Genomic DNA, 61,417 nt, shown 5'->3' with positions numbered 1-61,417 from the left:
GATGACCAGGACATCTAAGTGCCTTGTCGTGCTCTTAGCACTCTACCACGCCTGCTGGCCTGCCTTCTTGATAGTTGGGCTATTAATTGGTCTCTTCCGCTCAATCCGCCATGGCCAGACTTCAAACGATGGGACAGGCAGATCCCCTACCTCACCAAGGGTCAAAGACCCATTGGCTACCCTCACCTGGCTTGGCCCATCTGCCGAGACAGTTTACCGGGGTGTGGCCACTGCGCGTGCTACAGCTACTTGAAGCCACAGGTGAGAGCTGAGTGCCCGGTGGGGACCAAACACTAATGAACACCACCTCACTAATTTTTCCTCTTTTTGCACCACTTACAGCATTTAATTATATATATTAACACACACATCTTACTGCAATTTACAATTTTAAATATTATGTATGCAATGTATGGCTGCCGCATAACAACTAGTTTCAGTACATATGCCAGTGACATTAAACCTGATCCTGATTTCTGAAATGTCAAAGCTTGGAGCTTGGAGAGGAAATGGCAACATTACTTAGGAGTATCAAAGCACCTTCCCCCTACCCCTGTATTCACTATTGAAGACATCCCTTTTAAAAGAAATAGCCAGAGAGTGAAACAAGATCCATAAGTATGTTTGATCATTATTTTAAAGTATCTATAATTATAGGAGCAAGTGATTTCATCACTTAATTGTAGAATTTTTGAAGAACACTCCATCATATCATTTTAAGACAAGATTAGCTTTATTCATCATGCATACAATGCAGTGCTTTGTATCAACAACCAACACTGTCAGAGGACTGTGCTGGGCAGCCTGCAAGTGTCACCATACTTCCAGATCCTACATAGCACACCCACCCCTCACCAACCCTGACCCTACATCTTTGGAATGTGGGAGAAAATTGGAGCACCCAGAGGAAATCCACGCAGTCACAGGGTAGCGGCAGGATTGCTGGCACTGTAAAGTGATTGTGCTAACGGCTGTGATACCATGCCATCCATTCCTTAAGGGAATGTAAGCGATGTCAACATTAGTGCTAACGAGGCCACAAACAGACCCAGGAGATTGAGCTCCTTTGCCGAATTTGAAAGGTAAGTTACTCATTTAAACAAATCGTACAGAAAATTTGGTAGGAAAACATATGGGAATTAATGAAAACATGGGAAGTAGAATGATTTTGTTCCTGATTCCCATTTTAAGAAGATGAGATGCTTCCACTCTTCTGCTTTTGAACTAGCAATGACAAGATGTTAACAAGCTTTGAACTTCGTGTTAACAATTAACTCAGCACAAGTGCAAACATTGTTTTTGATGCATGTTGAATTGCTTTTACACTTTAAAAACCTTTTTATAAGTGCAGAGCCATTAAGTGGATGTTTGAAACACATGGTTTTAAGGTGCCACGGGTACCATACATTAACTGGGTGTTCTCAGAAACATGTTCTGTAATTGTGGCTCAATTTATTTCACTAATGGCAGATATTGTTGCTGTAACTAATCAACGGCAGAATGTAGGTCATAGGTACAGTTCCGCAGGAAGTAGCTGTTTGTTATCCTGACAGCTGTTGACCCATACTTTTATTCTTCTTGTCTGCTTCTTGATTTAGAATCTAATAGTGCAATGGCGAACAATATCAATCCAACATATGCCTTAAACAAGTTAGAGCAGGTATACAATAACCTGGAATTCAGCAGCTGAGCAGTCAGTTAAACGAACAAGCTCAATACACTGACTGTGATACTGAACAGAAACGAGATGTTGTTGATTGAGTTCCATCTGTCATGAAAAGTTGATTTCATGTACTTTATGAAGTCACGGCAATAAATGCTATTAACATAATGCAGGTTAATCTGCACCCTGGAGAGAAAATAAAGCGAAGGTCATTAATCTCAACTGTTATGTCCGATTTACAGTATTTACATTTTTCTTTTAATCTGTTCCGTAATCAATACTTTATGCTTTAGCTAGTTTGGAAGTTGAAAATTAACCAGATAATAGGTAAATAATCACCTGAGGACAACAGTAGATTTAGAAGCGGAAATTCTGCTTGCTCTCAGGATTCACTTGGTAAGAGGTAATCATCAATTTAACTGGATTTGCTTATTATTAAAAACCCTTTTCAGCAAAAAAAAAATGCTGCTCATGTTCAAGGATGTGTTTATGAGTTAGTACTTTCTGGAAATTTTCGTTCTTTGAATGTGCACTGCAAACTCAGTTAAGGCTGAGGATTTGCAACCACGTTCAGGCTAAGGTTTCAAATAGATAATCTCTCCCAGCTTCCTCCTGAGGTCCCTGTCACAGACATAACACAGTAGTTATCAGTACCTGTTGTGATACATATGATGTGGGCATCCTTACAGTCTCTCACTTGGACACTGAGCACTTATTCTGCTAACGGATGGAGAGCCACTTTGCAATGACAGGTATGCAACAGCAGAGGGTGGCAACTGCCCGCTTTTAATCCAAGTGCTGAGTCCCAGCATGATTGTAGAATTTCATATCCTCATTTATCCTTACAGGGGAGGGACTAGTATCCAAAGGGGACCAATTGTAACAATCAAGATGATTGTCGACCAATCATCAATTCAAATTCTTCGTAGTTTCTAACTTGTTGAAGTAATGAAATCATTTATCTTCACTCCTGGCCATTCCTTGTATTTCCAAATCTGAATGCTTGAAACCACAGTGAGCAAAATAGTTCTCAATTGTCTTACTACTTATTTCTCACCTACTATCAGTGACAAAAATCACTGCTGACATACGCAACTGATGCTATTTAAAAACTGTTCGCTCTAGGCACAGTGTAATGGCCACATAATGTGCACATGACTGACACTAGTTAGAAAATGCTCGACAACAATTCCCCGCCCCGGTTAAGAGGCATATTGTCCCAAATAAATGAACAGAATCCCAGCTATTTCCTTGATTTGTTTTTGTTCTTTAAGAGTTATCCCAAATAAGCATCTGCCCTGATTAATGGATGGCCCAATTAACCAGAATCCCCTATTGATCTTCCATTGACAGAAGTATTTATGAGAAAGATTGCAGCTCAGTGAGTAGTTGAAGCTGGACACAGTCCCCTGACTAGAGCCTATGGAATGAAGGAGAGGCCGTAGAAGCTACCACTATGTATTTCTACTCATGGAACTGTACAAAGTTCAGTGTACAAGGGAACTGTGTTTCTGAATTCTGCACAGCTTGTTAGAACAGCCTGACTATACAGAGATGGTTTATTCAGGGAGAATTAAATCTTTTTCTGCATCTTCTACTTGATGTTACATGGAAACTGATGACAAGGCATCTTTCGTAACCCAACAGGTCAAATTCCAAACGTGAGGAAGACTAATGCCGAACATTTATCTTCTCTCGAGTGCCGCTTCTAATGGAAATGAAAAGTCAACGGACAGATGCTCTTGTGCTCCACAGTGTCTGTAGATTCTCTGCATTGCTGTTCGGTTAAACAAATAAAAAGGATAAAACTTACATTTGAACACTTATTGATGGTTCACAACGGCCAACTAACAGTATCTGATGCAGTGTTTTCAAAATCAGACCACAGGGCACACATAGAGTAGTTCTTAATGGTACTTACACATAACATATACTGCACTGCTTTCCCCTAAAAAAACTAATAATGCCATCATAACAACTCTGAAGACCTATCCTGGGCTTAACATATTGATGCAATTGCAACAAAGGCGCTGAAGTGGCTATATTTCATTAGGTGTTTAAGGAGGCTTGGTACATCTCCAAAGACTCACAAATTTCTACAGAGGTACCGTGGAGAGCACTCCAACTGGCTGCAGCACCATCTGGTATGGAGGGGCCACTGCACAGAACCGGAAAAAGCTGCAGAAAGCTCCATCACGGGCACCAGCCTCCCCAGCATTGAGAACATCTTCAAAAGGCGATGTCTTAAAAAGGCAGCATCCAACATTAAGGACTCCCATCACACAGGACATGCCCTCTTCTCATCAAGGAGGAGGTACAGAAGCCTAAAGGCACAAGCTCTGTACCTTTGGAACAGCTTCTTCCCCACCACCATCAGATTTCTGAATGGACAATGAACCCATGTACACAATCTCACTATTTTTTTTTTCAATTTTGCTCTCTTTTTACACTACACTACTTACTTAATTTAATTTTGTATATATATTTCTTATGGTAATTTCTAGTTCTTCTGATTATGTATTGCAATGTACTGCTGCCACAAAACAATACATTTCACAGCATATGCCAGTGATATTAAACCTGAGTCTGAGTATCTACATCTTAGGCCATAAAACCATAAGGTATAGGAGCAGGGTTAGACCATTTGGCCCAGCGAGTCTGCTCTGCCATTTCATCATAGAAACATAGAAAACATACAGCGCAATACAGGCCCTTCGGCCCATAAAGCCATGCCAAACATGTCCCTACCTTAGAACTACCTAGGCTTTACCCATAGCCCTCTATTTTCCTAAGCTCCTCGTAGCCATCCAGGAGTCTCTTAAAAGACCCTGTTGTTTCCACCTCCACCACCGCCGCCGGCAGCCCATTCCACACACTCACCACTCCCTGCGTAAAAACTTACCCCTGACTTCTCCTCTGTATCTACTTCCAAGCACCTTAAGATTATGTCCTCTCGTGCTCGCCAATTCAGCCCTGGGGGAAAGCCTCTGACTACCCACACGATCAATGCCTTTCTATATCTTGTACACCTCTATCAAGTCACCTCTCATCCTTTGTCGCTCCAAGGAGAAAAGGCCGAGTTCACTCAATTTATTCTCATAAGGCATGCTCCCCAATCCAGGCAACTTCCTTGTAAATCTTCTCTGCACCCTTTCTATGGTTTCCATGTCCTCTCTATAGTGAGGCGACCAGAATTGAGCACAGTACTCCACGTGGGGTCTGACCAGGGTCCTATATGGCTGCATCATTACCTCTCGGCTCTTAAACTCAATCCCATGATTGATGAAGGTCAATGCACCATATGCCTTCCTAACCACAGAGTCAACCTGCGTATCAGCTTTGAGTGTCCTATGGACTTGGACCCCAAGATCCCTCTGACCCTCCACACTGCCAAGAGTCTAACCATTAATGCTATATTCTGCCATCGTATTTGAACTATCTGCCATCATGCTGATCCAATTTTCCTCTCAACCCCAATCTCCTGCCTTCTCCCCATATCCCTTCATGCCCTAACCAATCCAGAATTTATCAACCTCTGCCTTAAAAAGACATAAAGAATCTTATTAAATTATTTCTATCAATTAACTATTTACATGCATTACAAAATATTACACCGATTATTTAAAGAAATCACATCCATAATTTGTCAACAACTCGAAATTCAGGTACTGTAAATCCAGCTTAAAATGTTGACGTGCTTTGGGAGACTCTGCCAAGAGGGTCTCCAAGACAATATCTCTTTGTCATGATGAATAAAGACTTCCACATGCAGTTTCTCCAGTGACCTAGTCACAGTCACATTTGTGGACTTATATGGGATTTGTGACCCATTGCATAGCCAATGATCTCTGCAGTCTAAGGGGAGAATATTTTTAAATGTAGCACCCTGTGCTGCGATCTGTTTAGGCCAATAATCATGGGATTACAAAGTATCATGGAACACAGCAACGAGCTGAACTGGTAGGTGTAAAAGTGTTGCATGTGTGATGTGTTTGTGTAAGGGACCAGCTACCAGACAATGCTGAATGCTTTGAAGTAAGAGGGCCACCATTTGTGAAAGGTGGATTCTGACTGTTCGAGACACTAGAGGGGGTGTGTGCATACTTGTTTGAGAAGCCAAATAACAGTGCAATGTTTGTAAGTACACATCTGTGTCAACCTGTGGAAAATCATTGGAGTCAAAGCCCAAGAGAGAGGATAAAGCAGGAATATTTAATGTTCTACATAAAAAAGATATATCAATATCATGGACTCTGTTGTGGAAAGGGGAGAGGGGAGAGAGTTCTCAAAAACTTGAGAAGGTTGAACAGGGAATGGACGAAAACAGATTAAAACCTGAAGCCATGAGGAACATTGGCAGTGGTGGAATTAAAGAGAAAGGCAGATAAAGCAGCAGCATTTTATGTCATGATTACTTGAGGAGAGAATAAAGTGTCAAGAATCGCATAAAGTACAAGTAATAGAACTACAGAGGGAAAGGGGTGAATACAGAGAGTAGTGAGACAGTGTACAAACGGAGTTGGACAGATTAAAGGAGACAGAGACAGAGAAACAAGCAGAACAAGATAAGTGGGGTGAATATTCATATTCCAGGAGCCAAAGGGCTTATTGTCATCCTCAGGTTTCCAGCACAGGAGTATGACTTTTCCAAAGAGGAACAGAAATCATAAAGTGGTTCCAGAGGATGCAGCTGTTATGAGGACACCAAAGATCTGTTTTGTGTGCCAGTGACAGGGGCACTTAGCCAGGGACTGTCAGTATAGACATAGACGAGTAGAGGAGATCTATTATACCCGTGGACTGAGGGCACGGTTGGACGTAGTGCCCTTATAAGGCAGGAAGGTGTGAGAGTCACCCGGTAAATCAGGCAGAAATCACAGCAGAATCTTCTCAACCCACATGCACCACCGCCAGGATTATCCAACCAGTGGGGACAGCATCCTGGTCAGACAAGCAGTTCCCATGGCAGTTCTGGTTACACACACACGTACACTAGAGTCTCACAAGGGGGCCAGCAACATGACGTGGGGTGCTTGTGAATTGTCCCATGATTAGGTTAGGGATAATCAGGGTTGCTGGGGGTTGCTGGGGCAACATGGCTCGGAGGGCCTGCTCCGCGCTGTGTCACTAAATAAATAAATATGTTAGTGGACACGGGGTCATCAGTATCATTAATTGAGCTGCCTTTCCTACTAACTGGAGAGGCTACAAAGGTGTGTGTGGGGGATGTGGGGGAGGTAACAGTGAGGGCAGAGAGAAGTGAGTTTCAGGTACCTAAGATAGAGGGAATGCACCTTGCAGAGGATTTCTGGATTTCTGCAGGTGTCGGGAGATTGGGACCTCGCAGGTGCTTGTGTGCTGCTGATGCTTCGGCCTCCAGCCAGTGTCGGTAACAATGGGGTGCACGGGGATTCGGATGAGAGCTTGCCATCACCCCAGCCCTCTGTCCCTTTTCACCTTCACCCATGTGGTGTTGGCATGCCCACACAGCTCTACCCATTTTCCCCCCAGCCATGGCGTCCTGCACTGTTGTCAGACCTGCCCGCTGAACTTGAGGATTGAAGCTGGAGGCTCCTGAAGCCAGTCAACCTGAGTAGTGACAAAAGGGCAGGGGAAGAGGAAATGCTGCAGATAGTAGGGACGGGGGTTCAAGAGGCTGAAGCGATAATGAGAGGGAGAGGGAAAAAGGTACATGCTCTTATGCTCATCATTCACAATTCCCATCACAAAGCCCGACCACAATGTCCCATTCCATTCTCCCACTCGCTCTTCTTTCTCTCTTCTATCAGTTTCTATGTTTGTCTTCTCATCTTCTTCCTCTCTCCACGTCCAGACTTCACTGAATAAGCTAGCTGAGGTTCTCTATGTTTCACACCAGGACTTCGCATTACTGCCGTATTTCAGAATCTGCTTTACAGTTCACAACTGAATATCTTAAGTATCTGAAAACTCTTGCACGCAATTTATATTCAGACATGTAACTTGATAAATGTGTTTATCATTGTCACAGGTGAGAAACTTTGTTTTGCATGCCACCTATATGGATAATTTCATTGCAACAGTACATTGACAGTAAAGGGAAACAATAACAGAATGCAGAATAAAGTCTTATGGTTACAGAGAAAGTGCAGTACAGGCAGGCAATAGGGTGCAAGACCATAACAAGGTAGATAGTGAGGTCCTTGGTCCATCTTATCATACTAAGACACTGTCTTATATCAGCGTGATAGAAGCTGTCCTTGAGCCTGATGATACGTGCTTTTAGGCTTTTGTATCCTCTGTCCAATAGGAGAGAGGAGAATAGAGAATGGTCAGGGTGCGTGGGGTTTTTGATGATGTTTGCTGCTTTACTGAGGCAGCAAGAATTGTAGACTTACCCCACAGAAGCGAGGACAAGAAGAGACAAACATCGAAGAACAACAGGTAGTTCCATCTCTGCCTCAGGGTTGCTCCAAGTCACAGTTACCACCAGCAACCTCAGCTGGCTACGGAAAAAGCTGGATCCCTACCTAGATCAGAGTGGCTAACAGCCACTCAGCTGGCCTGGGAAATGGCCAAATCCATACCGCAAAGACAGCTCCGATTACTGACCGCAAGGGTCCATGAGGGGATAGTTCCCCAACGCAGCCTAAAGATGGCAAGTGGCCACTCTAGCCTTCCACCAGCAGCTTACTCCCAGGGGAACTGACAAGACAAACCAGCAGCCCACACTCAACCCCAAGGCTACTTATATTCCAAGCCCCAAGATGGGAATCATGTGCCTATGATTAACTCAACCAAAACAAGGGACAGCTGGAAGACCCGGAGTCCTGAGTCCACGGACTGGACCGTGAACCAGAATGCGGACTTCACGGACCGAATCATGACAGGGAAGGCCGTTTTCATTGATGTGCTAAGGTGTGTCCACCACTCTCTGCAGTTTCTTGCAGTCACAGGCAGAACAGTTGCCACAGCAAGCTGTGATGCATCCATACAGGATGTTTTCTATAGTGCATTAATAAAAACTCTTGTGGGTTAAAGGGGACATGCCTAATTTCTTTAGCCTCCTGAGAAAGCAGAGTGAGCTTTCTTGGCCATGGGGTCAACATGTTTGGATTGGGACAAGCTACTGATGATGTTCGCTCCTAGGGACAGGAAGCTCTCAACCTCAGCATCATTGACATAGAGAGGAGGATGTGGACATCCCACATCTGACCATCAGCCCCACACCCCTGGCCCCTCCTGAAGAAAATAGCCAGCTCTTTTACTTTACTGACATTATTGTCATCAAACACAAGGGGATGTTGTCATGGCAACATGCCACAATCCTCTCCATCTCCTTCCTGTACTGTGACTCATTGGGATTTGAGGTTAGGCATACTATGGTGGTGTCGTCGACGTACTGCTAGAAGGAGCTAGAGTAGAATCTGGCCATGCAGTTATGAGTATTTAGGGAGTAGGGTGGGGGCTGAGGATGTAGCTTCATGTGGCACCAGTGTTCTGGATAATCATGGAGGAGGTGTTACTGCCTGTCCTTACTGTTGGTCAGGAACTCAAGGATCCAGTTGCAAAAGGAAGTATTTTGAGTCCTAAATCTAGAAGTTCAGAGCCAAATTTACTTGGAGTTACAGTACTGAAGGCAGACACACTGTCAATGAACGATAGTCTAACATAGGTGCAGATGCTCCAGAAGTGAATGCAGGGCCAGGGAGATGATGCTGGCATGGATCTGTTTTGGTGGTAGGTCAGTGTTGTTTGGGATGCTGGAGCTAATGTGTGCCATGACCAGCTTCATAATGGTGGCTGTCAGAGTCACCACACAGTAGTCATTAAGACACGTTACCTTATTTTTCTTAGATACCGGGATGATAGTGGTCTCTGTAAAGCAGGTTGAAGTAATATTGCAAGAGTAATATTGATGTGATAGTCAATGCCAAGACCTTATCTCATTATTGTCCATTATTATCATCCAAACCTCTTGCTTATTTTTCCATTTTGTCAGTCTTTTAGCAACATTAAGAAAGCTGTCATATTGACATCCCAATATTGACATGTACATCCATATATCTATAATAGCTCTCGGAGCATTCTTTATGCCACCAAATAAACCATCCATTACAGATGCCTTTTAGCTTTCAGAGAAAACATCTTTAATTTTTTCCCTAATTTAGCCAGCTAACCTTGGTTTCAGCTGAGCTCACAGATACTTCCTTTCGGACTCTGCATATTATTACCGAAGTTCCTATATCATTCGGTAGCCTTCTCTTTATGCCCATCACTTTCTCCTCTCCTAGAGTCTAATCCTGCCCTCCTCTGACCAGGTGCTCCAGTTTACTCCCACATTCCAAAGATTTTTTAGATTAATGACCCTTTCTGCTGCCTGAGATATTCAGTATTTCAATTATTTCAATCCTGTTTTAAAGGTGCCAATTCTACTTAAATATACACCTGCTTTCCCACACCTTTGCCAGTCCACAGGATACAGAACACTGTGCTTCCACTCCCAGTTTTGTGGCTGATGAGGACAACATGGGACTTGCTCCCTCTTTCAGATGGGACAGAAGGTGACTGAGGAGCCAGGTGGATGGGGAGTTTGTGAGGTGCTGTGCTCCTTCTGCCACTTGCACAGCAGGGCTTCTGCACAATCTCGGAGCATGCACTTAACGCTCTCGATATCAGCCCAAGTGCTCCTTCCCCATGTCACGTGCCAGTGACTCTCTATAAGGGATGTTGCATTTTGTCGTGAGCTCATCCTCAGAATCGGAATCAGGTTTATTATCACTGAGATATTCAAGCTTCAAAGTTCAAAGTAAATTCATTATCAAAAGTATGTACATGCCACCATATACTACCATGAGATTCATTTTCTTGCAGGCATTCACAGTAGAACATTGAAATACACCAGAATCTTTGAAAAACTACACACAAAGACTGACAAACAACCAATGTGCAAAAGGAAACAAACAGTGTAAACACAAAAATAAACAAATAAAAAATAACACTGAAAACATGAGTTGAACATGAGTCCATAGGTTGTGGAATCAGTTCAGCATTGAGCCAAGTATCCACATAGTTCAGAAGCCTGATGGTAATAACTGTTCCTGAACAATGTGGTGTGGGACCTAAAGCTCCCGTCCCTCCTCCCCAATGGCAGCAGTGAGAAGAGAGCAAGGCCAAGGCCAGTGAAAGTCCTTGATGTTAGCTGCTCCTTTCTAGTGGATTCTCCACAGTTGTCAAAATTGAATGAAATTTAAAAGCTGAATGTTGATCCTTCCCTCCTCCCCACACCCTGTCAAAAGCATTGAAGCAATGCCTGATGATGTCACAGCCAGTGCAATCATGTTTTGAACTGTAGTAAAAAGTAGATTAATAGGAAGGTTTTTCTCTTTCACCAGAAGCGTCCAAAGAAATGATTTCTTGGTCATCATGAAGAGCCTCTGTAATAGTATCTTTGTTATCTTAGCAAACTTCTCTTGGACATATCTATCTAACGGGTTAAAAGCATAGTTGGCCTCTTACACAAACTCGGTGGACAAATTTTCAGTGTCTCTTGTGGCTCAGCTAGACCAACAATCCTTTGGTCAGGCCCGCCCAAATACTTAAAGACTCAAAATTAAATTTGAAAAAAAACTCACGAATTTTCAACGGAGAAAATTAAAATTAAGTGCCCTTTGTACCATGGATGGGTTTCAAATGGGGGTTTAGAAAAATTAAGAGTGTGGTTTAAAGCAGCGAGGAGAGAGCATGACCTGGATGGTGGGGGTCTTTGATGATCAATCCTGCTTTTTTATGGCAGTGCTCCTTGTACAATGCGGGCATATGTCATGATATTAGTTGCTTTGTGGCAGCAGTAGTGCAATACATAAAAAATGCTATAAGTTACAATAAATAATATAAAAATAAATAAATAGCACAAAAAGAGAGCAAAATAAGAGAGACAGTGTTGGTGGGTTTATGGACCTTTTAGAAATCTGGTGGCAGAGGGGAAGAAGAATCAGAATTAGGTTTATTATCTCTGACATACAGTATGTTGTAAAATTTATTGTTTTGCATAGCAGTACGGTGCTGTACATAAAATATGGTATAGATTACAATAAGGTATCTGCTGCTCCTCAACTGGCACATTGAAGGCAATGCTCAATTTCACCATTGAAATCTCCCAAAAAATAAGAAGCATTCCTCATGAACAAAAAACGAGCAACACTTCCGAAGTCCCAAAGGTTCAGGTCTTGCCATGAACCTTTATTCTCAGAGGCAGTATGGTACAATAGGATCAGGTTGGTTGAGGAACTTTATTTTGCCATTGCTCATTGTAAGGCCCATCCTCTTAAATGCTTTGGTGAATGAATGGATGGCGGCCCGTAGCTCGGCCTCCAAGCACGCACAAATGCAAGTGGTACCTGCAAACTGCAGTTCAGCCACAGAGCTTCTGGTGACCTGTTGTCACTCTGGGAGGAACATTCGTCTATTAGCTCTACTCTGTGGGATTTTTGTGGGTTCTGAGGTGCAACATTTCAGTGAGGAAGACAGAGCTTCAGACAGCAAATCTAAGACGGAAACAAATTTATGTGGGCAGTGGAATGTGAGGAGGATGTTTCACATTCACGCCCAATTTTAATTGAATCAAAGGCTTACAGACTAAGGTATGGACCTTATAGAGTGGCTGGTCTGTTCCCTGAAATTCTCTTGCAGATGTCTCTCAGTAATGACCTGTGCATCTATATGGATGGAATCCATGTTGCAGTCTGGGGGAAAGTAGCTCTTCGGCCACTGTGATGAGTAGTTGAGAAGGACCCTGCCAATAGTTACCCCTTGGCATTTAGTGGGAAGACCCCGCTGTGATAACTGCATAGAACATGTCTTCCTTCTCCAAGATGATCACAGTTATGACATCATTTCCTAGCACTCAGTTCACACTGTCACTCTTTGGTGCTCTACTCAGTCCCTTGTGTGAAATTACAAATGCAGCTCTTGTACAATGACATTGTCATAGAAGTGTTATTTATGAAAATAAACAGAAGAATTAAGTTGTTGCTTTAGTATGAAGGTAAAATGGGACATAATGTAGAACATAAAATATGCAACAGTACAGTACAGGAATAGGCCTCTTCTGCCCACAATATCTGTGCTGAACAAGTTAAACCAAACCATTCTCCCAGCACATGGTCTATATTCCTCTATTTGCCTATCTAAAAGCCTCTTAAACACCACCATCAAATCTTCGTGCTCTACATAGAACATGGTAGGTGCATGTTCCAGGTACAGTACCTACCCATTCCCTGTGTAAAAAACTTGCCCTGTATATTTCTGTATCTCTATTTGTATGTCTCTTTTCCCCATCTCACCTTAAAACTCCTGTATTTGATGTTTCTACCTTGGGGAAGAATCTGTCCATATCTATTCCTCTCCTGATTTTGTAAACCTCTTCAGCCTTGAAGACTTCAGAGAAAGTAATCCAAGTTTATTCAACCTTTCTTTATAGCTAATACCCGCTAATCCAGGCAGCATCCTGCTCAACCTCTTCTGCATCCTCTACAAAGCCTTTGCATCCTACCTGTAACGGGGTAACCAGAATTGCAGACGATACTCCAAGTGCAGCCTATCCAAAGTTTTATGCAAATGCAACATGACTTCCTGACTATTGTATTCAGTGCCACAGCAAGTGAGGACAATTATGCCATATGCTTTCTTTACCATTCTCTCTACATGTGTGCCATTTTCAGAAAGCTCTAGAATTAGACCCCACGTTCCTTCTTGTACATCATTGTGGTTAAGGATACTGCCATTAACTGTACACTTTCCCCTGACATTTGAGCTCCTAAAGTACAACAATTTACGCTTTCCTGGATTAAACTCCATCTGCCATTTCTCTGCCCATATCTGTATCTCATCTACCTGCTGCTGTGTTCTTTGACAACCTTCATCATTGCTCACAACTCCAACAATATTTATATTGTCTGCAAACTTACCATCTATAATTTCATCCATTCATTTATATATTTATTACAAACAACCAAGGTCCCAGCACTGATCCCTGTGGAATGCCCCATTTTGTCACTGGATGAAGAACTAATCATAGTCATAAGGTTCCAGAGAGATGAGAATCATTCCCAACATGTTGTGAAAAGAGCCACTAGGTTCTCAGAATAGTAAGTACAGCTACCCCCCCAATCACCAATGTCCACAGAACCTGCAAGTTTAATCCATGTTAGATCAGCTGAAGTGATTTGCTCGATTATTTTATTTAAACCCCTATACTTTAGCTCTGTGATCATCTTTTTATTCATCACTTGTATTCAGCTATAATTTTTTAAATATAATAATCTTGTACAAATTTAAATAATCACATAATGCAATGTGCCTCTAGTTTGGTTGCAACAATAACAATTTTGAATTGATTTATGAAGTATGAAGTGCAGCTCAAGCAAACATTACAAAGAAATTGTTTTAAGGTCAGCCTGTGATCTCTCTTCAGACATTGGCTGATCGATTGAAGTTCACTGTTTGTGTTTATTGATTCTGAACAGTTCGCTGGAGTTTTTTGTTCACTTTTACAATCTGGCAGGAATACATTTTTTGTAGGAATAGTCATTTGGCCAATTGAATGGGACAATTCCGTGGTATATTTCAAGAGGATAAATCCAAGTGACGGACTCAAAAGGAGAACCCAAAGGGAAAAAATAACTTGCATTTATTTTGTTTTTTTCACGTCCTTAGAATATCCCAACAAGGGTCATGGGCTGTGAGCGACCTTTGAAGTGTGGACACTTATTATGTAGGCTAAAGTTGCATCAAATTTGATCACAGCCAGTTAACACAAAGAGGACATTTATTGCATATTCATAGCGCTGACTGAGAGGTGATCGTTGGTCAGGACAGTAGGAGAATTCCTCTATTCTTTTTAATAAAAGCAAAATTTTAAGTTTCATTCAAAACACAGAAGCAAGAGTTACTGAGTCAGAAGAAGAGATTTTTAAAAAAGTTATTCATATCTTTGTTGCCAGGGTGAAGTCACTGAAATTCTTGAGCTGTTCCCGTTATTTGGAATTGATGCCACCTCTCTCCAGATTCGCTGGAGGATTTAGGATTCAAACCACCACATGGTTCAGCAGTGTAACATCGAGGCTCAGAGACTGAGCTGGAAATAACGTGATATCACATTCCGCACATCAGATCCTGAAACACGAAAAGAAATTTAACTTCCAGTAACATTCCCCAACTGACTGAATATCCTGTCCCTTGCTGAGCAATCTGCCCATCACATGCACACCCAATAATCTCCAATTAATCTGTCCCATATTTCCCACCTGCCAACAGATCCAAATGATGCTCAGCTATCAAAGGTTCCTCTTATCGTGTTCATGGCTCTGTCCACCATCTATCCGAAGTCTGCCTAAAAACAGCTAAGATGAATTATTGAGCTTCACTGAGATGTAGATCCTAGATAGCACAGCACAATCAATCATCTGAATAATAAATGGCTGATACCTGTTGTGAATGCATTAAAATGCTCTGCTATCTTCCAATAGATCTTAAAGGATCCAAAGCAGAACTCCATTAGAAGACGGAACCTGATGCAACTTTACAGGGAGTTCCATGTAAATTCCCCATTTGTATTTGCCATTAATTCTGTTTAGTAAGCTAATCAGAGGAGCATAGTGACCAAGTGCTAAGGGATAATCAGACATTGCATAAGTATCTACAATACTTTGGTGCTTAGAAACTGATAGTAAGCAATGAGGAAGGTTCTCAAAATGTCCAAACTGTGGACCCAACTGTCCAAGATGCTGGAAAGAAGAAAAATTCAACTGTTTATTCAGGGTATTTGAGGAACATACACACAGTGGCCACTTTATTATGTACACCAGCTAGTTAATGCAAATATCTAATCAGCCAATCATGTGATAGCAACTCAATGTATAAAAGCATGCAGGCATGGTCAAAAGGTTCAGTTGTTGTTCAGATCAAACATCAGAATGGGGAAGAAATATGATCTAAGTGACTTTGACCGTGGAATGATTGCTGATGCCAGACAGGGTGACAAATACACAGTGGCCACTTTAATACTTACAGGAAATGCCTGATAAAACGGCCACTGAATACAAAAATAACCAAGTTCTCCAAACATTTTTGAGAAAGATATGCGAATAATTGCATGGCCACTGCTGAAGAATATTGCTTGATAAAAGCAGTCAAATTCCTGGTAGAGGTAAAAATGCTTAATTTACTTGGTTTTATTTCTTCCATTCTGGAGAACTGTGGAAAGTGTCATGCAATAACATATTTGTATTTATATATATAGTGCCTCAACATTTCTTCCTGCAGCAACTCAAAATGTTTCACATACGATGTACAACTCTGAACAGTTGATATTAACAGTTAAAGTTGCAACTATTGTTCACGCAACGAGTCACAAGTCACATGAACTTCAGTGCCATAAATTATAGTTTAATTTTAAAAATGCAAATGATTTGTCCATGATAAATTATTCAATTCTACTTCTGAGAGCAGATTCTCAGTGATATACCAGCTGACACCATTCACTCCAATATTGGTGTTGCCTCATTGCTGAGCTCCAAGATCAGGAGACCTGTGAACATCTCTTAGCCTACCAGTTATGACCAAGGGAGTAGGTATGGATCCCACAGTGCTTCCAGATAATGAAATATCGTGCTTGACTCCTCCTTTGCATATTAAATGTGAAGGCCTCCAGTGCATGATGCATGTTCTATTGCAAGCAGAGAGAAATGTGAGTTTCATAGACAAGGAAAAGCATAAGTAGGGAGGAAGGAAGTCATGTATGATGTGAGTCCCGTGCCATAAGCGGCCAGGTTTGTGCCTATCTCACAAAAATGTTGCTCAATGTACACATACCAGTAAGAGCACTGCAATCTATCATTACCTAACTCTGCAGTGACATTCAAATAACCCGTACCATTGGACCACAGGCACACTTCATATCTCTTCAGTCACACACACAGATCTGTAATACCCCTGGACAGACTTACTACAAGAAAGGTGGCACACTCAAGACATGTCTGGATTCAATATTCAGCCCCTTTGAGCAAAGTCCTTGTCATGGTTAAGAGATGAGTACAAGTGTGGTAGCCAAGGGCAGTGCTTGGGCATTCGGCTGAGTTTAATAGCCACTACAGTCTCCTTACTTTGCAAAACCCTTGCTGCTCTCCAATCCTTCGAACATATGCTCACTCACAAAATCCACACATGCATCTTCCTCCAATAGCACCAAACACTGCATCCTACATCTTCCAGTTAATTCGTTCTCGGCACAGGTTTCTCACAGTGTAACAATGGTGCAGTATTGACCGGCAGTTGTGTCAATATCAGACATCCTACCTCTCTCGGAAGTTCTGGGAATCTCCCGCATATTGATAGCCGCTCCCTGATGCCTGGAAATTATATACAATATCCCGGAAATGGATTTTTTTGAGCGGGAGAGCGAGAGCAAGCATCCTGATTGGTCTCTCTTCGTGCTAAGTAGACCTATCAGTTTTCTCTGCGGGCGGGCTTTACGGCCAACCTCAAAAATAATGACAGTGTTGCTCGCTGCACTGTTTGCAGTAGTGACTTTTCTATCGTCCATGGTGGGTTAGGACAGTAAAAGACATGTTGAGGTGAGTTTAACAGATGTCATTCGTTCATTAGCATAGCTAATGTTATTTAAACTAGCTGGCTAGCTGCTGAGGAGCTACTCTATTGACGTCCTACGTGATGAGGCCAAACTCCCTGTAGACTTGCTTAAAGTTGTAATAGAATAAACATGATAATATAAGTTCATGATGCGGAACTTTTCTTCTGCCGTCTCCGTCTCCGAGCCTGCTTCTTCGGCAAGGACTCTTCCACCCCCACCGATGACCCCTTCTCCCGTCTTCAACCCTCCTCTTCTTCATGGACACCCCGCTCTGGTCTTCTGCCTGCTCTGGATCTCTTTATCGCTAACTGCTGACGGGACATCAACCGTCTCGACTTCACTGCACCTTGTCCCCATTCCAACCTCACTCCTTCAGAACGCTCTGCTCTCCACTCCCTCCGCACAAATCCTAACCTTATTATTAAATCCGCCAATAAGGGGGGTGCTGTTGTAGTCTGGCGTACTGACCTGTACCTTGCCGAGGCATAGCGACAACTCGCGGATATCTCCTCTTATTTACCCCTCGATCGTGACCCCACTAAGGAGCACCAGGCCATTGTCTCCCACACCATCACCGACTTTGTCCGCTCAAGGGATTTCCCATCCACTGCTACCAACCTTATAGTTCCCACACCTCGCACTTCCCGTTTCTACCTCCTACCCAAGATCCACAAACCTGCCTGTCCTGGCCGACCTATTGTCTCAGCTTCCTCCTGCCCCGCCGAACTCGTTTCTGCGTACCTCGACACTGTTTTATCCCCCCCTTGTTCAATCCCTTCCTACCTATGTTCGTGACACTTCTCACGCTCTTAAACTTTTCGATAATTTTAAGTTCCCTGGCCCCCACCGCTTTATTTTCACCGTGGATGTCCAGTCCCTATATACTTCCATCCCCCATCAGGAAGGTCTCAAAGCTCTATGCTTCTTTTTGGATTCCAGACCTAATCAGTTCCCCTCTACCACCACTCTGCTCCGTCTAGCGGAATTAGTCCTTACCCTTAATAATTTCTCCTTTGGCTCCTCCCATTTCCTCCAAACTAAAGGTGTAGCTATGGGCACCCGTACGGGTCCTAGCTATGCCTGCCTTTTTGTTGGCTTTGTGGAACAATCTATGTTCCGTGTCTATTCTGGTATCTGTCCCCCATTTTTCCTTCGCTACATCGATGACTGCATTGGCGCTGCTTCCTGCACGCATGCAGAGCTCGTTGACTTTATTAACTTTGCCTCCAACTTTCACCCTGCCCTCAAGTTTACCTGGTCCATTTCCGACACCTCCCTCCCCTTTCTAGATCTTTCTGTCTCTGTCTCTGGAGACAGCTTATCCACTGATGTCTACTATAAGCCTACTGACTCTCACAGCTATCTGGATGTGGTAAACCATGTATATATGTTGTAACTCGGTTACCTGTCTGGACACACACCTCTGCTGACTGCCCCTGTGGCTCCTCCCACAGAGTCCTGTATAAAGGTGCTCGCCTTGCCCCTCCCCCTCAGTCCAGGGGCAGACACTCACTGTGGAGGTCGTATTGTACAGCGAATAAAAGCCTTTCAGTATTTTACCAAACCTCAGTCTTTTGGAGTAATTTAAGGTGCTTCAATTTTATTCGCTGTACATTTTAAAACATGGAACAGGCCCTGAGACCAAAAAATTGGACCTTGATCCGCAAATGCCTGACGCTGGAAACGCTTTCGAACTCTGGCTGGCCTGCTTCGAAGCGTATCTAGAGGAGATTAAAGCGACCGACCCCGTAGTGAAGCGCAGAGTTCTACTCTCCAGGGTCAGTCCACGGGTTTATTCGCTGATCAGAGATCAGCCGAACTATGACGGCGCAATGAACGCACTCAAAAGACAATACCTGCGGCCGATAAACAGCGTCTATGCTCGGCATCGCTTAGCGACACGGCAACAACGGTCCAGGGAATCGAGTGCTGAGGTTGTCCGGGCCCTACAGACGCTCGTGCGAGCCTGCAATTGCCAGGAGCTGACGGCGGTGCAGCATGCAGAACTCCTAGTGAGAGACGCCTTCGTTACGGGGACCAGGTCAGTGTACGTGCGCCAGCGGCTGCTGGAAAAAGCCGATCTTACCCTAAGTTCGGCGATCGAGCTGGCTGATACGTTGGAGGCCGCTCTGCATAACTCCGAGGCTCTCCAGGCACGCGATCCCCCGATGGCCTCGTGGGCGCGGCAGACCCCGCAACCCGCCGGCGAATCGACCTCGGCTGCAGCCAGTCGTGAGTCCGCGAAGTGCTACTTCTGCGGACTGGAGAAGCACCCCCGGAAACGCTGCATGGCCCGACAAGCTACCTGTTCCAGCTGCGGAAAGAAGGGCCACTTCGCCAAGGTCTGTAAGTCAAAATCGCAAGCAGGATCGAGCAGCGCCACGTGCGAGTCGTGGGGGTCGCCATCTTCCCTGCACACTGCCACCACGTGCGAGACATGGAGGCCGCCATCTTCTCTGCACGCCGCCACCACGTGCGAGACATGGAGGCGGCCATCTTGGTCGGCGCCACCTCCCACTGCCTACGACCAACGGGTGCTCACAGGCCACCCCACCGCGCCGGACCAAGACAGCGACCCCACCCTGGCTTCCGTGACCCTCGACCAAAGCACTCCCCACCAGCTCACAAGGTCAATGATGGACATCCTGGTGGAGGAGCACAGGACAAGCTGCCTGTTTGACACAGGCAGCATGGAGAGTTTTATCCACCCGGCCACAGTGCAGCATTGTGGACTCATGATACGGCCGGTAAGTCGGAGGGTCACCATGGCCTCCAGGTCGCATACAACAGACATCCAGGGGGGTTGTGTAGCGACGCTAGTGGTGCAGGGCACAGAATATCGGGACTTTAAGTTACTGGTCTTGCCTCAACTGTGTGCCCCTGTGCTGTTGGGGTGGGACTTCCAGAGCCACCTGAAAAGCGTGACAATGAAGTATGATGGGCCCCTCCCGCCAATTACTGTCATAAATCCCCTGTTTTGTAGAGATATGTCACGTACCCCGCTACTGACCACACACACACCGACCCGCGCATCCCACCCAACATCATGCCGACTGCCACACTACCGACACCACTTGCGGCCTCTCCACCCTCAGGATCCCTCCCACACCGCTGTTCGCCAACCTGACCCCCGACTGTAAACCTGTGGCAACTAAAAGCAGGAGGTACAGCGTGGGGGACAGAGCTTTCATTAAGTCGGAGGTGCAGCGGCTGCTCAGGGAGGGGGTCATTGAAGCAAGCACAAGTCCTTGGAGGGCCCAAGTGGTCGTTGTTCGGAACGGGGAAAAGAATAGGATGGTCGTGGACTATAGCCAGACCATCAATAGGTTCACGCGGCTCGACGCGTACCCTCTACCCCGCATCGCAGATATGGTCAATCAGATAGCCCAGTACAAGGTGTACTCGACCATAGACCTAAAATCCGCTTACCATCAGCTCCCCATCCGCCGGGAGGACCGCCCTTACACTGCCTTCGAGGCGGACGGGAGGCTTTATCAATTCCTGCGCGTCCCCTTTGGCGTCACGAATGGTGTATCTGTCTTCCAGAGGGCAATGGACCAGATGGTGGACCAGTGCCAACTGAAGGCCACGTTCTCATATCTGGATAACATCACCATCTGCGGTCACGACCAGAAGGATCACGACAACAACCTCCAAAAATTTCTCCAAGCGGCCAAATCTTTCAACCTCACCTATAACAAGGACAAGTGTGTATTCAGGACCACCCGACTTGCTATCCTTGGGTGTGTCATGGAGAATGGAGTCATTGGCCCTGACCCCGACCGTATGTGCCCCCTGTTGGAACTCCCTCTTCCCAATACCCTCAGAGCCCTCAAAAGGTGCCTGGGCTTCTTTTCATATTATGCCCAATGGGTCTCTAACTATGCAGACAAGGCCTGCCCCCTGGTCAAGTCCACCACATTCCCCCTCTCTGCCGAGGCCCACACGGGCTTCAACCGCATAAAAGGGGACATTGCCAAAGCAGTAATGCATGCGGTGGATGAGGCCATTCCCTTCCAAGTAGAGAGTGACGCCTCTGACTTTGCGCTGGCTGCTACCCTCAACCAGGCAGGAAGACCAGTGGCATTCTTCTCCCGTACCCTTCAAGGCCCTGAAATTTTTGGCACTCTGCGGTAGAGAAAGAGGCCCAGGCCATAGTGGAAACTATAAGGTACTGGAGGCACTATCTTGCCGGCAAAAGGTTCACCCTGCTAACTGACCAGCGCTCAGTCACGTTCATGTTTAATAATCAGCAGCGGAGCAAAATCAAAAATGATAAAATTCTGAGGTGGAGAATCGAACTCTCCACCTACATCATGTACAGGCCTGGGAAGCTCAACGAGCCCTCCGATGCCCTATCCCGGGGAACATGTGCCAGCGCGCAGATCGACCGGCTATACACCCTACATGTAGACCTTTGCCACCCGGGAGTCACCCGGCTTTTCCACTTCGTGAAAGCCCGGAACCTGCCTTACTCCCTTGAGGAGATCAGGATGATGACCAGGGACTGCCAAGTCTGCGCAGAGTGCAAACCGCACTTCTACCGACCCGAAAAGGCACCACTCATCAAGGTCACCCGCCCCTTTGAGGGACTGAATGTTGACTTTAAGGGCCCCCTTCCCTCCACCGACCGCAATGTGTACTTTCTTAACGTAATTGATGAGTACTCGCGGTTCCCCTTCGCCATCCCCTGCTCCGACACCACTACCACGTCAGTTATAAAAGCCCTGCGCAAGCTCTTCACTCTGTTCGGATACCCATGCTATATCCACAGTGACAGAGGGTCCTCGTTTATGAGTGATGAGCTGCGCCAATATCTACTGGCTAGGGGAATTGCAACCAGTAGGACCACGAGCTATAATCCCCGGGGGAATGGACAGGTAGAGAAGGAGAATGGCACAGTGTGGAAAGCCACACTCTCAGCCTTCAGGTCAAAGGGACTGCCGGTCTCCCGCTGGCAGGAGGTCCTTCCCGAGGCACTCCACTCCATCCGCTCCCTGTTATGCACAGCCACCAATGCCACCCCTCATGAGCGGCTCTTTTCTTTTCCCAGAAAATCGACCACTGGAACCACCCTACCAACTTGGCTGACGTCCCCGGGGCCAGTGCTGCTCCGGAAACATGCGAGGAGCCATAAATACTCCCCGATAGTCGAGAGGGTTCACTTACTTCATGCGAACCCCCAGTATGCCTACGTGGTTTTACCTGATGGGCGGGAGGACACGGTCTCCATCCGCGACCTGGCGCCCGCAGGAGCTCCGGGCCCCTACCCTGAACACTCCGTGGTGACTATTGACCCCGTACCCACCAATGTATGTACCTACGAGACACCGTGCACCCCAAACCCTATACAGACACCACACGACACTCCCATACCGGGCGCGACGCACACGTACGAGGGATTACCGACGCCTAACGTGCTGGCACCTGAAGTCAGGCCGGAGCCAGCACAACCGCCATCGCCGGTGCAATCGCCGCCAGTGCTACGTAGATCACAGTGACGGACTCGACCGCCTGATAGACTTGACCTGTAAATATACTTGTTTTAAATATTGTCAGTCACTTCACCCCGCGGGACTCTTTTTAAAAAAAGGAGGGGTGAATGTGGTAAACCATGTATATATGTGGTAACTCAGTTGCCTGTCTGGACACACACCTCTGCTGACTGCCCCTGTGGCCCCTCCCACAGAGTCCTGTATAAAGGTGCTCGCCTTGCCCCTCCCCCTCAGTCCTGGGGCAGACACTCACTGTGGAGGTCGTATTGTACAGCGAATAAAAACCTTTCAGTATTTTACCAAACCTCAGTCTTTTGGAGTAATTGAAGGTGCTTCACTGGACTATTCCTCTTCTCACCCTGTCTCTTGCAAAAATGCCATCCCCTTCTCGCAATTCCTCCGTCTCCGCCGCATCTGCTCTCAGGATGAGGCTTTTCATTCTAGGACGAGGGAGATGTCTTCCTTTTTTAAAGAAAGGGGCTTCCCTTCCTCCACTATCAACTCTGCTCTTAAACGCATCTCCCCCATTTCACATACATCTGCTCTCACTCCATCCTCCCGCCACCCCACTAGGAATAGGGTTCTCCTGGTCCTCACCTACCACCCCACCAGCCTCCAGGTCCAACATATTATTCTCCGTAACTTCCGCCACCTCCAACGGGATCCCACCACTAAGCACATCTTTCCCTCCCCGCCTCTCTCTGCATTCCATAGGGATCGCTCCCTATGCGACTCCCTTGTCCATTTGTCCCCCCCATCCCTCCCCACTGATCTCCTTCCTGGCACTTATCCGTGTAAGCGGAACAGGTGCTACACATGCCCTTACACTTCCTCCCTTACCACCATTCAGGGCCCCAAACAGTCGTCCGGTGCTCCCGATGTGGCCTTTTATATATTGGCGAGACCCGACGCAGACTGGGAGACCGCTTTGCTGAACACCTACACTCTGTCCGGCAGAGAAAGTAGGATCTCCCAGTGGCCACACATTTTAGTTCCACATCCCATTCCCATTCTGACATGTCTATCCACGGCCTCCTCTACTGTAAAGATGAAGCCACACTCAGGTTGGAGGAACAACACCTTATATTCCATCTGGGTAGCCTCCAACCTGATGGAATGAACATCGACTTCTCTAACTTCCGCTAATGCCCCACCTCCCCCTCGTACCCCATCTGTTACTTATTTTTATACACACATTCTTTCTCTCACTGTCCTTTTTCTCCCTCTGTCCCTCTGAATATACCCCTTGCCCATCCTCCCCCTTGTCTTTCTTCCCGGACCTCCTGTCCCATGATCCTCTCGTATCCCTTTTGCCTATCACCTGTCCAGCTCTTGGCTCCATCCCTACCCCTCCGGTCTTCTCCTATCATTTTGGATCTCCCCTCCCCCTCCAACTTTCTCTTACTCCCTTACTCACTCTTCCTTCAGTTAGTCCTGACGAAGGGTCTCGGCCTGAAACGTCGACTGCACCTCTTCCTAGAGATGCTGCCTGGCCTGCTGCGTTCACCAGCAACTTTTATGTGTGTTGCATGATAATATAAGTACATATTTTAATGTCACATTTTCTGTATATACCCAACTTGGTTTACAGATTACACAAAATCACTAAACAAAGTATTACATACACCCTTGCAGGTCAATAGGGGAGGGAGTACGGGGTTGCGGGGGGGGGGCGGGGGTGCTACCTCCCTGAAATGAGATTTTGCAGGGTGGGATGTCCGCAATTTGTATCATGTGGTCACCGTACTTTTTTGCCTACATACTTTGGAAAAGAAACATTGCTGGTTACCATACTATACGGAGGTATTGTGTTTACGAACACAGTATATTCCTTCACATTTCGTCTGCATTTCTTTTGTGAATGGCTTGAACAAAAATGCCTTTCTCTGAAGTGGTTTGGATTGTAAATCTGGTAAACAAAGACATTGTTTTTCCCGGACTGGACTGGATGTGCAAAGCTGCAGCCCTGGGCTGGTCCCGAGTCCGAGGTACCCCCACAGATACAACAGCCAGGCAGGTGTGGTCAGCACCCCGCCCCAAAAAGGTGAGGATCCAGCGACGGCACACACGCTGCAGTACTGCGGTCCAACGTGGGGGGCAGCAGCAGCACTTCCAGCACCAGAGGTGTAGGGACTGCGGCTGCGCGGGCTGGACAGTTGCGCGTCATCAGCCTGCGCCTGGGGGTGAGTGACAGTGCGAGTACGGGGAGGATATCGGGTAGATTTTCGTGCCTTTTCTTCGTGGCAAGGGAGGGAGTTCTGGCTGTGAGGAGCTCATATTCACAGTCGGAGAGGGGTGGAGCTCTGAGGAAAGGGCAGTCCCTCAGCGAGGAGAGGAGGGAGGATGAATGGGTGGGGAACACTGTGGGAAGGGAGAGCCCCTCAGTGAAGGGATGGGGAGGGGTGTGGATACTGAGTTGGGAGGTTGAGCCCTAAGCAAGGGAGCAAACAGCCTGAGCCGTAATTGAAGGGGAGAGAGGTGGGTGGCTCAAGCTTAGGCTCTGATCAACCAAGAGCTTACAACATAAAAAATAAACTTTCAAAGCTGTTGATCTGTATCTCTCCACCACCTGAAATCTGAAGTAGATTTAATCTTGCCTTTGGTTTTCTGTTACCTTTCCTATATATCTGCAGGGTCTATTTGTTTGAGAGGTCTATAAGCATTGAGCTATATTTATGTACAGTTTGGGAAGCAAATGAAGACAAATTATTCACAGAAGATGGTCACCTGTGCATAAATAAAGCAGTTTGATCTGATGTAGAAATGCCTACAGCAAATGTGGATATAGCTCAGTCCATCACAGGTAAAGACCTCCCCACCACTGAGCATATTTACAAGGAGAGCTGCCACAAGAAAGCAGCATTCATTGTCAAGTACTCCCACCATCTAGGCCACGCTTTCCTCTCGCTACTATCATCAGGCAAGATCCTAGGTCCTACCAGGTTCAGGAACAGTTATTACCCTAGAACCATCAGGCTCCTGACTAGTGTGGATAACTTCACTCACCTCAACTCTGAATTGATTCCACAACCGACAGACTGTACAGCTTACGTTCGCTGTGTTATTATTTATATATATATGTCTTGCACATCATCTATTAGCTACTTTATGTATTTTTAATAAATTCTGTTGTTTTTCCTGTAAACGTCTGCAAGAAAATGAACCTCAAGGTAATTATATGGTGACATATACATACTTCGATAACAAATTTACTTTGACAAAGACATAAACCAACTTGAACACTGCCAACTCTAAATCAATTTTTGTTAGCATTTTGTTATTGCTAGATAGGCATGCTGGCTACTAACCAATGCATTTTATATCCTGTGTAATATTTGAATTTTATTGCTGACAGCAAACTTTTCCTTGTATCTTTACTTTTCTACAGTTATAATTTCAATGATGGAGTGATCAACTGTTGCACATCATGGAGGCTTGTGAGGGGCAAGCTATTTCTGAGATCCTCCGATTAAATGTGGGAGGTTGTTTCTTTACAGCAAGACGAAACTCCCTCTGTCGTTTTAAAGACTCAATGCTTAGTGCTATGTTTAGTGGACGATTTCCTTTGAAACTAGATGAATCAGGTAACAAGGGTTATTATCAATCATAATTCATATGACACAATTCATGCTGTGTTACTTATTTACAAGCAAAATCCATTTTTTGGGGGGAGAAACCAAATGAACTTTTATAAAAATCTTAAGGATTTCTAAATGTTGCAGATGTAATAATTGAATAAGCCAGAGTATTATACTGTTTCCGCAAGTGGTATGAACAATTGATCATTGAAGAGTTGTTTTGTTTTACTGCCATAAGTTTCAATTGTTTGATGTGCACAGTTAAATGAGGCAGCTTTCACCTACCATCCAAAATACCTTATATTACCTTTGAGAACATTATATAGAATTTTCCTTGAAGTGCATAGTCCCTTGGCATGTGGTTCCCCACGAACTGATCAAGAATATTGTATCTTATATGCATATTTTAAGTGGACAGAAGGAGATGAGATAAATATACCCAGATTTTCCTTAGGCACCTTTTTTCTTGAAAGTATTACTGTGCAGAGGGGCAATAGCTGAGTACAGCATGTATTAGCTGGTCATAGATTGGAGTAGACATGAGGCATATTGGTTAGAAAATAAACTGTTTGAGGTACCAACTAAATTCTTTGAATGTTAAATTTGCAGTGCTGAAGTTTAGAGTCTAATATGCAATCTTTTAATGTAGGAGCTTGTCTTATTGAACGGGATGGAAAACTCTTCAAATATCTCCTGGATTATCTGCATGGAGAACTCTGCATTCCGGAGGAAGCAAGAACTCGTGTCGCATTGCAGGAGGAGGCAGATTACTTTGGCATTCCCTATCCCTACAGTTTGACAGACTATTTATCCAGTGAGATGGAGAGACATTGCTCAAAATCAAATATTGAAATCAAAAAGGTTTGTGGTACTAAATTCAGAGTTACTGAACCAAAGGTTCGACCTTAGACTTGAAATGAATATGTAATTTTAGTTGGAGATATGCTATTTTTTGTTCAATTAGATAATTCTAATGGAATTGGGAAATAACAAGGGAGCCAGGGTATATCTGCTCGTAAAGCTTTAGATTTATTTTGGAAAGACTTTTAAATCAGCATTCAGCTACTTTTGAGTAAATTTTATGACAAGATAATGTAAATATTGATGAAATCTTGGAACGTAAAAATTAACAATGTCAGCCCACACAAACTCTGTCCCTCCACATCTTTGCGTCTTGGATCTTCCTTCAAAAATCAAGACAATTTTACTGGTCTTTCTTGGCTCGGTTACTTGACCCTTCCCACCTGAGTTAGGAGAATGTAGTTTCACAGTCCGAGTAAGGTGCATATTTGAAGTTGATATTTCCGAGCCTATTGAGGCTCTGAAACTCAGAAGCTTTGGGTAAGATTATAGTATCAACTGCCTTTTGATAAAACTATAGTCTCATCTAAGCTCCTGAATGGACGTAAGGTCCCTTGGGGAATCTTTTTCTAGTAATACTTTTATTTCTGTTTTCAAAAATAGCAATCTGTTCTTTTGTGTACATGCATGATGATGTACTTAAATTTTCACCCAGTACTAAACTGTTCATTATTAACACACACATCAATAGGTTTAGCTCTCCCATATTCACAGTCACCTGCTCATCCCACAAGGTCTGTCATTATAAAACCACTTATTAAGGCACTGTTACTACAAAGCTATTCATTGTTCTTATTTGCGGTGTTATTTTAACACTTCACAAACAGATGGCACCACAGTAAACATTGTCTAAACTATTGTGCATTTCATTAAACGCATATCAAAGTTGCTGGTGAACGCAGCAGGCCAGGCAGCATCTCTAGGAAGAGGTACAGTCGACGTTTCGGGCCGAGACCCTTCGTCAGGACTAACTGAAGGAAGAGTTAGTAAGAGATATAAAAGTGGGAGGGGGAGGGGAGATCCAAAATGATAGGAGAAGACAGGAGGGGGAGGGATGGAGCCAAGAGCTGGACAGGTGATTGGCAAAGGGGATACGAGAGGATCATGGGACAGGAGGTCCGGGAAGAAAGACAAGGTGGGGGGGAACCCAGAGGATGGGCAAGGGGTATAGTCAGAGGGACAGAGGGAGAAAAAGGAGAGTGAGAGAAAGAATGTGTGTATAAAAATAAATAACAGATGGGGTACGAGGGGGAGGTGGGGCATTAGCGGAAGTTAGAGAAGTCAATGTTCATGCCATCAGGTTGGAGGCTACCCAGACGGAATATAAGGTGTTGTTCCTCCAACCTGAGTGTGGCTTCATCTTTACAGTAGAGGAGGCCGTGGATAGACATGTCAGAATGGGAATGGGATGTGGAATTAAAATGTATGGCAACTGGGAGATCCTGCTTTCTCTGGCGGACAGAGCGTAGGTGTTCAGCAAAGCGGTCTCCCAGTCTGCGTCGGGTCTCGCCAATATATAGAAGGCCACATTGGGAGCACCGGACGCAGTATATCACCCCAGCCGACTGACAGGTGAAGTGTCGCCTCACCTGGAAGGCCTGTTTGGGGCCCTGAATGGTGGTAAGGGAGGAAGTGTAAGGGCATGTGTAGCACTTGTTCCGCTTACAAGGATAAGTGCCAGGAGGGAGATCAGTGGGGAGGGATGGAGGGGGATGAATGGACAAGGGAGTTGCGTAGGGAGCTCCATCCCTCCCCCTCCTGTCTTCTCCTATCATTTTGGATCTCCCCCTCCCCCTCCCACTTTCATATCTCTTACTAACTCTTCCTTCAGTTAGTCCTGAAGAAGGGTCTCGGCCTGAAACGTCGACTGTACCTCTTCCTAGAGATGCTGCCTGGCCTGCTGCGTTCACCAGCAACTTTGATGTGTGTTGCCTGAATTTTCAGCATCTGCAGAATTCCTGTTGTGTGCATTTCATTATGTTGTTTCATATTCCTGTCTTTTTAAGTCTGCCTTTACTTTATCCCAAAGTGGATGCTACCCAGAAAAACACCCTAATTCCTCACAGACTGCTTGTGGACTTCATTAAAAATAGCAACTGAAAGTGGCACTATTCTTAAGATATCAGTCTTCTACACCATTGATTTGCTTAGTCAGGAAGTGAATACTGAGGTAGAATTTCGTGATGGGATTTATGACCCATTCCAGCATGGTCCTTTGACACTATGTAGTATGCAGAGAACTTCTTTATGATTAGATTCTGGACTAGTTCCTGAGGATTGGAGGGTGGCTAATGTAACCCCATTTTTTAAAAAAGGAGGGAGAGAGAAACTAGGGAATTATAGACCGGTTAGCCTAACGTCGGTGGTGGGGAAACTGCTGGAGTCAGTTATCAAGGATGTGATAACAGCACACTTGGAAAGCGGTGAAATGATCGGACAAAGTCAGCATGGATTTGTGAAAGGAAAATCATGTCTGACGAATCTCATAGAATTTTTTGAGGATGTAACTAGTAGAGTGGATAGGGGAGAACCAGTGGATGTGGTATATTTGGATTTTCAAAAGGCTTTTGACAAGGTCCCACACAGGAGATTAGTGTGCAAACTTAAAGCACACGGTATTGGGGGTAAGGTATTGGTGTGGGTGGAGAATTGGTTAGCAGACAGGAAGCAAAGAGTGGGAATAAATGGGACCTTTTCAGAATGGCAGGCGGTGACTAGTGGGGTACCGCAAGGCTCAGTGCTGGGACCCCAGTTGTTTACAATATATATTAATGACTTGGATGAGGGAATTAAATGCAGCATCTCCAAGTTTGCGGATGACACGAAGCTGGGTGGCAGTGTTAGCAGTGAGGAGGATGCTAAGAGGGTGCAGGGTGACTTGGATAGGTTGGGTGAGTGGGCAAATTCATGGCAGATGCAATTTAATGTGGATAAATGTGAAGCTATCCACTTTGGTGGCAAAAATAGGAAAACAGATTATTATCTGAATGGTGGCTGATTAGGAAAAGGGGAGGTGCAAGGAGACCTGGGTGTCATTATACACCAGTCATTGAAAGTGGGCATGCAGGTACAGCAGGCGGTGAATAAGGCGAATGGTATGCTGGCATTTATAGCGAGAGGATTCGAGTACAGGAGCAGGGAGGTACTACTGCAGTTGTACAAGGCCTTGGTGAGACTACACCTGGAGTATTGTGTGCAGTTTTGGTCCCCTAATCTGAGGAAAGACATCTTTGCCATAGAGGGAGTACAAAGAAGGTTCACCAGATTGATTCCTGGGATGGCAGGACTTTCATATGAAGAAAGACTGGATGAATTAGGCTTGTACTCGTTGGAATTTAGAAGATTGAGGGGGGATCTGATTGAAACGTATAAGATCCTAAAGGGATTGGACAGGCTAGATGCAGGAAGATTGTTCCCGATGTTGGGGAAGTCCAGAACGAGGGGTCACAGTTTGAGGATAAAGGGGAAGCCTTTTAGGACCGAGATTAGGAAAAACTTCTTCACACAGAGAGTGGTGAATCTGTGGAATTCTCTGCCACAGGAAACTGTTGAGGCCAGTTCATTGGCTATATTTAAGAAGGAGTTAGATATGGCCCTTGTGGCTACAGGGGTCAGGGGGTATGGAGGGAAGGCTGGGGCGGGGTTCTGAGTTGGATGATCAGCCATGATCATAATAAATGGCGGTGCAGGCTCGAAGGGCCGAATGGCCTACTCCTGCACCTATTTTCTATGTTTCTATGTTCCTATGAATTATCCCCCAAATTACTTGTGCTTGTGTTTGTGTTTGCTGTGGTCTTTTGTGCTGGTTTGTATTTGTGTTTCAGCACTATTTTTTTAATTACGTCTAGCCAGGGGAATTATTGGCACAATAACTGCAGCCCAGTCAGGGAAAATGCATGTACATTCTGGCTGCAGTTTTTGGCTCTGTTCATCTTTTCACAATACTCAGTCACCATCCATGTAATATCTGTGATATCAAAGGCATAGTTCAAACAAAATAGTGGAATCTCTTAATTTCACCTTTTCCAGTCGTATGGTTGCTGATTCCAATAAAGAACTCTTAGCAATCCATGATGACTGAGGTTACCTATGTGTTGGTTTTATACAGGTGAAATTTATTTATAGACCAAGATTGCCAACTGCCTAATTTTAAAAATGTCCAATGATCATATGTGAAAGTTACCTAAGTTTTTTTAAATTTTAATACATTTCCTTTGTTATTATTAATACAGGCCCTGACAGACATGTGTGACTCCTATGGTTTAATCTGTACAAACCCCATGGTGTGGGTCTTACACTATCTCAATACTTGTGGTGCCAGCTGTGAAAGCAAGATCCTGGGCGTGTTTACATCAAAGGCTGAAGGGATTGCAGCCATTGAAAAACAGCTGGGAGGTAGAATAAAAAGCAAAAGTATCTTTAAGAGGTAAAAGAGGTAGACTCTGCATTGTATGTTGTGTTTACTTCGCTTAAATGATGTTCATCATCATCACCACTATATGCCACGTGCATGTCGTATGATGTAGGCGATCATGGTGATCATGATTATTCTTGCCTAATTTTTCTACAGAAGTGGTTTGCTTTTCCTTCTTCTGGGCAGTGTCTTCAGAGACTATCTGCCTGGAGTCAGTAGTTGCGTAACCAGGACGTGATTATGTACTAGCTGCTCATACAACCATCCACCTCCAGCTCCCACAGCTTCACTGATCTTGGGGGCTAAGCAGGTTCCACAGCTTGCCCACAGGCGACCTGCAGGCTAGTGGAGGGAGGGAGCACCTTGCACTTCCTTTGGTAGAGATGTATCACCACCCCACCACCCTAAAGGATGTTAGGATTGTTAAATTGTTAATCAAAAGAATTCTGCTTTTTAATTACTTTTCAAGAACTACAGCGGATTAAAGCTGGAGATTGCCTGTGAGCTATTGGATACCTAGATTTGACTTGCCAAACTGAATTTGAATTACCTTATTAATATCTAACAGTTTCCAATTTATTAACTAGTATTCTTGAGTAGACAATTTATTGTATATATTTAATTGGCAGAGTTAACAGTTAAGTTTACCATGCCAGTCCACTAGTAAAGTGTTATAGTAGCCCGGTGTCACTGATTATGAGGGGTTATAAAACCTAATGTCCAACATAGTTTAAAAGCTCATTCCCTTCTTTCCCTCTTTTCTGCACATCTCATTCTCACTACTGAATCTCTCAGCTGTAGTAACATCCAGCTGCTTGCCTACCACTCCCCCCCAACTTGGCTGCACCCTTTCCCCCTTGCTTTCCACTTACACCTGTACTCTTCCACTGAATGCATTGTCCACCTCCCTTGCCGGTTGCTCAGTGTCAGTCTAACCCCCTATTCACCTTGCCTCCTTTCCCTTTCTCACAGGTTGCCACCCTCCCCTGGTGCTTTTGACTGCTTTGCAGCCCCGCCCTCCATGGGCACCCGTACCTTTCTCTAATGGCCCAACCTTCTGACTCTACTGTTTTCCCTCACCCATTCCCATTGATGCCTCCACCACACATGCCAAGCTGTGAAAGCATGGGGCATTAATTAGCATAAACATTTATATAAAGTGCTGTGCAAAATTCTTTGGCATATATATACTGTAGCACCAGGGTGCCTAAGACTTCTGTAGTAATTTTACGTGTTGCACTGTACTGCTGCCACAAATACAAAAAAAAACAACCAAATTTCATGACACGTTTGAGCTGATGATGAATGTGTTTCTGGTATGGGTCTCTGTTGTGAACTAGGAGTGGGGAGGGGGGCAGGGAGAGGGGAATCATGGTTGGCAAAAGGGGAATGGAGAGGGGAAGGAGTGGGACGCACAAAATCTATGTTCTGTAATGATCAATAGATCAATTGTTTGGAATCAAATAACCTTGCCTGGTGACTCAGGGCCGGGCATGTCTGCACCCACACCACCCCCTGTCCCTGGCATTCCTCCACCCCTTTCCCACAGCGCTCCACGCTCGCCATTCCTAACATCCTTTGCTCCCACCAGATTTGCAAACTCGGTCTCCACATTGACAAATACAGTACTGTGCAAAAGTCTTAGGCACCTTAGCTATGTATATGTGCCTAAGACTTCTTCACCATACTGTACTTATTATGTTACATAGAACACTATAGCACAGTACAGGTCCTTTGGCCCACAATGTTGTGTCACCCTTTTAAGTTACTCTAATATTGATCTAAACCTTCCGTTTTTCTATCCATGTGCCAATCTAAGAGTTTCTTAGATGTCCCTATGTATCTGCCTCTACCAGCACCCCTTGCAGTGCATTCCACACCACTACTGTCTGTGTAAAAAAAGAAGCCTAGAGAGTCAGTGATCCATAGGTGCAGTGGATTTGTTTGACAGATGAAAGATCTCTCTGAGAAGGAAAAGCTGAGGGGAGTTCTTGAGGAAATGTGGAAGATAATGATATGTGGGGAATATTTCCATCTATTACAACTGTGCTTCAGTTGAACTTGAATGTCCAAGTATCCTGCTGCTTCATATTTCTGTGTTTGCAGGGAAGCTGGAAACAACTTACAATACATATGGAGCTACTACTCTGCTGATGAACTGAAGAAAATGATGGATGCTTTTGACTCTTGGGAAGGACGAGGTACTTATCCCTCATGTCAACCTACAAACGTTAAAAACTTCAACGGCAAGCTGTAAAACTCACAAGTCAAGCTTTGGATTATCACCAAGTTCACCACCAGTTTCATCTGCAGATATGTTAATCGCTCTTATTAAATGCTTATTACTATGGTAAACTGTCAGAAATCTTGGTAAATGGAAAGTTTTCTTAGACATATCCTGAGGGATCTAGATCTTATTCATCAACTGCTGGTCAAATTCCAAATAATTTTTTGGCAGAGTAGGATTAAACCTTAAAATTTAGAATACTTAGCATTTCAGGAAGTAATGATAGAAATATAACCACAGCTTTGATCATTTCTGTTTATTGCAGTCTCACAGCTCGTTAGGACAGGAGGATTTTAAATGTAAGTGGTTCTACATTAAATGGAAATGTAGTTGTGGGCCGTATCAAAGATGACTTCCTTTTGCTCCAGTTCTGTGGGTTCTGAGATGGCTCACAAGTTCGGTGTAGAAAATTCAGGCTCTGCAACTACTGGAGCTGGACGTTCATAATATGTAGGTCGTATATTATAGGAAGAAGTGGTGCTGGACTTCTGTGTGCTTTCAACAATCGTTTGAGGTACTCAGTGCCATCCTGGTTCTCGCTTCATTTTGAATGTTCTTGGGGGAAGGATTCCCACAAGATAACAAGAATACCACATTTTTTAAGACGGTTTCCAGAGGCATGTTTAAGGCATTTCCTTGACCTCTGGTAAATTGTTGGACTGAAACATCTATTTCAGTATATTTTCAAAGATGGGGGTGTTGGCTTGGAGAGGATTCATCCTGCTAGTAGATTAGGTGGGTTTTGTAGATTCAGTACTTTGCAATGTCGTGCTGTAGATTGTCCTTGTATCAGAAGCATACAGGAGTGTAGAGAACACTAATGCCAAGTAGACCATGAGTTTTATGATGGTTTTGAGGTCTTGATCTCAGAACACTTTCCCTCAGATGCCAAAAGCTGCACTGGCACTTTGAAGATAATGCTAAATTCAACTTTCTGCTCCTCCGAGAGGCAATTCCCAAGTAATGAAAAGTGATTTATATTTTCCAGCATCTCAAGATTGACATTAAGTGCTTGGGTTGGTATTTGGAAATGGGTGCAAGTTAGTGCAGACTTTTTGTAGTTATTTAATGCAAGGCCTATCTTTAGTGCTTCAGTGGATGCATCAACAACAGCTTGGAATGTAAGCACTGACAGTGCACTCATGTACAGGCATCATTCTTATGCTGCAGCTCGATGACTAAGATTGAAGTGATCTTTTTTCTGGAGTGACGATGATGCAGGTCGAATCATTTCCAATTCCTCTTGTAGATTAGTTCAACTCCAGCAGGAAGCTTGTTAAGAGGTGAGGTGCAATATTGTGACAGGAATAACTAAAAAAAAAGTTGGAGCAATGCTGTAGCCTTGTCTAACTCCAGTCTGCACTCAGTCTACTGGACCCAATGGTTAGAACGTCAACTTGCCAGCCACCACATCACAGATGTAAAACAGAGGCAAATTTTTCAGGCTAAATCTAAAAACGATTTTCTTAGTGCCTCACATTGACAAAGTCTGATGTTTTTGTAAGGAAAAGAGAAACCTGCATTTTTCTTTGAGTTATCATACAATGAACATCATTTTCATTGTAGCTCCTGATGAGCACAACACAAACCATTCTGTGAGTCAGATAGCAATTCTTCAGCCACTAGGAGGTACCAGTTGAAGAAGCTCTTGATTATTTCCTCAATAGGATTCCTGTAGTTAGCACAGTCTTGAAGTTAGTCAGGATTATATTTTATTTAAGGTTCTCAGACATGCATTCCTTTTCCCAGGTCTGAGAGATGAGGCTGTAAATGTGTGTCTGAATTTTATTGAAACGTCTCAATTGCCACATTTTAGAACGCAAGTGGTCTTGACGTTTTGCAGCTGATGTATAGCCTTTTTAACTTGTCATTCTGGGGAGACAGCATGACTGGACTGGTTAGGATGTTGTGAAAGAGTGTCAAGAATTCTTAGGTGAAGTACAATCCTCTGTGAAGAGCTACTTCCTCTCTAATGTCAATCCCTCTCCTCCATTAAGCTATTGGCAGGCTAGGCTCTTGGATGACTAAGCAGTAGAAGGTCTTGACACTAATGAAGTATTTAGATACGACATTGTTATCCATCCTTCCAAGCACCATCTGTTAAATAAGTCACAGAATTTTTATATATCTCAGACCTCAGGTGCCTTTTGCTGTATTATTCTCGCTGAGCTGTGATGGGGCTTCAATTTTAAGAATACCTTGTTCTTATTTAGTTAAATCCCAGATCGCATGGATTTTGTTTTATTGTGGTGGACTTACGAATGGTTCAGATACTGTGGTCATTCTGCATCTTCTGCTACTTGATTGGATGTTATCCCTGAGGCATTGTCTGAGAGTCTTTCAACTTTGATATTGTTGTGGCACTGTTTCTTATATCATTGTTTTGGGACCAGACTAATGGGTATAATAGGGCAGATTAGTGATGGTCAGTCCAACAGTTCATTGGTACCTATTACAGCGCAGTGCCATTGAGGTCTGCTGCCTTGAGTTCTTGTGTTTGTCTTTTTGCTAAGACAAGATGTTAATAATGACCATGCCCCAAGCATTCTGTCAAGTGGAAAATTCATTAAGGATTAGCTTCCCTTACTTCATCAATGCACCTTTCAAGAGCTTTGTGTCTCTTCCACTCTGGCACTGAAGTCATTCAGGAGGATTTAGAGTGAGCATTTAGATTTTCACAAAGTCAATGCAAAAATCTCTGTTCTAAATAGACATCCCTCTTCTGAGGCTGTGCCCTGTGATCGCAGACTCACCCACTATAGGAAGCATCCTCCCCCAATTCACACTATCCAGACCTTTCAATATTCAATAGGTTTCAATGAGATTTCCCCCACTCATTCTTCTAAACTTCAGGAAGTACAGGCTCAGAGCCATCAAATGCTCCACATATGATAACCCTTTCATTCCCAGAATCATTTTGGTGAACCTCCTCTGGACCCTCTCCAATACCAGCACATCTTTTCTTAGATAAGGGGTCCCAAACTGCTCACAATACTTCCAAGTGCAGTGTAACCAATGCCTTATAAAACCTCAGCATTACATCCTTGCTTTTATATTCTAGTCTCTCTAAACGAATACTAACATTGCATTTGCCGCCTTTACCACTGACTCAACCTGCAAGTTAACCTTTAGGGAATCCTGCCGAGGCCTCCCAAGTCCTTTGCACCTCGAATTTTGGAATTTTCTTCCCTTTTAGAGAATGCACTATGCCTTTATTCCTTCTACCAAAGTGCATAATCATGCTCTTCCTCACACGATGTTCTATCTGCCACTTCTTTGCCCATTCTCCAAATCTGTCTAAGTCCTTCTGCAGACTTAGTGCTTCCTCAACACTACCTGCCCCTCCATCTATCTTCAAATCATCTGCAAACATGGCCACAAAGCCATCAATTCCATCATCCAAATCATTAACATAAAACATGAGAAGAAGCATTCCCAACATTGAACCCTGGGGAACACCACTAGTCACCGGCAGCCAACCAGAAAAGGCCCCCTTTATTCCCTCTCTTTACCTCCTGGCAGTCAGCCAATCTTCCATTCACACTAGTACCTTTCCTGTAGTACCATGGGCTGTTATCTTGTTAAGTAGCTTCATGTGTGGTACCTTGTCAAAGACCTTCTGAAAATCCAAGTAAACAACATTCACTGACTCTCCTTTGTCTATATTGTCTGTTATTTTCTCAAAGAATTCCAACAGATTTGTCAGACCAGTTTTCCCCCTAAAGAAACCATGCTGACTTCAATCTATTTTACGATGTGCCTCCAAGTATTCTGAAACCCCATCCTAAATAATGGACTCCAACGTCTTCCCAATCACTGAAGTCAGGCTAGCTGACCTATAATTTCCTTTCTTCCTCCTTCCTCCCTTCTTAAAGAATGGAGTGACATTTGCAATTTTCCAGTCCTCTGGAACTATTCCAGGATCTAGTAATCCTTGAACGATCATTACTAATGCCCCTACAATCTCCTGAGCTACCTCCTTCGAAACCCTTTTAGTTTCCTAACCATCTCCTTAGTAATAGCAGCTGCACTCACTTCTAACCCTTTGACCTTCTCGAATTTCTGGGCTACTGCTGGTTTCTTCCACAGTGAGCGATTCTGCAGAAAATCTATATAATCGTACATGTGTGAAATTTCACTGCATGTTCCAGCAGCCTAAATTTCTATCTGAATTTGCCTTTCATTTCCTGCAACCTCACTTTTAACCAGGTATTCATCCTGAATTGATGAAGCAAAGTACATTACATTCAAAACTTCATTTTTGCAGAACAATTTCATTATTCTGGGTCAGAAATTCAAGCCTTTTATAAACCACAAAATGAATGAACCTGTGTAACAAAAAACCTGCATCACTCACCAGCACATAAAGATATCGTTATTATGCTTTTTGTTTTCGGACGGTAAAATATAGAGTTGGAGACAGTGAGCAACTGATTGCATGAGACACATCACACAAAACATTAGCTTTTTTATTCTGACACCAGAGGTATGTCTGAATTGAGAGATGGGATATTAAGGCTGACAGGAAGAACTGTCCTGTTTTTTTTTAAAATAAAGGATATGTTGCTAGTTACAGGCATTGATCACCAAGTGGAGAAAATCACATTTCTGATAGCAGTTTCACCATTGTATTTCTTGCTTTCAAGCTACAATACTGTTGTAGAAAAATGATGGTAATTTTCTGTGCATGGCTTACAGATTTGACATTTCCACAAGAAGTAATTTTAGAAATAATGAAGCATTAGTCCAGATCATCCATGCACGTCTGAAGTAAATGTACAGAATAAAGAAAACTGTTCTAATACTATGTCAAATCTTGTTTCCTAAGATTATCTTTTACCTTCAGGGAAATAGAAGTATAATCAGATGCACTGTGATAAGAAGGAATTTGCAGCTATGTCATTGGATGTAATCTTTTCCATAATATAATTTGCACAAATCATATTTGTATTCAATTTTTATTGTTTTGGTTCTGGTGTGAACAAAATATACATGATTGTATCATGTGCATTCCTTTTGACCATAATTGTGACTTGGTCTTCCAACTATATTTTTTGTGGCATATAGTTATAGACTCTTTCTTGTATTACCTACAGGTGTCAGTTATTGGAGAGTGCCGCAGGAGTTGATAGAATGTTGGACACTTGAAGGCCGACCATTGCAAGGTACCAAGGAGATGGTGGCACCAATTCAGAAACGGTAGGTTATGTTCCATCATGTATTTTTATCACAAAGATTTGGTTCTCATTTTGTGCAGAATAGAATCAGCACATTCCAGCGCTGTCTTCCGTTTTTGTATTTGATTCTTCATATACCTTGTCTGTTTCTGCAAATCTGTGACTGAAATGATAGGACTCTTACAAATAGTTATTCAGTGTACAGGATTATTGGTGCATTCTGGAGGATTCTGCTGAGAAGAAAATCTTGAAAGTCACTACTATAAAAGACAGTTAATCAGAATGATTTTAAATGGAATTACCACAAAAATCAGTGAGATTGAGGACCCTGTTAGGAAAATATATCTTCAGGTAAAATGCTATTTTATGCTGTTGTTGCACTCTAAATTCACTGTTCACTTCAAATCTTAAATATTTACTTTCCCTTTAACTTTTTTTTTACTATTTGGATTAACTTACTTCCTTTATCAATACTGTTTTTTGAGTGGGACCTCAAAGCATGTCAATGTCCCAACTTTGTTAGTTTCTCTCTCCTTTTCTCCTTGACTTGTTCCAAGAACTTGGAAAATAAATTCACAACCACTGATAAAGGAACTCAAGAACATAGCTTAAAATATTGCCATTTCTTATGTCATAACATCTGTGCCATTCTGGAGGCTGTAATTACCTTTAAAGAAGATGATTAGTTTCTGATTCCGTAGCACAAACTCATAGCAGAAGAAAGATCTACTTCCTTGTTCAGCATTGAACTTTGCTGAACTTCACTCTATGTATCGTCAAAACAGGGAAATTCCCCACTTGTTCCTAATATTTATAATTAATTCACAAAAGGTTTGTATATAAATTGGAGATTCAAGAGAGTGGAGATGCTGGAAAATGGAGCAACAAACAATCTGCCAGAGGAACTCAGCATTGAGTAGTAGTTTTTGAATCAAAGCAGTGACATTTCCTCCCTTCCTCACCCCCCTAACCAACTCCCACAGATGTTGCTCTTTAGTACTTATGTTGCATTAGTACTTAGAAGTTAGATATTGAAGTACATTGGATTCCAGTTAATTGAGCCATCAATTAATCAGGCAGCCGTATATTTGAGGCAACTCTTAAAGAACAAAAACTAAATCAGGAAAATAGCTGGGATTCCCTTCATTTATTTAAGACACTATGCTGCTTAATTGGGACAGGAGACTTGCTGATCAGTTTCAAACTAGTGTCAGTCATGTGCACTTGCATTGTCAATAGACTCTACACTGTCAGTTTTTAAATAGTGTCAGTTGTGTGTGTTTGTGTTCAAACAGTAGTGATTTTTGTCACTGGTAGTTGGTGACAAATAAGCAGTAAGACAATTCAGAACTATTTTGCTCACTGTGATTTCAAGCATTTAGGCTTGGAGATGGCAGGCACAGCCAGGAGTGAAAATGAAACAATTTCACTACTTTAGGTTAATCACCTTGAATGTTACGATGAAAATGAAATTTGGAGAATGCAATCATCTAAAGCATTGTATGAAGGCAGTTCATTATCTGCACTGATTTTGTTCATTTATAGTCGTCAAAAACCATTAGGAACTAATATGCAGCTTTATAGTACTGTAGTGGTATTGTTAGTGTTCTAATTTGTCCTGTACTTTATTTACATATATAAATTGTTACTCAATTAAACAGTAGTTTGTCTTCTTTTATACCTTTTAACTATTTCCATGAAACTTTGACTAATTGGGACACCCGTTTAATTGGACTAAAATGTACTGTCCCGATGTGTCCCAATTAAGCGGAATTCACTGTATTGTGAAAGAAACAAAATGTGTACCAATAGATTAATTTTAGGAAGTTATTAGTAGCAATAAATCAGATTTACTAATGTTTTTAGTTTTGTTTTATTTAACCTTTACGTTAAATATTCCAGGCGCTCTGTGGTTGCAAATGAGATAGAATTGGAAAGACCCAAAAAAACTCACAAGCCTGTGGAGTTTTCTGGCCCATCCACCTGCACCCGGATTAAAGTGAAGAATTCTGGATTAGTCAAACTATCAACTCCAGCTGCAACTCCAAAGACTGCATTAAACTCCTCGGTTCATCTCAGAACCACAGCTGTAAAGAGACCGAGTACAGTGGAGTTTGTAAACCACAGGACAGCATCTTCCAGTGACAGGGGATCATCTGGATCAGGTGCCCAAAACTCGAATGTCAAATTCCAAAATGCTGGGAGTGCAGTAGACTCTGGATGTACAGGAGCAGTCAAGATGCCGGAGAAGAAGTTAATAGTAAATAGAGTGATCAAATTGAAAAGAAAGCCACCATCAGCAACTGTTGTAACACCAGCAGATGATTCCAAAAGAAAAAGTGATATAAATACAGACCCTCAACGTAGAGCTTCAGAAAACCCTCAGACGTCCAGTTCAGTGAGCGCAATGGCTGACTGTCTAGAGGATATATCTGAAAGTTCTAGGAAAAAGGATGAGAATGGATAGATGGCTGAGCCTTGCAAGAGAGAAGAGAGGACAGACCATTATATGGTTTGTTCAAAATGTGTTTGAAACCTGTTGAGGATTAGCATAATTTCCAAAGAAATGTCATTGCTAGATCAGGAAGTCATAAGAGTCACTTAGGTAAAAGTGGAAAATTTTGTTGTTTCAGTGGTAGTTCAACAGATTTAATACTGATCAAAGAGAACATAGGTTTGACCTCTGATCAGATCAACATTGCCGCCTCCTGTTTTGATGATGATATGGGTTTATGGAGCACTTTTAGTGGATGACTGAGAAAATTATCAAGCTTTCCAGCCTAAATAAGTATTCATCTGCCCTCCTGGAGTAGTGTGTATGAGTGAGTGAGTATGAGAGAGTATGTGTGGGTGGACACAGGGACTAGATGTTTATGATTTCTCCATCTCCTACATCTATAATGAAGTGACCTACAAATTCTCAACATTAGTACCAAGTAGTGAACAAGCTCCAGCTGCTGTAGAGCAATTGTGGTCTGTGGAATAAACAGCTGCAAGTGTGAAGAAATTGGTAAAATAATTTTCAAATGAAAATTAAAGATTTAGTCATAAAACCATTGCTTTTCCACAAAATAAATATGTATGCAGTTTGTACCTCATATCTGCATTCACAGTGGAACAAAAAAGTTATCTGTACCGATGGAAGGTCTTTACCTGAAACATTAACTGCCCATTTTCCTCCGGAGATGCTGGCTAACATGCTGATTTTCTTCAACTTTTTGTGTGTTGTTCCAGGTTCGAGATTTGGGACGTCTAGGTAGCATGAAGCTATTACAGTTCAGGGTGTTGGAGTTCAGAGTTCTATTCTGGCACTGTTTGTAAGGAGTTTGTACCTTCTCCCTGTGACCACGCAGGTTTCTTCCAGGTGCTCCAGTTTCCTCCCACAGTCCAGACATACTGGTTAGTAGGTTAATTGGTCATTGTAAATTGTCCCGTGATTAGGCTAGTGTTAAATAGGAAGGTTCCCGTGCTGGAAGGCCTGTTCCGTGTGTATCTCTAAGTAAAAATAAATAAATAAGTTCCATCATGTGCAGTCTATAATGTCTTTTAAATCAATGGTCTTTACTGACAGATGAGAACCTTCCAGTAAACCATGCATCTGAATTCAGCCCATTTAATTAAAGCAAAACAAGTGGATTCTGGTGTAAAGTGAAAGAATGCTGCTTATTACAGCATCCAAGCAATGGAATGAACAGCAGCTAAATTATCCTCAAAGAACAGTGTATCTGATCAACTAGTAATAATGGGCATGCAAAATAGAGAAAATTTTGATTGACAAATTGCACCTTCTGTAAACACTACCTGTCCTCATTTTTTCATGTTCTTGGTGTAGGGGAGCGTTTTGCCATTTATAATACGTTATTTACATTGTGTTTGTGCAACTATCTGTGAAAGAGACAGCCGACATGTTAGACAAACAATTTAGGGAGCATGAGATTTTAAGTTTAATTTGTAAATTTTACGGGCTAAGGAAGTGGAGTTTTTTGATATTGCTTGCCAAATCTTTCAAATCCCTACTGGTTTTGAGTTACCAATTTTAGCTATGCCATGCGTTAGGGTGCATAATGAAAGTTCTTTCTATTCACTCCAGACAGAAGTACTCGTTATCAGACTGACTGGGGTTGTTGTAAACTGCAGGTTGGTGATCTGCCTGTTTCTATTTTGTGTAAATATGTCATTATCAGGCAGGTTTTGGAATGTCCCTTTCTTTATTCTGACAATAAATTAAGATAGCTTAAAACAAAGTTGTGTTTTTATCAGGTGTGCAAAGGTAACTATGTTGCCTAGTCACAAAGCACAGACTATCTTTTGTTCAGTTTTCCTTTGTGTTTGGCTCATGAAGTTTCATGTTCTTGCTTGGGTATATGTGTCCATTTTAATTTGATATATTTGGTTAGCCTGTTAATCAGTTCTTTTCTGTTAGGATGACTTAGTTGGTTAGTTTTTAGGGGAAAAAATTTCTGACTCAAGTCAATTATAACAATAACAATTTACTTTGGGATTAAGGCCTTATGTTTGGGGGTTATACCTAGAAAAGAAGTTTTGTGTGATTAGGACAATGAGCTATTGGTGCTCAGAAGCTGGTGTTTTCAGTACATTCAGGCACAATGCAACAGAACTTGAGTGGAGAGCAGTATTCAAATGCATCACTTAGAGAAGTTCAAGAGTTGTTGCACTGCTGCAAGTCACTTAATCTATTTCTATCATGAGTGTGTGAGAACGGAACAGATATGCTGGAGATGCATGCTTTAATGTAAAACCATTATTGGCTACAGTTTTATATTTAATTTGTATGCTCCATATTGTACAGGTGATCTGTTTGTTTTTCTAGAAAATAAATCATGATTGTGCTTGTTCTCATAGTCTTCCCACTTTTGTATCTTTCTGTTCCAGTTATCAGTGCTTCATAAGTCATTTTCAGTTTAATGGCACTGATAAGCCTTGGATAAAATAATTCCCACATAAGAAAAGACACTTCATTATTGTATGACTCTTTGATGCTATTATTTCATCCAATCTTAATAACCAATTGCTGTAGTTAATTAAATAGAATATCAGTTTTGGATACTGAACCCAGATGCGTACATTGGTTTAGAATAAAAGAAACAAATGCAAAACCGCTATTTGAAATTAGATCTTAAAGCAATGCCTTAATAAAGCTATCACTGATAAATAAACCTTGCTCTCTGGTCTCGTCTGAGCCCTTCCCCTGCCAGAAGAAGGTATAGTCTCTCTCACGTAGGGTTCCCGATTCTGCGAGACGTGTCTCTTGGAGCGTTGCGATGTCCACTTGGAGTCTCAACAGTTCATTGCTAATCACTGCTGTCTTGCTTGTGTCGCTGATCTCCCAAAAGTCATCTGATATACCAGTGGTCATGGTCCGTATATTCCAGCATCCTAGTCTGAGTGCTGGCTTCTTTCTTTGTCGTCTTCTTGTGCCTGGTGCATTGTTTACAGTCCACAGTTCAGGCTACTTGTATCCCTGAGCCCTACACACCCAGTGGAGCAGGCGGCCTGTGGCGGGACAACACCTAATTGGCGGGGGGCTGCCCTGCTTGAGGCGGGCAGTAATTGTCCAGTGAGACACGATGGTCTCTCCCTCCGTCAAAAGCAACCCCTGGTGCCTTGCTCTACGCCAATCGAGCACAGGCTTATAACCAGTAGACTGCCGCTTTCCGTGTTGTGCCGTCGCGGTGAGGTGACACTAGAGTGTCCTCTCCAGGGCGCAGGCCTGGGCAAGGTTGTATGGAAGACCGGCAGTTGCCCATGCAGCAAGTCTCCCTTCTCCACGACACTGATGTCCAAGGGAAGGGCAAGGGTCGGTACAGCTTGGCACCAGTGTTGTCGCAGGAGTTGCCAGAATGAGGTTGAAGGCAAAATTGGACTGCCTTAGGGACTCCAGCTCTGGATTTGTCCTCAAGGTTTACTCCCGAAGCCTTTCCCATGAGTGGGTATGGCTGCAAGGCAGCGGAGGTTTGAAATCAGAGTTTTCCCTCTCTTAGATGGACTGCCTTCCCAGGCTGATGAGCTCCATCTACCTGATGCACTGGTTTCAAGGCGCCAGGACCCGCCTTCGCCCCTTCTCCTGTCAGTAGAAATAGCTCTGGACACAAGAAGGCCAGGAGTTGGACTTGGTTGTCAGAGGCTATTTGAGGCGCATGCCATGAGGAGCACTTTTAGGTAGTGGGAGCTCGTCCCCACTACCACTCGGCTTGACAACCTTGGAACCCAAGGTTGATGAACTCGCTGCTGAAGATGGTAAAGCCTAGTGAGAAAGGGAAATTTGGAGACATATGCATCCTAATGATAGAGAATATTCCTTTTTCTCACATGTTCATAATAAATACTCAAGAATCGACTATTTTATAGTCGACCCTCGACCTATTTAATGTTCAGAAATGTGAATATGATGCAATTGTTATTTCTGATCATGCTCCCTTAAACTTAATATTTGATTTGAAAGATGTTGCTTCTACAAGACCACCTTGGCGTTTTCCAGAACATTTGTTACAAAGCTCAGAATTTGTTGAGTTTATTGAAACTCAGATAAAAGAGTTTTTTCTCTTTAATAATACAGGAAATGTATCAAAGTTATTAATTTGGGATACATTAAAAGCTTATTTACTTGGTCAGATTATTTTGTATTTAGCTAAGCTGAAGAAACAGACAAGAATGGAATTAGATAAAATTTCTAAACAAATCTAAAGATTTAGATAACATCAATGCAATCTCTCCAAATGTTGATTTGTTTAAAAGAGTGGAATTACAATCACAATATAATTTATTATTAACTTATCCTATTGAAGGATATTTGCTTAAATTGAAAAGTCAGTTTTATATTTTTGGGAATAAAAATAATAGGCTCTTAGCTTCCCAATTTTTACTACAAAAGATAACCTCTCACTAAAGATTAAACAAAATTGGGAGAGAGAACTTAATATGACCTTTGTTAATGAAGATTGGTTGCGAGTTTTGAAAATGATCAATTCTTTTTCGATATGTGCCAATCACTCTTTAATTCAATTTAAAATTGTTCACCATTATTATTTAACAAAAGAGAGACTATCCAAAATAGTTCCTAACATAGACAACTATTGTGATAGGTGTAAAACTGAAGTAGCCACTTTGTCACATGTGTTCTGGTCATGCTCTTCATTAAAATCCTTTTGGAATTCTTCATTTTCTACAATTTCGAAAGCTCTGAAAATTAATTTACAACCTAATACATTCACTGTCTTATTTGGAATAGTTCCGCATCATATTCAGGGTATTTCATCTTCAGACCAATATGTAATTGCATTTGTCACATTGTTGGCAAGAAGGGCTATTTTATTGAAATGGAAAGATACCTCTGTCCCTACATTAATTCAATGGTTTTCTCAAGTAATGTAATGTCTTAACTCGGAAAAAATTAGAAGTAGAACTTTTGATCCTTGATTCGATTTTGAGAGAAGATGGGGCTCTTTTGCCAAATATTATCATTTAATTTGAATTAATTTATATGGTTTCCTTCCAATCTTATTTTATATAAATGTGAATTGGCGGCTGATGATTTTTCTTGTCTATATATATATAGATGATTGTAAGAGGTATTGCTCCGGGGGTTGGTTCCTAATGGGTTTTTTTCCTTCTCTTTTTTTCTTCTTTTTTCTTTTTCTTTCTCTTGTCATTACTGGGTTTTTTTTCCTTTTAGTAGTTGGGGTTCTCTTTTTCCTTTACTTTATAATTTTTTTTTCATTATCGTATATTATTCTTTTTTGATGAGTTTTTTTTCCTACAGCTTTAGCTTTATTAACTGTGTGTGTGTATATATGTGTATATATATATATATATATATATATATATATATATATATATCAATTTGCTGAAATCTTGTACCATTTTAAGGCTGTAGAAGATTATATATCAATAAAAAGATTTTAAAAATGAAATGAGAAAGGGATGGAGCGGATTTTCTCACTTTGACTCTACACATCCAACGGGCCTGTCAACCTTGTTAGCGTCTATGCCCCAACCCTCTACTCTACACAAGACGCAAAGGACGAGGTCTACGACCAGCTCTCGGGAACAGTTGCTGCTACTTGGCGACTTCAACGCCAGAGTGGGCGCCAACCACGACTCTTGGCCAAGTTGCTTGGGGCGGTATGAGATTGGCAGCATGAATGACAATGGGCAACGACTGCTCGAGTTTTGCATGCTCCACGAATTGTGTGTCATCAACATGTACTTCCAGATCAAAGCTCAGCACAAAGTGTCTTGGCGACATCCCCGCTCCAAACACTGGCACCTGATAATCACAAGAGGCCATTACCTGAGAAACGTTCTCATGACCTGCTCCTTTCAGAGTGCTGACTGTGACACGGATCACTGTGGTTTGCTGCAAGATCAGACTACGGCCAAAGAAGATGCACTACGCCAAGCCTTCAGGCAAGCAGCACATCGATGCCAGTAAGACACAACACCCAGACAAAGCGGCGAAGTTCATCAAGTCATTGGAGGATGCTCTCCTTGCAGACCCACCAGAAGGAGATGCTCAGCAGAGATGGGACACTTTCAGGGACACTATCCACAGCACTGCACTCAAGACCTTCGGGAAGAAATGGGGCAAGACACAGCTTTGGTTTGAAGCAAGCTCAAGTAAGCTCACTGCTGTCATCGAGGTAAAGTGTGTTGCACTACTAGAGCACAAACACCACCCCACCCAGGCAACACTGCAAGCGCTAAGGACAGCAAGAAGCAAGGTCCAGGAAACAGCCAGACACTGTGCAAATGACTACTGGCTACAACTATGCAAAAGCATTCAGTCATCATTTGACACAGGCAACATCCATGGAGTGTACGAAGGGGATCAGGAAAGCCATCGGGCCAACCCAGAGTAAGACAGCACCAGTGAAAACCATAACAGCTGAGATCATCAATGACAAAGGCAAGCAGATGGAGAGATGGGTGGAGCATTACTCTGAACTCTTCTCCAGAGAAAACAGCATCTCAGCGCGCTAGACGCCATAGAATGCCTGCCTGTCATGGAGGAACTGGATGCATTGCCCACTGCCAAAGAGCTGAGTAAAGCCATCGACAGCCTGCCCACTGGGAAGGCACCAGGATTGGATGGCATTCCATCAGAGGCCATCAAATGTACAAAGGGCGTCCTGCTAAACCACCTGCACAAACTACTGTGCCAGTGCTGGATAGAGGGAGTAGTGCCACAAGATATGAGAGACTGCAACATTGTCACCCTCTATAAGAACAAAGGGGACAGAAGCGACTAACAGCTACAGGGGACTCTCCTTGCTGAGCAACGTTGGGAAGGTCTTCACCCGCGTGGTCCTGAACTGACTGCAGAAAATAGCCGAAAGCGTATATCTCGAGTCTCAGTGCGGTTTCAGGTCAGAACGCTCCACAATCAACATGATCTTCTCCCTTCGACAGCTACAAGAGAAATGCAGAGAGCAAAGACAGCCACTCTATGTGGCTTTCATTGACCTCACGAAGGCCTTCGACCTTGTGAGCAGAGACGGCCTGTTCAAAATCCTCGCTGAAGCACACCTTTGGAACATCAACTGATGGTGTCTACCTCCACACCAGATTGGACAGGAGGCTGTTCAGTCTGTCCTGGCTGAGGGCGAAAACCAAGGTTCGTGAGGTACTCATCAGGGACATATTGTTTGCAGATGACGCGGCACTGGCAACACACCCTGGAGAGCAACTGCAACACCTCATGGACAGCTTCTCAAGAGCCTGCCAGGACTTTCCCATCTTCGTTTCAAAGATGTCTGCAAGAGAGACATGAAGTCACTGAACATGAACATCGAGAGGTGGGAGGACATTGCAAGCGATCGCTCTTGCTGGAGGCTGGAACTACGCAGAGGTCTAACAAGAGGAGAAGAGAAGCTGAGGCTGCTGAAGAAAAGTGCACTCGCCGAAAAAACAGCACCAAGACAACACCGGAGGACAGCGCCTTCAAGTGCAGTCATTGCAGTCGAGACTGTCACTCCCATGTGGACCTCTACAGCCACAACAGACGCTGCTCTACCAACACAGACTGAAGCAAGACTTTCCAGGCGCAGATCCATGGTCTCGCGAGACTAACGGATGCCACCATGATAAATAAACCTGACAACTTCCATGAATGAGAGAGTGCATTTTGCACTAAGAATAGTAAGTAAATACTTAGTCAGGACAAAGACAAGTGAGTGTCAGCAATGTGTCTGTGCAGGGCATTACTAGTGACTTTATAATAGGTAGAAAGGCAGAGGTTGTTGAAGGTGGGTGAAAGTATTCCTGCTTTCTGATTTTTATTTCACTTCAGGTATTCAATATATTTTTGCTCCCCTACCATTTATCTGGCTGAGACAAAGAATCACACTTCATTTGTCTGTATTAGTCTGTTTATACAACATTTTGTATTTGCACATTAAGATATCTAACCTATTAATGTTTTTATTTGGGAATCCTGGTCCCTGAACTCTTATGCTACATTTTACAATTGACTTAAAATTCACATTTACCCTGTTTTTATTTCAATTCTAACTTTTGCTCTTCAGTCTTGAAATCAGAGAAAATAGTTTGGATTTTGTGATCAGTGTTTAAAAATGTACAATAAGTTGCCTACGAGCATTGAAAAATCTCCAAGCATAAATATCTTATGTTTCTGCTTTGGTTGCTCTCACTTGTTGTTCAGGTTAATCACTTTCAACTGGAGGATCAAGCTGACAGCAGAAAATGTTGGAAATACTCAGCAGGTTAGGCTACATCTGTAGGAAGAGGTCGAAGACCCTTCATCAGAATTGGGAAGGAGAGAAGAATCAGAATCAGGTTTATTATCATGTTAATAACTCATCTCCTTCTACCTTAGAACACGAAATTATCAATCATCTCGATGCATTATTAACTTCAAACTTACTGCATAATCAATCAAAGAGTTGAACTGCACGTGCATGTAACGAGAGCTGTATAACTTATCTTCTACCTTCGGCTATGAACTTATCAATCACCCCCACTGTGTGCACTTTCTGGAGGTCCAAAATCCATATGCTCCATGACCATTGAACTGTGTAAGAGGGGACTACATTGAAAAATAAATGTGCTAGGTTTTCTAAAACTGACTCCATCTACCTTAGGCCACAAAATTATCAATCACCCCTCATACGTCCCAAAGAGGAAGAAGTATTCTAAAGGCAGGATGACAACCATGGCTGACAAGAAGTCAAAGCCAGAGTGAAGGCATGTAATATAGCAAAAAAAAATAGTGGGATGTTAGAGGAGTGGGAGACTTAAAAACCAGCAGAAGGCAACTCAAAAAATTTAAAGAAGGAAAAGATGGAATACAAGAGTAAGCTAGCCAATAATGTTAAAGGGGATACCAAAAGTTTCTTCAGATACATGAAGTGTAAATAAGAGGCGAGATTAGATTGGACCACTGGAAAAGATGCTGGTGAAGTAATAATGGAGGACAAGGAAATGGCAGATGAACTGAATAAGTATTTTGCATCAGCCTTCACTCTGGAAAACACTAGCAGTATGCCAGAAGTTTGAGTGTGTCGAGGAAGAATGTATGAAATTGCCATTACTAGAAAAAAAGTTCTTGGGAAACTCTCACGGTCCCGACCATTAATTCCCCGTTTTCTCCTAATTCCCTTTGATTGTGTCACAGTCCGACTGTTAATTCCCCATTTTCTCTTAATTCCCTTTGATGGCAACACACCTGGTTCTCATCAAGACCTGCAGCATAAAAACCCCGGTTTTGCATCCATTCGTATATACTGCATCTGGGTGCTCCCGATGTGGCCTTCTATATATTGGCGAGACCTGATGCAGACTGGGAGATCGTTTTGCTGAACACCTACGCTCTGTCCACCAGAGAAAGCAGGATCTCCCAGTGGCCACACATTTTAATTCCACATCCCATTCCCATTCTGATATGTCTATCCACGGCCTCCTCTGCTGTAAAGATGAAGCCACACTCAGGTTGGAGGAACAACACCTTATATTCCGTCTGGGTAACCTCCAAGCTGATGGCATGAACATTGACTTCTCTAACTTCCGCTAATCCCCCACCTCCCCCTCGTACCCCATCCGTTATTTATTTATATACACACATTCTTTCTCTCTCTCTCCTTTTTCTCCCTCTGTCCCTCTGACTATACCCCTTGCCCATCCTCTGGGTTCCCCCCCCCCCTTTCTTTCTCCCTGGGCCTCCTGTCCCATGATCCTCTCATATCCCTTTTGCCAATCACCTGTCCAGCTCTTGGCTCCATCCCTCCCCCTCCTGTCTTCTATCATTTTGGATCTCCCCCCTCCCCTCCCACTTTCAAATCTCTTACTAGCTCTTCCTTCAGTTAGTCCTGACGAAGGGTCTCTGCCTGAAACGTCGACTGTACCTCTTCCTAGAGACGTATAATACAACTTTGATATTTGTCTATTTCAGGTAGCCATTAAATACAGAAATGACATGGGTGTTAATGAAAGAAAACACATCAACTATACCCCCACCCAACAACAGGCACGATAAAGAAAAGAAACAAAACTCGTGAACCCCAAAAACCCCTTGCCCGTGGCAGGAAAAAGCCGCAATAACAGTCAATACCCCTCTACTCTTAACCATCTCCAACTCCTCACTAGCAGAAAAGAACAGTGACAGTAGCACCAAACCCCCAATCCCCCCCACACACAAAAATATTAACAGATCAACCACCCACCAATCGTCCACAAGAAAACACCAAAAAAAATGAAGGAAACCAATATATACAGTCCAATATTGAATTGACTTTATTTCTTACATCCTTCGCATACATGGGTAGTAAAAGTCTTTACATTACATCTCTCTCATAATCACATAAATCTCAGAATATGAAAAACAACTTTTCATTACATACGTGGAGAGTAGTTGCACGAACTCAGTCCTTCTGTAAAGATTGACAGCTGACCCACGTCCGAACACCACCAGCCAGGGCTGAACGCACCAGCCAGGGCTGAACACCACTGACCCGGGGCTCAGCATGCCGAATCAGCTGCTGACCATCTTGCGCCAGGCATCACTGACCCCCTCCACATTCATGTACATGCTTCAATCTCCTCGCAGCTTTGAAATGGAGTTATTCATGACCCCGGGCCTCGCCTCAGGTCTTTTCCGTGAGTCAACTTGTGTTCTTGGTCCTTTTCAGCACCCCACCCCATCTCTGATCTCCATGAGGCAGCTCTCCAGAAACAGCAAATCACTGGATCTTTGAATTGAAGTTCAGACTGTATGCCGCTGGCTCCAACAGTTTCTGTAACACAAACAATACAAAAAGAACAAGCACAAGGCATCGAATGAGTGAAATAATTGGAAAGATTTGCTATCTGGAAGATGTTGCCCAAGGTATCATTGTTTGCTGGTGCCATCTTGACCAGAAGTTCAAGGATGTAAAAACAAAGATGTAATGTAAAAGCACTGGTGAAGCCTCACTTGCAGTTTTGTATGCTGACATTGTTGAGGGTTCAAAGGAGGTTCATGAAAATGATTCTGGAATTGATAAGCTTGCCATATGAGGAGAATTTGATGGCTCTGGGCCTTTACTCACTGGAATCTAAAAGAATGACAGGTGACCTCATTGAAATCTATTGAATGTTTAAAGACCTTGATAGGTCGACATGGAGAGGATGTTTCCTATGGCAAGGGAGTCTAAGACCACAGGACAAAAAAGAGAGGGGTGTCCTTTTAGAACAGAGATGAAGAAGAATTTCTTTAGCCAGAGAGTGGTGAATCTGCAATTTGTTGCCACAGGTGGTTGTGAAGGCCAAGTCATAAGGTATATTGAAGGCAAAGATTGATAGATTCTTGATTAGTCAAGGCATGAAAGGATACAGGGAGAAGGCAGAAGGCAGAAGACTGGATCAGCCATGCTGAAATGGCAGAACAGATTCAGTGGGCCAAATGGCCTCATTCTGCTCCTATATCTTTGGTCTGCCAATAAGACCACCTCAGGTCCAGCAACCTATCTCCACCAGCTTTTGTATGAAGGATGCTGTTGTCACTCTCTCCCTTTGTTTACAGCTTGTTTCACCTGGAAAGGAAGATGATAAGAGCAGCATTGCAGGAACTGAAATGCATCGGATTGAGATTCTTGCCAAATATGGGAAATGGGCAGATGTCAAATCACTGATGTGGAATGTGTTGTCTTCAAGTAGACCAGAGAAATTGTGAGAAGAAAATGGAGTCCCTAAAGAAGGCTGGTCAAAGGTGTAATCTTGGTAGCTTTGGGAGTTGAGGGCCCCTAATGAATATTGGTCATATTAGTCGAGATGGGAATGCAAGCATTTTGAAAGGGAAGATTTAGGGATGGATTTGCACTTTCCTTTGTAGTCTTGCATTAGGGTTAGAGTTGCATTGGTGGTTTAGGGATGGGTCTGCAGTGGCATATCTAAGGTATGGCAGGTATGGCACGTGCCCTGGGCGCCACTGAGCAGTTTCTATTAAAGTCAGACAAGCCATCCTCGGATAGTGAAAAAAGAATTTTCTTCGGATGTATGATCTGCTTTGATTATGATGAGTGAGAAGCACTAGGATTTCAGAGCATTGTGTAAGAAGACCATGAAACGTTTCTTCATGAAGGAAAAGGAAAGTGGAGCTGAAGGACGGGAGAGACGAAAGTTGGAGGTGAAGGAAGCCAAGAAGTTGAGCAAGTTCTTCATGCCCTTCTTTGAAAAGCCCGGAACAAGTAGTTCGACACGTTCCATGGGGTCGCCTGGACCTGCTACAAGTTTGTTAGAATCCGAAGGTGGATCAAGTACAAATGCGTCACAAGCTGAGGAGGAAGTCAAGTCAGATAAATCCGAGTATGACGAGATTAAGAGTGAGGCTGCCACAGAGAACATAGACAGGAGGGGAAGATGATGGTGGTGGTGGTGATGTTGAGTTTATTGATGAGATTTTACCTGATGAGATTGAACCTGATGACACTGAACCTAGTGAACTGGATGGTGTCAAAGAGCCTCGAACTGTCATACCAGAAGTGATTGAACAGCATAACATTGGACTTCTGAAGTTCGACAAGGATACTGGAAAAGAAATTCTGCCTGACACGTTGAGGACAGAAATAATAAAGCTGGGTTTGAAGTATTTCCAGAACAGTGAGGAGCCTTTCCTACCAACAAATAACCGCTCAATGAACAAAGCTTGGTTCAAGAGGAAATTGGGAAATGGTTGTGGTGAGGAAGTGACTCGCTCATGGCTGGCCTGTTCCCCTTCTAAAAAGTCTGCATTTTGTATCTGTTGTCTTCTCTATTCCTGGTCAGACCAGCAATCCTCATTTGAGCAGGAAAGTGGATTCAACCAGTGGAAAGCACCTGAAAGGATTAGCGTTCATGAACATGTCAAGAATCATCGAGAATGCTTCACACAGTGGAAAGAAATAGAAAGAAATTTAGCTGGAAACAGAGGAGTTATTGACGTGGTATTTCAGTCACAGATTGAAAAGGAAAAGCAGAAGTGGCGTGATATCTTGACGAGAATCCTTCACTGCATAAAATTCCTTGTGACTCAGAACCTGGCTTTGCGAGGACACAGGGAGTCACTTCAGCTGGAGGATGACTCCAATGTGGGAAATTTCCTTGGCTTATTGAAACTACTGGCCATCTTTGACCCTGTCATAAAAGAACACCTCACTCATTTGGAAAGTCATCCTGGGTCTACGTCTTATCTTTCACCGGGTGGCCAGAACGAATTCATCCACATGATGGCATCCACTGTTCACCAGAGTTTACTGAGAAGCATTCGTAAAGCCAAGTACTATGGTCTTATGTTCGACTCAACTCCCGATCAGGCACACCGTGAGCAGATGTCAGAAGTAGTGAGGTATGTGGAAGTTGATTTTGAGGAAAACAGTCTGTGTTAGAGAGTCCTTCCTTGGTTTTATTCAGATAAGCCAGAAGGATCCTGAGAGCTTGGTTGAAGACATCTTGAAACAGCTAGAGAAGGACGAAATGGAGCTACAAGATTGTCGGTCACAGTGCTATGACAACGCTGCTGTGATGGCTGGACACAGAAGTTCTGTTTGTCAAAGAATAAGTGAGAAAAACAACCTGGCAATGTTTGTGAATTGCGACAATCACCCACTCAACTTGGTGGGTGTACATGCAGCCAAGCAGGATACAATGAAGGTCACGTTTTTGGAACCATTGAAGCTCTCTACCTGTTTTTCTCTCGTTCAACATAGCACTGGGAAAAACTCAAAAACGCCGTGCCTGTGGTTGATAAGTCGGAGTCCGAAACCAGGTGGAGTGCAAGGACAGAAGCAGTGAAGCCAGTCAACAAGTACCTTGAGGAGATAGTTCAATTTCTCCAGGACATGATAGACAATGAAAACGAGACCAGTGAAATAAGAAGTGACGCAAGGCAGCTGTACAACCGCATGTTGAGTTACGATTTTCTGATTTTGCTAGGATTTTGGAACAAAGTACTCATTCACATTGACTGTATTCAAAAGAGGCTGTAGGATCCTAGCATGAACTTCCATGATGTAGCCCTGGATTTGAAAGCCCTCCAAGATCATTTTGATGATGAAAGAGAAGTGTTGGTCAGTGAGTCACTCGAAGGAGGAGTCGGTCTCTGTCAAGAATAGAATATTGAAGTTAAAAGACGTCAGAGATGAAAGAAACGAATGGCTGATGAGAACTCGAGAAATGCTGGGTTAACAGCTAAGGAGGAAATGGAAAGAGTCATGAAGGGAATACTCAGCCATCTTCACAGAGAAATGGACGAAAGGTTCGCTCGTTTGCACAATAGTGATGCCAAGTTTGGGTTCCTTCTTGATGTCGAGGGACTGTGTTACGGCGCCGACAATAATGACCTAAAGAAGAGGTGCGAAAATTTAGGCGAATTGTACAGCTCTAATGTTGATGAACAGCAGCTGTATGAAGAAATTTTGGATTGCACTGCCTGCACAAGACAAAAAATATCAGGATACCATGTCAATGATAATACACCGGATTCTGAAACAGCAAATGTTGCTCTGATCAATAGGGAAAGCGTTTATCCCAAAGTAACTAGCAAACCGGTAGTGCTACAGATGACCAGCCCAGCATTTTTAAAGCGGATTGCTCTATTTCAAAGCTCCACATATGCACGACGCTGGGCACAGCGTGGCGCAGAGCGATACTGAGCGCCAATCTCCTGAAACGCGGGAGTATGGAGAGAAGGCAGTAAATGTAGATCATGATATAAATTAAGAAAAAAACAACAGAAAACTATATGTTACACGTAGCATTTCCATCAACTCACAGTCAACCATATCTAAACATTTAAATACTCTTGACCAGTTAAGGACACTACGGTTGTTAATTATCTGAGCGGTATTTCGCCTTCTATGATTTGTTTGCTTTCCAATATATATCGATATTCCAACTTGCAGCAGCCGTCCAGGATTAACAGTTTGAACTGACTTCACAATTAGTTTCCGAAGTCTTGCCTTACGCAAACAACAGGCTTTGGCAACTCACACAAATGCTGCAGGAACTCAACAGGCCTGGCAGCATCTATGAAAAAAAGTAAACAGTCGACGTGAAATGGTTTTCTTTTGAATTTACATTTAAGGTGTATAAAACTGGCAACCCAAGCTATATTATAATCTGGGGCACATTGTTATGTTCTTGGTGAGTTCATGCTCAAAGTCAAATAATAAACGTGATATTTATATATAACCAATTTGTTAAGCTTGGAAAAACTGACTGTAGTGCAAAGGAACATCTTGCCAGGGAACAACATTGGATTTCTATGACGCTATGAACAACTTCCCTAATTTGAGGGAGAGAGCACCCTGAATTTCAATTCATTCTTATGCCAAAATTTGCCCAGCGCTCACACCTTTAATCTGTTGTCTTCCAATTTGGTCAATAGGAATCATTCTGGTGAGTTTGAGACCCATCCAGGTTTCTTCCTTTAAAGGCTCTTCATGAACCCAAATTATTTTTGTTTTATTTTAAAAACTAGATAGTGTTTTGTTTTAACAGCGACAGTGAAAACCCTCCACAATCTCCATCACTATTCATTGTGGTGCTTGTGCGTGAATGGGGTCAACAATTGTTGACTGCAAGCTGCATCTATGCATAAAAATAAGTAAAAACAGAACAATTTGTTTCGCCTGACTTCACATTTGATAGTTGTTCTTATTCAAGTGATTGAGAGTGCCCAACTACCAACCAGTGCGGTCAATGTGGTAATGTAAATTGCGCATTGGCAATTGACTTCTTGTCACATGAACTGAGGGGAAATGAAGAGCCTCATGTTGCATAGCATCCGTACAGATAATTTTATTACAACAGTGCATTGAGGGAAAATAATAACAGGGTGAAGAATGAAGTGTCATAGTTACAGAGGAAATGCAGTGCAGGTATAAGTTGCAAGGCCATAACAAGGAAGACTATAAGGTCAAGAGTCTTTCTTATCATACTCAGGAGCTGTTCTGAGATGATTTCAGCAGCCAAGTTGATGTTGATGAGAGCCCAGTATATGCTTGAGGGATTTTTATAGCATCATTGTTGAGAATAGAAAGGGGTGGATGAAGGATTGGGAAGGATATGGATTGTGTATATCAAAGATTAAAAAAAAAAGACAGTAAATCTCAGAAGGATTGGAGATCATTGTGGAGAGGGGCTGAGTGATTGCCTGAAGTGCAGCAGAAGGACTGCCCAGCTTTTTCCTTCCTTTTCCTGCCATATGGGAACCAGTTTCACAGTGATAAGAATAAATTACTTTGAGAATCTGAGACAGAATGCTCCTAAACACATTACAGACCACACAGACAATGCAAACACATTATTCTGGCCTCTAGAGGCTCGGTTCATTTTGTATGAACATCATGTCCTATATGCAAGTTTTTATATCATTTCCTGCACAGCTTAGTTTTGAATTAATTTGAAACTTACGGTGGAAAGACATTCATCTCTATCCATTCCGTATTTGCCCTTGTAACGGCAATATCTTTTCACAAGTAAGACACATCATTAAAAACCCCAAAGAAAGCTTCCATCTCGGGTGATTTACACACTATGAGAGCAGTTGAGTGAAAAGGTAACTCGTCTTGAAAGGCATTGCCCATAGATTGGAGACACGTCTAAATGCCCTTGAAGATAATGTTGGTTTCCGACACAAGCAACGTCAATCATCAAGTCAGAATGTGGCTCATTGATTTCATCTTCACTGCTCTCAAACAAAACCATAATTAACATAGCCACAGCACAAGCCCACACCAGAACTGAAGAGTGGAAGAATGAGAGCGGTTTGTTCTAAGCTCAAAGTTGAGATACAAATGGATAAAGCTTGTATACACGTAGAGATAGCTCATATACACATGGCGAGAGCACAGAGGTTACATTAAGTGTGCTCAAGGAAGACTGTAAAGCTGAGGCTGCCTCAGCAGAGACAAAGGTGTATGAAGCAGCAGCTGGTGTAGACAATGGTAAATCTATAACCAAAATCAGTTATGTTTTGCCATCACAACAGCCAAAGCATTGTATATAAAGAATATGTCCAAACACATCTTGGCTGTAAAACCCTAATGCTGCTGCTCTATAAGGAGAAGCTGTCCACACCACACAGCCAACATGCCTTTCACATAGTCTAAGTATTGACAGTCGATGTCTACAGCAGCAAAGACCCACAACACCCTCTTCTGCAGTTCCACCACAACAAAGATCTCAGTAAAGAATTGTTACTGATGCCAATCCCACCTGCACAGTCAATGACAGACTGAATTTCCATCCATCCCAGGAAACATATTTAGCAAACCAGTCTCCACAATGCTCTCATTCAAGAGCCACTGATGCACTAAATTTGGCTTAGTATCTGGCTCATCGAGACCTAGTCACAGCAGGACTAAGTGTTCAACAACCAGTCTGCCAGTTATTTGTCCTGGAAGTCAAGCTTTCACAACACCGTGGGAGGACTAAATCACAAACTTAGCGAAGAGCTAGACCCTCCCTGTAAGTGGCTTGGTGGGAGGTCACTGCGACATGCAAGGTGGGTTAGAGCAGTTCACAATAATCCAGCTATGGGTTTACAAATATTGTGGCAGAAGCTGGATAAATGCTTGCCTCTCCAGAGGCAATTGAAGAATCTCTCTTCAACAGACTTGATAGTTTTCCAAAGCTCTCAGACAAAGAACTGCTGAAGCTACAGGAGCTTGCAGATCTGTTGTTGGAACAGCAAGTCCCAAAAAATGAAGGTTACCTATTAGGAATGAGATTCTTAGATACAACAATAAACCCTATAGTGAAGAAACTACTGAACAATATTCAAGCATGGTGGATAACTGAACAGTCCAAGAATAAAATGAAACATCATGCCCTACCCACCATTTCATTCTTTGTGGAATTCATCTACCGCCACACAGAAATGGAAAATGACCCTAGTTTTATGCTGTCAACTTCCAGTAACCCATTATTCAAAGAGAGGTCTCCATCAAAAGCGTAGAAAACTAAAACCCTGATCAGTCAACATAACTGAATTATGGAACTCTATCATGAAACCCAATAGGCAATGCCATATCCATTTAAAAAAAACCACCCCTGAAGGAAATACAGAGAATTCAGAGAAAAAAGCACTCACAGACTTGAGATACTCTCTGAAGAAACCGTCAATATGTTTCAAATGTTGTGCTTCAGCAGCACGTCAATCAAAAGACTGTAAAGATGTCATACATCAGCTCAAAGACCATAAAACATGGGAGCAAAATTGGCTACTTAGTCCATCAAGTCTATTCCGCCATTTCACCATGGCTAATCCAGTTTTCCTGTCAACCCCATTCTCCTGCCTTCTTGTAACCTTTCATACCCTGACTAATCAAGAACCTATCAACCTCTGTATTAAATACACCAAATGACCTGGCCCTTACAGTCGCCTGTGGTGGAAAATTCAACAGATTTACCACCCTCTGGCTAAATAGATTCCTCCTCATCTCCATTCTAAATGGTCATCACACTAATCTGCGGCTGTGCCCTCCAGTCTTAGACTCACTCACTGTAGGAAACATCCTTTCCACATCTACTCTACACCTTTCAACATTCGATAGGTTTCAATGAGTGCCCCCTCATTCTTCTAAATTCTAGTGAGTACAGGCCCACAGCCATCAAATGTTCATCACACAATAACCCTTTCATTCCCAGAATCTTTCTCGTGAAATTCCTCTGAACCTTCTCTAATGCCAGCACACCCCTTCTTAGATAAGGGGCCCAAAATTATTCACAATACTCCAAGTGAGGCTTCACCAGTGCCTTCTAAAGCCTCAACATTACATCCTTGCTTTTATTTTCTAGTCTTCTCAAAATGAATGCTAACATTGCATTTGCCTTCCTCACCACTGACTCAACTTGCAAGTTAACCTTTAGGGAATCCTGCACAAGGACTCCCAAGTCCCAATTAAGCTGCCTACTCCCATTGACCTGCACCAGAACCTTACTTCTACTATCCATGTACCTATCCAAACTTCTAAACGTTGAAATGGAGCTTGCATGCACTACTTGTGCTGGCAGCTCATTCCATACTCTCATGACCTTCATTGCCATTAAAAACCCTAAAGAAAGCTTTTGTCTTGGGTGATTTTGAGAAGTTGTTTAACTCACTGTATAGCTGTGTACATGTGCACTGCGAGTGTAGTAGACTTGACAGAATGCTCCTAAAAACATTACAGATGACAGAGACAATCCAAACACATTGCTGTTAAACTAGAAGTAGGAAATTCATTGGTGGTACGTTTACATGTTTACTAACTTAACCCTTCACTAATCCTGTCCTAACTAATGAAGAAGGGAACTATTTAAAATCAGCACTAGTGTCTCTGGCAGACTGAGGTCTGCCACTGTTCCAAAGATCACAATATTATTGCCAAAAGACTTTTTCAAAACAAATTGTCAAGGAGGATTATGTAATAATTATGACCAGCACACTAAATTAGTTGGACAAAGTACAAAATAGTTCTCCCTTTCACTGTCCTTTCTAAGAAAAAAATCAATACTATTTCAAATTTGCAAAAAAAAGTTTTGAAATCAATAGGAGAGTAAAGATGAGATTCCATTAACGCTCTCCAGAAAGCCTTTTTAGAACACCACAGTAAATCTATTATTCCAAAGAAAAGAATACTGTACTTGATTTATTTTGTGGATTAGTGCAGCATACTTGCTTTCTTTGCTGCCTGAACAGTTTGTTTTATATATTAAAAAAAATGAAGGCTTAGATTAGCAACCCACATAAAATGCTGGAGGAACTCAGCAGGCCAGGCAGCATCTATGGAAAAGAGTACAGTCAGCGTTTCGGGCCAAAACCCTTCATTAGGACTA

At 43.0% G+C, this 61,417-nt stretch overlaps 1 protein-coding gene across 5 annotated transcripts; it reads left to right on the top strand.

The window, feature by feature from the left end:
• The first annotated feature begins 24,955 nt into the window (after positions 1-24,955).
• LOC134347673 (BTB/POZ domain-containing protein KCTD18-like) lies at positions 24,956-44,260 on the top strand. Of its 5 annotated transcripts, none has more exons than XM_063050051.1 (7): positions 24,956-24,972; positions 26,178-26,373; positions 27,017-27,228; positions 31,461-31,654; positions 33,749-33,843; positions 39,026-39,128; positions 41,009-44,260. In XM_063050051.1, the coding sequence occupies exons 2-7, from the start codon at positions 26,217-26,219 to the stop codon at positions 41,571-41,573; spliced, it is 1,326 nt and encodes a 441-aa protein (XP_062906121.1). In that variant the 5' UTR covers positions 24,956-24,972; positions 26,178-26,216; the 3' UTR covers positions 41,574-44,260. The 5 variants fall into 5 exon arrangements, with proteins under 5 accessions (XP_062906121.1, XP_062906124.1, XP_062906123.1 ...); XM_063050054.1 differs by lacking the exon at positions 24,956-24,972 and adding an exon at positions 24,990-25,006; XM_063050053.1 differs by lacking the exon at positions 24,956-24,972 and adding an exon at positions 25,209-25,267.
• The last annotated feature ends 17,157 nt before the right edge of the window (positions 44,261-61,417 follow it).

This window comes from Mobula hypostoma, chromosome 6, assembly GCF_963921235.1.
Source record: "Mobula hypostoma chromosome 6, sMobHyp1.1, whole genome shotgun sequence".
In the NCBI taxonomy this organism is placed as follows: Eukaryota; Metazoa; Chordata; class Chondrichthyes; order Myliobatiformes; family Myliobatidae; genus Mobula; species Mobula hypostoma.
Note: the sequence above shows the minus strand (reverse complement) of the source record. Positions and strands in the feature narration are given on the sequence as shown.

What these genes read in the sequence shown, in the direction of transcription:
- LOC134347673 (XM_063050051.1), top strand. Translation starts at nt 26,217, where the DNA reads ATGGAGGCTTGTGAGGGGCAAGCTATTTCTGAGATCCTCCGATTAAAT. An exon ending in CAAATATTGAAATCAAAAAG is followed by an intron (nt 27,229 to 31,460) that starts GTTTGTGGTACT and finishes TTATTAATACAG; the next exon opens with GCCCTGACAGACATGTGTGA. An exon ending in GTGGCACCAATTCAGAAACG is followed by an intron (nt 39,129 to 41,008) that starts GTAGGTTATGTT and finishes TAAATATTCCAG; the next exon opens with GCGCTCTGTGGTTGCAAATG.